The sequence below is a fragment of the Chlorocebus sabaeus genome, chromosome 23 (genome assembly GCF_047675955.1).
Source record: "Chlorocebus sabaeus isolate Y175 chromosome 23, mChlSab1.0.hap1, whole genome shotgun sequence".
In the NCBI taxonomy this organism is placed as follows: Eukaryota; Metazoa; Chordata; class Mammalia; order Primates; family Cercopithecidae; genus Chlorocebus; species Chlorocebus sabaeus.
Window position 1 is genome coordinate 81,515,716 of NC_132926.1, and position 72,089 is coordinate 81,587,804.

The window sequence follows — 72,089 nt, forward strand, 5'->3', positions numbered from 1 at the left end:
GTCAAGATGGGCAGATTGCTTGAGCCCAGAAGTTTGAGACCAGCCTGGGCAATATAGCAAAATCCTGTCTCTACAAAAAAGTACTAAAATTAGCCAGGTGTTGTGGCACATGCTTGTGGTCCCAGCTATCAGTAGGCTGAGGTCATAGTGTCACCTGAGCCCAGCAGGCAGAGGTTGCAGTGAGCCAAGATCATGCAACTGACTCCAGACTGGGTAACAGAGCAAGATCCTGTCTCAGAAAGAAAAAGAAAAAGATTAACTGCTAGCTAGACTAATAAAGAAAGGAGGAAAAAAAGATACAAATAAACACAATCAGAAATGACAAGGAAGACAATCCCATTGACCTCACAGAAATACATACAACCCAAATGGAATAATTTGAACATCTCTATGCCCACAAACTACGGCACCTAGAAAAAATGGATACATTCTTGCAAATATACAATCTCCCAAGATTGAAACAGGAGGAAATTGAAACCCTGAACAGACCATTAATGAGTTCTGAAATTCAATCAGTAATAAGAAGCCTACCAACCAGAAAAAAGCCAAGGATCATATAGATTCACAGCCTAATTCTACCACCTGTATAATGAACTTGTATCATTTATACAGAAGCTTTTCCAAAAAAAAAAAAAAATGAAGAGGATAATTCTTCCCTAACTCATTCTGTAATACCAGCATCATTCTGATACCAAAAGCTGGCAGAGACACAACAACAATAACAAAAAACTTCAGGCCATATCCATGATAGAAACAAATGCAGAACTTCTCAACAAACACTTGCAAAACAAATCCAGCAGCACAAGAAAAAGCTAATCCACCACAATCAAGTAGGCTGTATTCCAAGGATAGAGGGTTGTTTCAATGTGTATGAATAAATAAGTGTGATTCAACACATAAACAGAACTAAAAAAAACACATTATCATCTCAATAGATGCAGAAAAGGCTTTCAATAATATTCAACATTCTTTCGTCTTCAAAACCTTAAAAAAAAAACAAAAAACAAACAAAAAACAACAACAACAACTTAGCATTGAAGGAGCATACCTTGAAGTAATAGAAGTTCCATCTATGACAAACCCATGGCTAACATCATATTGAATGGGTAAAATCTGGAAGGATTCCCCTTGAGGACAGGAACAAGACAAGGATGCCCATTCTTATCACTTCTATTCAACATAGTATTGAAAGTCCTAGGCAGAGCAGTCAGGCAAGGTGAATAAAATGTGTCCAAATAGGAAGAGAGAAAGTCAAACTCCCTATTTGCAAATGTTATGATTTTATTGCTATAAAACTCCATAGTCTCGTCCCAATATTTATGAGACCTGATAAACAACTTCAGCAAAGACTCAGGATACAAAATTAGTGTATGAAAAATAGTAGCATTTCTACACACCATAACATCCAAGCTGAGTGTCAAATGAAGAATGCAATCCCATTCACAGTAGGCACACACAAAAATAATAATATGTAGGAACACAGTTAACCAGGTAAAAAAATCTCTACAATGAGAATTACGAAACACCACTCACATAAATCAGAGATGACACAAACAAATGGAAAAACATTCCATGCTCATAGATAGGAAGAATCAATATTGTTAAAATGGCCATCGTGCCCAAAGCAGTTTACAGATTCAGTGGTATTCCCATCAATGAAAATTTATCACAGAATTAGAAAAAAAAGATTCTAAAATTCATATAGAACCACAAAAGAGCCCAAATAGCCAAAACTATCATAAGCAAGAACAAAGCTAGAGGCATCATACCACCTGATTTAAAACTGTAATACAAGGCTACAGTAATCAAAACAGCATGATACTAGCACAAAAACAGAAAGACCAATGGAACAGAACAGAAATCCAGAAAGAAAGCCGCACACCTTCAGCCATCTGATCTTCTATAAAGTCAACAAAAACAAGCAATGGAGAAAGAACTCTCTATTTAGAAAATAGTGCTGGGATAACTGGCTAGCCTATGCAGAAGATTGAAACTGGACTGTTTCCTTTTCCCATATACAAAAATCAATACAAGATGGATTAAAGATTTAAATGTAAAACACAATACTACCAAAAAAAAATCTAGAAGAAAACCTAGGATATACTATTCTGAATATAGGCCCTGGCAAATATTTCATGACCAAGATGTTAAAAGCAATAGCAACAAAAACAAAAAATGACAAATGGGACCTAATTAAAGAGTTTCTGCACAGCAAAAGAAACTATCATAAGAGTAAACACAATCCACAGAATAGGAGAAAACATTGCAAATTATGCATCTGACAAAGGCTTAATATCTAGAATCTATAAGAAATTTAAACAAGTTAAGCAAAAAATTGAATAACTCTATTAAAGAGTGGGGAAAGGACATACACAGAGACTTTTCAGAGGATATACACATGGCCAACAAGCACATTAATAAATGCTCAACATTACTAACATTAGAGAAATGCAAATCAAAACCACAATGAGATACCATCTTACACCAATTAGAATAGCTCTTACTAAAAAGTCAAAAAGTAAAATGCTGGCTAGGTTGCAGAGAAAACTGAACGCGTATACATTGCTGGTGGAAATGTAAATTCGTTCAGTCCCCATGGAAAACAGTCAGTTTCTAAAAGAAGATGGAACTACCATTTGACCCAACAATCCCATTATTTGGTATATACCCAAAGGAATATAAGTTGTTCCACCATAGAGACACATGTACATGTATATTCATTGCATCACTATTCACAATAACAAAGACATGGAATCAACCTAGATGCCCATCAACACTACTCTGGATAAAGAAAAAAGTGGTACATATACTCCATGGAATAGTACACAGCCATAAAAAATAATGAGATAATGTCCTTTGCATCAAGAGGGATGGAGTTCAAGGTCATTATTCTAAGCGGACTAATGCAGGAACAGAATACCAAATACCGCATGCTCTCACTTGTAAGTGGGAGTTAAATGTTGAGTACACGTGTACACAAAGAAGAGAACAACAGACATTGGCGCTTGCTCAAGGGTGGACGATGGGAAGATAGTGAGCATCAGAAAACTATCTATTAGGTACTGTACTTATTACTTGGGTGATAAAATAATTTATACACCATAACCCTGCAAAATGTACTGCTGAAACTAAAATAAAAGTTAGGAAAAATAACCATTTGCTATTCTTCCCTTCCATTCTCAGATTTTTGTTTACCCCTTCAGACTTGCTTCTCATGACCACAACATTTTGCTACATATCTATGCACCACATCCTCATCTGACTGGTTCCCAAATACAAGTAGGTGAGTGTGACAAGAGATTCACTTTAATATGACACTCTCTCCCAGTTAGGAGGAAAACTAAAACTACCCCCAATTTTATAGACTTCTTTAATCTCTTTAGCCATATTAACCCATCTGTAAATTAACAACTGGAAAGGGAAACTTGTCTGTCTGAGCCCATCCTGACAAAGGATGAACTGGTCTGAAGGGTAACTGGTCTGTCTCAGCTTCCATCCTGACAATATGCATCATCTTCTGGAGGTGGGCACATTGCATCTAAACAAATTCTGTGTTCTCTTACTAAGGAAAAATAGCAAATGGCTGTTTAAGATATATATCTATATTTCTGTTCTGACACTGCTGACAAGGTCCCTGGATAAGAGAGGATATCATTATTGCACATGGTGCTAGTTCCTGAAACTTCAGTTTCTATTCAGTGACATTATGAGAGCTTGGTGTTACCGTGTGATTTTAGGGGAGAGGAGAGAAACTCCAAATTTATGGGATTCAGAGATTATACAGGATAGTGGACACATTTGTGTCCATCTTTCTTTTGGAGACAGATAATCTTCATGCTGAGAAATAAATCTCTTAGTGGGAGGGGAGGGTAAGTTTTCAGCCTTTCAATGCTAGAACGTCACCAAATGACTCCTGGGGACATAAGTTTCTAAATTCAGAGCAGTAAACCATCGCAGTCTATCAAGGCATGTTTCCTATCAATCATCCTTTAGCAAAAATTCCCAGAGATTTGTATTCGGAAATCTTAGACCACACACAAATGTGAACAAAGTTGTTGAGTATTGTCTCTTAACTATGACACATCTTTATCTCCACTTTACAGACATAGTAAATAGAACTCAGTAATGGCAAGAAACTTGCCCAAAAAAACCTCCAAAAAACAAAAACAAAACTGATAGAGAAACTTCAGATCAAACTTAGATGTTTTTTATTTAAAAACCCTTATTTTCTCATGGCTGCTATGTTACTTTTAGTAATATGTGCAAAGGAGGGGGAAAAGGAATAGACAAATGAGTTTTTGAATCCTAACATAATTTCAAAGTATTTTACTATGAAAATATTATTAAACTTATTATTTTATATCTTTATTTTTCGAACTTTGATGGAAACTGATCATGATTTTGAATATTGAATACATGTGAAAATGTATTCCTGGTAGGTAGCAACCAACCAAACTATAAGTGAACTATGAAAACATCTATTTTAAACCTTGTGACTTCTTATAGCTGGAAACCTTTGTTTCCTTACATATGAGAAGAGAGAGTACTGTTGATTGTAAAGCAAATACCACCGTTTATAAAATATAACTACAGAGGGACTTTTTGCTGAAAACATTGTAACTACATACTAAGTAGACACACTCAACAGCATATTTCTGCTTTGGTCATTTCATACAGCAACTGGTACAGATATTGGTGGGCATGAAATTAATAATTTTGATTCTTTTTTCAAAAGGAAGCTAAGGCAATTCAACGTAATATCATACCAAACAGAAGGCCACAAGTAGAGATATGTTTTAGTCTTTCATACTTTCTGGGAGATTTTACTCTTTGTAATTCAGACTGCAACCGACTGGTACTGTTACTATAAGTCAGAGAGGGTAGTTGTACAACTTAATGTCTCCTATTATATGAAAATATTTTCCTGATATTGCTATGCTGAAAAATTATTTATATGGTTTGTATTATAAATATATATATACACACACACATATGTATGAAAAAGTATAAAATAAAGTAAAATTTAGAAGAGAAAAAAGGATAATGCTAAATAGATACCACAAAATTGTATATAGATTTTTAATTCGTTATTTTTTAAAATAGTTGAAATGAATCAGATGAGCTACATGTACCATTGGTTGAAATAAATTGTCTTGCTTGGCTGTGCACGGTGGCTCAAGCCTGTAATCCCAGCACTTTGGGAGGCAGATACAGGCGGATCACAAGGTCAGGAGATCGAGACTATCCTGGCTAACACGGTGAAACCCCATCTCTACTAAAAAATACAAAAAATTAGCCAGGCGAGGTGACGGGCGCCTGTAGTCCCAGCTACTCGGGAGGCTGAGGCAGGAGAGTGACATAATCCCGGGAGGTGGAGCTTGCAGTGAGCTGAGATCTGGCCACTGAACTCCAGCCTGGGCGACAGCGACAGAGCGAGACTCCGTCTCAAAAACAAAAAACAAACAAACAAAAAAACCCCAGAAATTGTCTTGCTTATTTTTTATTTCTTTAGTAATCCTTTTAAAAAGATTGCTCTAATTTTATTCCTCACTTTTGAAGCCAAATTATTGCTGCCATATGAATGAATATTTTGATCACTTACATAGAAGGAAAAGTGTCCCTGTCATTATATTTGAATAAAAATTTCCATCCATTGCACCACATTGGCAAGTCTTGGAAGGGATATTGACATTCAGATACAAGAAACATAAAAATTCCCCAATATATTCAAACCAAAAATGTCTTCTTCAAGGCACATTATATTCTGATTGTCAAAAGTCAAAGGTAAATAGATAATTCTGAAAAGAGCAAAAGAAAAATGTTAAGTCACATATAAAGAAACCCAATTAGACTAACAGCAGATTTCTCAGTAGTTATCTTGCAGACTTGGGGAGAATAGATGATATATTCAAATTTCTGAAAGAAGGGTAAATGATATTAGTCAAGAATACTATAGTTTTTTTTAAAAAAGCTAACAAAATTTATAAACTTCTAGCTAGACTAACCAAAAAGAGAGAGACAGAAGATGCAAATAAATAAAATCAGAAATAAAAATGGAGACATCACAACTGATATCATAGAAATACAAAGGATCGTTAGAGACTATCATGCACAACTATATGCTAACACATTGGAAAACATAGAGGAAATAGATAGATTCCTGGACACATACAACCTATGAAGATTGAAGCAGGAAGAAATAGAAAGCCTGAGTAGACAGATAATGAGTAATGAGATTGAGTCAGTTATAAAAAAGAAAAGACTCCAAACAAATGAAAGTCCAGGACTAGATGGCTTTACTACTTAATTCTACCAAAACAAAACAAAACAAAAACAAAAAACAAAAAAGCCTTACATTCATTCTTCTTTACCATTGCAAAAAAATGAACAAGAGAAATTCTCCCTAACTCATTTTTTAGCCCTGTATTATCCTTATACTAAAATAATATAAGGATACAACAATAAAAGAAAATTAGAGGCCAATATCCCTAATGAACATAGACACAAAAATCCTCAACAAAATACAAGCAAACCAAATGTACCAGGACATAAAATGGTAATACAATATGATTAAGTAAAATGTTATCCCAGGGATGCAAGGATATTTCAATATATGCAAATAAATAAACATGATACATCACAGGATGAAAACGAAAACCATCTGACCAACTCAGTAGATGCATAGGAATCATTTGATAAAACTAAGCATCTCTTCATGATAAAAACTCTACAAAAAATAGACATAGAAGGAATATACCTCAACATAATAAAAGCCATGCATGACAAACCCACAGGTAACATACTGAATGAAGAAAAGCTGAAAGCCTTTTATGTAAGAACTGGAAAAAGACAGAGATGCCCCTTTCACTCTTGTTATTCTACATAGTTGTTTTATGCATGTGAAAATTGAAGCTTTCTGTAGCTTCATCACATGAAAGAGTTGAGGTAACATTGGATGTATTTGTTCTATATGTTCAAGGCAAATTTGATTCTAGCTTTTCTTATGATTCATCTTCATGAAACAAAATAATTCTCCCCAGTTAAGGTAATATAAAGTGGGTTTCTTTCACTTGTTATAAAAATAATCCTTGCATGAAGATAAGTGTCTTTGCTACAAAGTCATGAGTTTCCAGCACTCCACTACTAGCATCCCTCCCCTCAATGAATATCCTGCCTTCCATAGCTCTGTCAAGACTACTCCCAGTCTTGGCCAGGTAGCCAGAGACATTGGCTCAACAGGATTAACAGTATCTTCATCCCCAGAAGCAGGAAGGCTTTGAATTTTGTTGAATTAACTGTGCTGCATAGTATTCAGTAGAATATAACCGACCACTGCATTTTCTCTAACCCCTTGGTCAGTTTATATTTCTCATTCCAGCTCTCTTGCTGAGGAAATTCTCCTGGACCACAACTCAGTTGTCTTAGAGTAATCATTCTTTGCATACCTGCAGAAAGCCCTCCACAAGTTCAGACTTCTGTTTCCTATATGTAAACTGCTCACAGTTTTTCTCATGGGTCAAATCAGTAACACTCACATCTTTTACTCTGTTATGAATAAACTGATCACCCCAATCCATGGTATTACCACCCGTTTGATTGAGAATATTTAGCACCAAGATCACCCTGGCTATTTCCCTACCCCAGGAGATTAGTCTATCTTGAATATTAACACTGGCTTGAGCAAGCCAAGATTTGGCACTTTGTTGGGTGCCACAGATATATCTTGCCAACACGTAACTCTGCCTTTTGAACCGAGTTGTATGGCCTGGGGCATATACAGCCTGGTTCAGAAAGGAGTTATGTGTGGGAAAAAACAGACAAATTGGAGCAGGAACTGTGCATTCAGACTGATCTGGGTTTAAATTTGGCTTTACCAATTTCTGTATCACACTGATCAAGTTACTTACTCTAATTTCCTTTAGTTTCACCATCTGTGAAGTAGTATTAGAAAATACAACTTATATATTGTGTAACTTAAGTATGATCATGTTTATAAAATGTTTGCCAGGTATACAGTGAGCACTCAATAAATGGTAACAATTAGCTGTGACCAAGATGACTTTGAACATGAATAAATGAAAAGTCAATGCATAAATAAGATTCTATGCTATTTTTTTACAGTGTGAAAAATATTCAGGCAATTAAAATACCCACTTTTGCACTTAGTTTGAAAGTTTAGTATTCCTTTAGTGAAAAAACTGTAAACAAAGCTCACAAGATTTTGGATAAGTTTAAACCAAAGTCATTCCAAAAAGCAGTTATTGGGTACTGTCCTTGTGCCAGAAAATATATTAATACAAGTATCAGGAATACAAAATTAAGCATAGTTTAACAAGATAAGTATGCTAATTGAACATGTACATGTGATAGCCTGAAAGGCAAAATGAAAGTATTATATAGTTATTCATTTAATAAATGCTGAGAACAATATATATGCTATTTCTTTGTTTGTATAACTGTGGTTTATTTTATTTCTGTCTTACTATATTACTAGGTGTAGTTTTTCAAGATACAATTGAATGTCTGCAATAAAAAAAGGGAAAACATTTCAATTGTTATCTTTAGTTTTAAGTCAAACTAAAATGTAAAGGATGTACTTGGCAATGTTTGAGCTTCTGTCTTAGTAACATAGACAGTTTCAGACTTCTGAAATACAACATATGCAGTTTCGAAAATATGAGAATGGCAAAGAAAAGTTATCTGCTTATCTCACTTCTTTTGTTTTCACAGCTGAATAAACTTTCTTGCTTTTTTTTTTTTTTTTTTTTTTTTTTTTTGGAACAAGAGAAAAAAGATTGCCTGTTTCTCATCAATATTTTTAAAATCCTAGAGAAACATACAGAATTCATTAAGGACTGTGAATATGGAGGCAAGATTCCAACAATTCCCATTCAATAAACATGTTAAGGATGTGGGGAGGACATGCAGTTCCTCAAAAAAATGGGAAGGCCAAGTGAATTCTGAGCTTGAAAACCACTCTATGTTGTGTCTAATGTTGAGTTGTGATAGAGAGAAAAGCAGTGGATTTCCATGTGTCTTGGCAGCTACTATATGTCCTATTAACTGTATTTACATTATCAACTCTCCCAAATGTTCAGTAAGAAAAATAAATATGAAGATAAATGGGATGCTACTGGGCAATATTTTTGCCCTATATGTTCTAAAACAGAGTGAAACATTTGTTATTGGGATAAAGAAAGATGATACATTCTTAAACCATTAATACTAAGGTTTAACTTTTCTGTTGATTTTAGGATTACTTCTTTTTCAAGTAAAAGTAGGTAATTCAAAAAATTCAGTCGATAAGGGAGCTAAGATTTGCTGAGTACTATATGCAACTTTCCATGCATTATATCATTTAACCTTCAAAAAAAGAGTATAATATAGGTGCTTATGTTTATTAAGATATAGGCTAACTTAAGCAAAGGGACCAAATATATATTGACTTTAAAAATAACATAGGTTTATTTCTTTTGTAAAGAACACTTAGATATGCAGAGTGACCCAGAATGAGTTACTTAGAGGGGACTCTGGCAGAGTCAAGGTACAGCTTCCATCTTTGGGTACAAGATGCTACCATGTTCCAAGTCCAGCTATTGCCATTTTCCAGTGAATGAAAAGGGGTGGGGGAAATGGAGAAGTGGGGTCTTTATTTTAGGCTATAATCTGGAAATTGCATACATCACTTATGTTTTTCTGTTAGCCAGAACTCATTCAGATGATTACACTTAAAAGGAAGCAGGCTAAGCGATGTAGCCTCTAGCTGGGAGAGCAGGAGCCCTACTAAAATATGTGTGCATGTGGTGGAGTTGGTCAGGGTACATTTGCCAAGGTCAGATAGGTTTGTAGTTGAAATTTGAACATGGGTTTCTATGGCTCAGTAAATTTCAACTGTTATATTTCTAGTAAATCAATTATGCCTATCTTTTAGAAGTTTCTTTTCACCTGGCAGTAGGACAAAAGTTGGACAATCTAGAAATTAAAAGGCGATTGACTATATCACCTTGTTTCTATCTGTTCAGATGATCTTAGGAGACAACGTGAAAGTGAAAGACAACACATGAGACTCAGCCGACAAGCTGCTATGGCAGCCAGTTATTTGGGGCGATGCCAGTCTCAGATTAACCCAAAGGTTAATAACACAGATGCAGTCAAAAATCTTGTGGATAGAGGCTGTGAACTCTGTATCAATAACTTACAGCAAATGCCTGGAGGTGGCAGATGAAGAGGCCTCTCATCAATTAAGCATGGCAGTCCATTTTTATAAAACTGTCAAAAGGGATTATTAAATTTTACATCTTTGTTTGCTTGGGGAAAAAGTCAAATAACACTAAAGGTTGCATTTTAAAGACAACATTTATTGTAAACGTTTGCTTCTGGCCTTATGTCAAGCTGTCAAAAAAAATGCTGTACAATTTGATCAGTGTTTTCCATTTTTCCATTTCTTAAACAAATTATTTCTTTACGCTGATTATTAATCTCAGAAGTTAAAAAGATGTTTGAGTAATAATTTTAGTTTAAAATTTTTACAACTTGGAGAAACATTTAATTATGAAGAAAACATCTTCAAAATCTGAGTAAGAGCGCATGTTGAACATTTATTCAGTCTTTCAACTTGGGTTGATTATACTCTCCTCAAAATTAAATGCTGTAACCAAATATTAAGCCCCACTCTTGTTTTTTTTTTAGTATATTCTCTTATTCAGAGTAAATTTAGAAAAGCATTCTACACTAACTTATAAAGAACTCAAAGTGGACTCTGTCTAGATACACTTTTTAAGTTTCAATACTGGGTTCACCGGGCTCCATCTAATTTAAGTTGAATTTACTGTGGATCAGTTTAATTATCCAGCCTTCCATAGCAAATCTTAAACTTTTTGTATTTGTAAAGCACTTATAAATGCCAGAGTTCTTTGGTAGTACACTGGCAAAGTTTAAAAGATCCAACACAACACTTTTTTAAAGGAAACTATAATTATAATGCAGCCGTTAATGATGTACAAGTTTTCATAGAAATCATTCTCAGATAAAATTATTCACAATTATTCCAACATGCTTTTTTTTTTTTTTTTTTTAAATACTAAAGTTCTGGGATACATGTGCACAATGTGCAGGAACGTTTGTTACATAGGTATGCATGTGCCATGGTGGTTTGCTGTACCTGTCAACCCATCATCTACATTAGGCATTTATCCTAATGCTATCCCTCCCCTTGCCCCCCACACCCCAAGAGGCCCCAGTGTGTGATGTTCCCCTCCCTGTGCCCATTTGTTCTCATTGTTCAACTCCCACTTATGAGAACATGTGGTGTTTGGTTTTCTGTTCCTGTGATAGTTTGCTGAGAATGATGGTTTCCAGCTTCATCCATGTCCTTGCAAAGGACATTAACTCATTTTTTATGGCTGCATAGTATTCCATGGCATATATGTGCCACATTTTCTTTATCCAGTCTATCATTGATGGGCATTTGAGTTGGTTCCAAGTCTTTGCTATTGTGAATAGTGCTGCAATAAATATACATGTGCATGTATCTTTATAGTAGAATGATTTATATTTATAATCCTTTGGTTATATACCCAGTAATGGGATTGCTGGGTCAAATGGTATTTCTGATTCTAGATTCTTGAGGAATCACCACACTGTCTTCTACAATGGTTGAACTAATTTCACTCCCTTCAGCAGTGTAAAAGCGTTTCTATTTCTTCACGTCTTCTCCAGCATCTGTGGTTTCCTGACTTTTTAATGATCACCATTCTAACTGGCATGAGATAGTATCTCATTGTGATTTTGATGTGCATTTCTCTAAGGACCAGTGATGATGAGTTTTTTTGTATGCTTTTTGGCTGCATAAATGTCTTCTTTTGAAAAGTGTCTTTTCATATCCTTTACCCACTTTCGATGTTTTTTTTGTTGTTGTTTTTTTGGTTTTTATTTTTGTAAATTTGTTTAAGTTCTTTGTAGATTCTGGATATAACACCTTTTTCAGATGGATAGATTGCAAAAATTTTCTCCCATTCTGTAGTTTGCCTGTTCACTCTGATATTAATTTATTTTGTTGTGCAGAAGCTCTTTAGTTTAATTAGATCCCATTTGTCAATTTTGGCTTTTGTTGCAGTTGCTTTCGGTGTTTTAGTCATGAAGTCTTTGACCATGCCTATGTCCTGAATGGTATTGCCTAGGTTTTCTTTTAGGGTTTTTATGGTGTTATGTCTTACATTTGAATTTTTAAACCATCTTGAGTTAATTTTTGTATAACGTGTAAAGAAGGGGTTCAGTTTTTGTTTTCTGCATATGGCTAGCCAGTTTTCTCAACACTATTTATTATATAGAAAATCCTTTTCCCATTGCTTATTTTGTAAGGTTTTTCAAAGATCAGATGGTTGTAGATGTGTGGTGTTATTTCTGAGGCCTCTGTTCTGTTCCTTTGGTCTATATATCTATTTTGGTACCAGTACCAAGCTGTTTTGGTTACTGTATCCTTGTAGTATAGTTTGAAGTCAGGTAGTGTGATGCCTACAGCTTTCTTCTTTTTGCTTAGGATTGTCTTGTCTATATGGACTCTTTTTTGGTTCCATATGAAATTTAATTTTTTTTTTTCTATTTCTGTGAAGAAAGTCAATGGTAGCTTGGTGAAAATAGCATTGAATCTATAAATTACTTTGGGCAGTATGACCATTTGCATGATATTGAGTCTTCCTATCCATGAGCATCCAATGTTTTTTCATTTGTTTGTGTCCTCTCCATTTTCATTGAGCAGTGGTTTGCAGTTCTCCCTGAAGAGGTCCTTCACATTCCTTGTAAGTTGTATTCCTAGGTATTTTATTCTCTTTGTAGTAATTGTGAATAGGAGTTCATTCAATGATTTGACTGTCTGTCTGATGTTAGTTTATAGGAATGCTTTTGATTTTGCATATTGCTTTTATATCTTGTGACTTTGTTGAAGTAGCTTATCAGCTCAAGTTTTTGAGATGATGAGGTTTTCTAAATATATAATCATGTCATCTGCAAACAGAGATAATTTAAATTCCTCTCTTCCTATTTGAATACACTTTAGTTCTTTCTTTTCACTGATTGATCTGGCCAGAACTTCTAAAACTATGTTGAATAGGGTATTCTTGAGAGAGAGGGTATTCTTGTTTTATGCCAGTTTTAAAAGGGAATGCTTCCATTTTTTGCCCATTCAGTATTATATTGGCTGTGGGTTTGTCATAAATAGCTCTTTTTATTTTGAGATACGTTCCATCAATACCTAGTTTATTGAGAGTTTTTATCATGAAATGCTGTTGAATTTTGTCAAAGGCCTTTTCTGCATCTATTGAGATATCATGTGGTTTTTGTCATTGGTTCTGTTTATGTGATGGATTATGTTTATTGATTTGCGTATGTTGACCCAGCCTTGCATCCCAGGGATGAAGCTGACTTGATCGTGGTGGATAAACTGCCACTTCTTTCTTCCCTTCCTCCTTCCTTCCTTCCTTCCTTCCTTCCTTCCTTCCTTCCTTCCTTCCTCTCCTCCTCCTTCTTCTTCCTCTTCCTCTTCCTCTTCCTCTTCACCTTCCTCTTCTCCTTCTTCTTCTTTTTTTTTTTTTTTTCCTTGAGACAGAGTCTCTCTCTGTCAACCAGGCTGGAGTACAGTGCCATGACCTCAGACCACTGCAACCTTTGCCACCTGGGTTCAAGCAATTCTCTTGCCTCATCCTCCTGGGTAGCTGGGATTACAGGCGTCTGCCACTACGCCTGGCTAATTTTTTTAGTTTTTCAGTAGAGACAGGGTTTCACCATCTTGGCCAAGCTGGTCTTGAACTCTGACCTCGTGATCCACCCGCCTTGGCCTGCCAAAGTGTTGGGATTACAGTCATGAGCCACTGCGCCTGGTTGGATAAGCTTCTTAATGTGCTGCTGGATTTGGTTTGCCACTATTTTATCAAGGATTTTTGCATCATTGTTTATCAGGGATATTGGCCTGAAATTTTATTTTTTTGTTGTGTCTCTGCTGGGTTTGGTATCAGAATAATGCTGGCCTCATAAAATGAGTTAAGGAGGAGTCCCTCTTTTTCTATTGCTTGGAATAGTTTTAGAAGGAATGGTACCAGCTCATCTTTGTACCTCTGGTAAAATTTGGCTGTGAATCTGTCTGGTCCTCTGCTTGTTTTGATGGGTAGGCTAATTACTGCCTCAATTTCAGAACTTGTTATTAGTCTATTCAAGGATTTGGCTTCTTCCTGGTTTAGTCTTGGGAGTGTGTATGTGTCCAGGAATTTATCCATTTCTTTTAGATTTTCAGTTTTTTTGTGTAGAGGTGTTTATAGTATTCTCTGATGGTAGTTTATGTTTCTGTGGGATCAGTGGTTATCTCCCGTTTATCACTTTTATTGTGTCTATTTGATTTTTCTGTCTTTTATTCTTTATTAGTCTGGCTAGTGGTCTATCTATTTTGTTAATCTTTTCAAAACAACAGCTCCTGGATTCATTGATTTTTTGAAGGGTCTTTCATGTCTCTATCTCCTTCTGTTCTGCTCTGATCTTAGTTATTTCTTGTCTTCTGCTAGCTTTTGAATTTGTTTGCTCTTGCTTCGCTAATTCTTTTAATTGCAATGTTAGGGTGTCAATTTTAGATCTTTCCTGCTTTCTCTCATGGGCATTAAGTTCCATAAATTTCCCTCTAAACACTGCTTTAGCTGTTTCCCTGAGATTCTGGCATATTGTGTCTTTGTTCTCATTGGATTCAAAGAACTTATTTATTTCTGCCTTAATTTCATTATTTACTCACTAGTCATTCAGGAGCAGGTTGTTCAATTTCCATGTAGTTTTGCAGTTTTGAGTGAGTTTCTTAATCCTGAATTCTAATTTGATAGCCCTGTGGTCTGAGAGGCTGTTATGATTTCTGTTGTTTTGCATTTGCTGAGGAGTCTTTTACTACCAGTTATGTGGTCAATTTTAGAATAAGTGCAATGTGGTGCTGAGAAGAATGTATATCCTGTTGATTTAGGGTTGAGAGTTCTGCAGGTGTCTATTGTGTCTGCTTGGTCCAGAGCTGAGTTCAAGTCCTGAATATCCTTATTTATTTTCTGTCTCATTGATCTAATATTTACAGTGCGGTGTTAAAGTCTCCCACTATTATTTTGTGGGAGTCTAAGTCTCTTTGTAGGTCTTTAAGAACTTGGTTTATGAATCTGGGTGCTCCTGTATTGGGTGCATATATATTTAGGATAGTTAGCCCTTCTTGTTGCATTTATCACTTTACAATTATGTAATGCCCTTTTTTGTCTTTTTTGATCTTTGTTTCTTTGTTGGTTTAAAATCTCTTTTGTCAGGGACTAGGATTGCAACCCCTGCTTTTTTTTTTTTTTTTTTTTTTTTTTTTTGCTTTCCATTTGTTTGGTAAATATTCCTCCATCAGTTTGTTTTGAGCCTATGTGTGTCTTTGCACATGAGATGGGTCTCCTGAATACAGCACACCAGTGGGTCTTGACTCTTTATCCAATTTGCCAGTCTGCGTCTTTTAATTGGGGGCATTTAGCCCATGTATGTTTAAAGTTAATATTGTTATATGTGAATTTGATCCTGTCATTATGGTGCTAGCTATTTATTTTGCCCATTAGTTGATGCAGTTTCTTCATAGTGTCAATATATGTTTTTGCAGTGGCTGGTACTGGTTTTTTCTTTCCATATTTAGTGCTTCTTTCAGGAGCTCTTGTAAGGCAGGCCTGGTGATGACAAAATCTCTCTGAATTTGATTTCCTGTAAAGGATTTTATTTCTCCGTCACTTCTGAAGCTTAGTTTGTCTGGATATGACATTCTGGATTGAAAATTCTTTTCTTTAAGAATGTTGAATGTTGGCCTCCACTCTCTTCTGGCTCATGGTGTTTCTTTAGAGAGATCCGCTGTTAGTCTGATGGGCTTCCCATTGTGGGTAACCCAACCTTCCTCTCCAACTGCCCTTAACATTTTTTCCTTCATTTCAGCCTTGGTGAATCTGACGATTATGTGTCTTGGGGCTGCTTTTCTTGAGGAGTATCTTTGTGATGTTCTCTCTATTTCCTGAATTTGAATATTGGCCTGTCTTGATAGGTTGGGATCGTTTTCCTGGAAAATATCCTGAAGTGTGTTTCCAACTTGTTTCCATTCTCCCTGTCACTTTTAGGTATACCAGTCAAATGTAGGTTTGGTCTCTTCTCATAGTCCCATATTTCTTGGAGGCTTTGTTTGTTCCTTTTCATTCTTTCTTTTTTTTTTTTCTAATCTTGTCTTCATGCTTTATTTCATTAAGTTGATCTTCAATCTCTGATATCCTTTCTTCCACTTGATTGATTCAGCTATTGATGCTTGTGTATGCTTCATAATGTTCTTTTGCTATGTTTTTCAGCTCCATCAATGTATGGATTTAAATAACAGGGCAGTAACTGGGATACCTCTCAACAGCTCAGTCTCTAAGTTATTGGCTGTAGTTGTTGGCTGCAATATCCAAATAAGCAATGTTGATTTTCATGTTTTTGAATTAGGACACCCAAGGCATTTTTTTCCTTTTTATAAGTAAAAAGGAAGAAGAGGAGTTGATAATTGGGATGTCCCAGGACAGGGGGATTTAAAAGTCCCTCCTTTAATTCAGTAAGTGTAGTGTCTTTAGATGTGTTTTCCAAATCACGTTTGAAGGACTAGAATAGGACATGTAGAAGTTCAGCAATTAAACAAAAGTATGTTATACAGTTACTGAAGCACCCAGTGAGTTCAAGAAACCCTCAAAGTTTCTATGTAGCTTTGGGTTTAGGAAACTGTAGGATACCTTTGATCCATTTAAGCTTCAAAGGTAGTCTTGTTTTAGAAATTAGATGATCCAGATATATAACTTGGACTTGACTTGCTGTATATTTTCTTTAGAAAACTTATGACCTTTTATAGCTAGAAGTTTTGCTAAATGTACATTGTCTTTCCTACAGGCTGTCTGCAAGAGGGAACAAATAATTAAATTATCTACATAATTTATCTGTCCTTATTTGTAATAAAGACAAGTCTTAGGGGAAAAGTTATATATTTTAAGCCCATCTTTAGAATTTAAGAGAAATAGAAAGGGCTTTGACTCTATCTGATTGCCTTCCAACTCCCCAAAATGATTTACAAGAGACTGTTAGACAACATAAAATATCCTGGTTTATAGATGTATCATACGTAAAGAATGTTACGGGTAAATACTGTACAGAATATACAATAACCACTTCTTTTAAACTTATTAAGTCTGCCCCGTTACCCATGGTTGCCCCTGCCCAACATGCTGAACATTTTGCCCTTACTTGGCTCCTTGCCTAAAGGAATCTGCTAAGATATACACAGACAGTAGATATGCTTTTAGGGTTGCTCATAATTTTGAAATATTATTGAAAGAAAGGGATATGTCATTCCCACTAAAGGCCAGATTAAGAATGGGTCCTATATCTAAGATGTACTTGATACCATCCAGCTATCAGTTGCTTTGGCTATCATCAAAATTCTTGGATATTCAAACTAGACCAGATGAAAGCTAGAAAAAAATACCATGCTGATAATGCAACAGAAAATGCTACTATTAAAGGTTCAGTTGATCAAATCTCTGTCATGGACTCAACCCACTAAAAGAGCCTTCAAAAGATGATTTAAGAACAAATACCAAAGATGTACAAAATAAAGCTGAAAGACAAAATTGGGAAAATTATGGATTAGATTATTTATTGATTGATTATCAGCAAAAATTCTGATTTAGATCTGATGAAAAATGCTTTCCCAAATTCAATAAAATATCTACTGTTAACTAGAATACATAATTTGACTTATTGACAACTGATAAAATTAATTTTTCATATAAAACAATATTGGTGGGTGACGTAAAAACCATCTGCCCAAAGTGGCATATGTGACTTGTACCTCCTGTGCTGTTTAATCCATAAAACCCTATATGTACCACTCCTGAATATTTTACTTTACCCAGTGGATCATTTGAAGTTTGGCAAATGGATTTTAGCTAACTACCTTTCTCCCATAGGTATACATGTATATGTGTTATGATCTATAAATTTTTTATTGCATGGAAGCCTTTCCATATAGACAAGCCATTGCTTCAGTCACGGTCAAAAGTCTTCTAAAATAGTTATTCTCACTTGGGTAATTTTCCTAAAACTTGATGGTGACTGCAGGACCCACTTTACTGGCCATGTGATTAAACAGGTGTATTTAGTTTTGCCAATCATACATTTTCATTGTGCCTACCATCCCCAGTCTTCTTGCTTGGTAAAACAAGCAAATAAACCAATAAAAACCCAGTTGACAAAGTTTATGAAAATGTCACACCTCCCTGGCCTAAGATTTTTCCCTTGGTCTTATTAAATTTGAAAGCCGCCTGCTTTAGGCTTCATAAAGTTTCACGTTTTAAAATAACCACAGGCTATTCTATGTCCTTAGCTTTCTCTGCTACTGACCCTCAGTTAATAAATGGAGATATACCCTAATATTCTAAGGGCATTATTAAGCCAATGGAAAAAGAGTATACTTTAGTATAACAGTCTTTCCACAGTGTGCTCCTGTAAGATGAATACATAAGATACTGTAAACTACAAACTGGTGATGTTTATCTGCTGGAAAAGATACCTATATAAGGACTCTCTGCAGCATCATTTTACGTATCCATATCAAGTCCTTCTCACCAGTCTCTTGTGTTGCCAAATTCAAAAGTATTGACTCTTGGATTCACATTCCTCATTTAAAAAAAACAAAAAACAAAAAATAAAAACAAAAAAAACAAAACAAAACAACAGCATCAACAACAACAAAAAACTCTTATTCCTGTTTGGACCAACACCCTGACAGGCAACTGAAAGCTAAAGTTTACCCAAAATTAAAGCATGTAATACCTAGACTACTATTACAAGATGTCCAGATCAGGCCAGTATGCCCTTTTCCTTTTATCATTAGTCTCTTCTTATGTTTTCCTTTGTTTTCCTGCAAAAACAATGCTTTACTTCATGTTTCTCAATCTGCTGCCAAAGGGGGGAATCTTAAGTGGCCTTGGATTTGTCAACAAACCCCTGATCTGTCCATGATACAAGTGAACCATGAGTCTATTGTATAACAGATTTTGATAATATTCCCCATGTAACTGTTCAAATTGTACATCCAGTCATTTTTAGTAGGTCATGTCTCGTATTCGAGTTTCTTGTTTCATTCCAACAATACAAATTTATTTTAAAGTTAAGTTAGCAAATATATTTTAAAGTTAGATTAAGATTATATTTTTAATAATGATAAAAGAATTTTAAAAAATTTGGCAGGTTACAAAAACATTTGGATTTTAGTCTAATCATTGATGGCCTTCAATCACACAATAGTTCAATAATAGAAACTTAAATACTACAGAAACCTTGCTATGAGTTACTTAATGGACAAATTACTTCATTTGGAATTAATTATTCTTTGTGCTCCATTTGGATAAATTTTCATCTGTAGAGTATTCAACAGTCAACCATATGCAAGGACAACATCATCTCTCAATAAATAAAAAATAAAAGGCAAATGAGGTGTAGCATATTTCTAGATTCAGTTTAAATTAACGAAATCTAAACATTGGATGATATCTCTTAGCATTGATATGGTACTATTGAGAGATATATAGTAGAGAGATACTTTACCAAGTATCCAATTTATACTGTCCCATAAATCCAACAGAATGAGCCTCATTTATTAAATTCCATTTCCCTTAGATTGGGAATAGTCACCTGTAAGCAATAATCAAAAATTTATTGTTAAAAATCAGAGCCATAACTGACTCCACAGCTAAAGACATTGCAACTCAACAAACATCTCTAGATTCTCTTACTAAAGTAATATTAAATAACACAATTACTGTAGATTGCATACCAGCTAAACAAGGTGATATTTGGGCAATTGTTAACACTACTTACTACATACAGATAAATTCTTCTGGGGAAGTAGAATCACAGTTTTATAAGTTAAGAGAACAAGCCACTTGGCTCCAACAAATGTCATGTAATATAACTGAAATTCTCTATTTGTTCAGTTGATTTCTGAAAATCTGAAGTTTTTGATCTGTTCAGGGTTTAGAACTATTATTCAAGACAGATTTGTTATATTTTTGCTGGTTATTCTTTACATTGTGATATGTAAGTTTTATTCTTGTTGCCTGTCTTATTTGTAAAGCTAGCATTCCAACAGGAAATGTTAATCCAATTCTTCTAGATGATTGTTAATGCCTATGGTACTAATAAGATGGAAATTGATGCTGAACTCCCTGAATTGATGCTGAAGCTTCCCTGAGAGGGCTTTATGTTTTGTCTTCCTTGTTGCTCAAATGTGGTCTGGGTCCTTGACATTCACTTTCATGTATTCTCTCTTACATGAGACCCGAGACAACCAGGACAGATCCATTTAAGCCTGAAGCGACAATTTAACCTAACTTCAGAGATGATTGATAAGCATTATTTTTATAAAATGATCTTGAACCAAATGTGGAAATTGATTATACAAATTCGAGTCATTTTTGTCACACCCAGTGAAAACAGAAATGAGAAGCAATGAGAAAAAACACTCAGGTCACAAAGGCCTGCTCCAAAAACTGTCTCCAGAGCAAAATGGCCCACAATAAGTTTTTTTTTTTTTTTTAGACAGAGTGTCGCTCTGTCGCCCAGGCTGGAGTGCAGTGGCGCAGTCTCTGCTCACCACAAGCTCCACCTCCCGGGTTCACGCCATTTTCCTGCGTCACCCTTCCAAGAAGCTGGAACCACAGGTGCCCGCCACCACACCTGGCTAATTTTTTGTATTTTTAGTAGAGACAGGGTTTCATCATGTTAGCCAGGATGGTCTTAATCTCCTGACTTTGTGATCCGCCCACCTCAGCCTCACAATGTCCTGGGATTGAAGGTGTCTAAGTTTATAACTAGTTTTATCTAGTAATTGCCACTTTTTACCAATCAAAGCTCATCAGCTCCTGCGTAGCGCCATAAGTGCCAATGAACGTCCTTTCAAAACAACTTAGGTAACTTTTCTCTTTCCCAATAAAATTTCAATCTTCTTTTTTTTTTTGTACATAGAAGAAGCCAACTCAGTTGATGTTGTGCCCTAAAATACAATTCTATTATTTGTATATTCCCAAATTAAACCTTTTGCTTGGAGCTTCATCTCTATATTTTTATTTTTAAATTTTTGAATATGGAGTCTCGCTCTGTCACGCAGGTTGGAGGGCAGTGGCACGATCTCGGCTCACTGCAACCTCCGCTTCTCAGGTTCAAACAATTCTCATGCCTCAGTCTCCCGAGTAGCTGCGATTACAGGTGTGCACAACCACATCTGACTAATTTTTGTATTTTTAGTGGAGACAGCGTTTCACCATATTGACCAGGGTGGTCTTGAACTCCTGACCTCAGGTAATCCACTTGCCTCAACCTCCTAAAGTGCTGGGATTACAGGCGTGAGCCAAACACATCAGGCATATATATATTGATCAACCAGTCTCTTATTTTAGTGTCTTTATCAATGTGAACTGAACCTAAAAGTGTGAGCATGTATGTTCATTGATTTCTTTATTCTAGTTTCTTTTGCATTAGGTAAACTGTGTTATATAAATTCCTTTCTTAAGGAATAATTTGTGTATATTACTTTATTTTCCTTCATTTCCCTCTAAACTTCTAGACATTTTAGAGTAAATATTACTGTAAGGTATTATGTAAATATGAAAAATTTAAAAACAAGTTATATGGTGCTTGGTCCTTCAAATTACCTTCAAAATTTCAAGATTTGTACACAAACATGAATACTAAGGCTGAAGTGCCTAGGCTTTGCTCTGTTGTTATACGAAAGAGTACTTATAGTATCAGATACTAAGTTAACTAAAACGAAACAAAAATAGAAATTATTACTGCAGTTAGCCATATGGCTGCTTTATTCTAAACTGATTATTTTTAAAGAGCCAGCCTTCAATATTCCTCCCTAGAGGAGGAACAAAAATAGTTTTACTACTTATGAAAACTACATTGCTCAGCCAGTTATTGTGTTAGCTGTACCAAATTCCTGAACATCATAGTACTGTAATGCCAGTCAATTGAATGGCTATGAATGGAAAATCTTCATGTGACCTAGGATTAATCTGGTAGATATGGTATTCATAGGTATAGCTACAAAATACAACATTAAATTGGATGAACAGGGACAAAAAGACTCACCTTTTTATGTGACTGTGATGGTTAATACTGAGTGTCAACTTGATTGGATTGAAGGATGCAAAGTGTTGTTCCTGAGTGTTTCTGTGAGGGTATTGTCAAAGGTGATTATCATTTGAGTCAGTGTGCTGGGAAAGGCAGATCCACCCTTAATCTGGTGGACACAATCCAATCAGCTGACAGCAGATATAAAGCAGACAGAAAAATGTGAATAGGTGAGACTGGGCTAGCCTCCCCGCCTACAACTTTCTCCTGTGCTGGATGCTTCCTACCCTCAAACATCAGACTCCATGTTCTTCAATCTTGAGATTGGACTGGTTGTCCATGCTCCTCAAGCTTGCAGACAGCACACAGCCTACTGTGGGACCTTGTGATCACATAAGTTAATGCTTAATAAACTCCCCTAATTCCCCTAACTCCCCCTGACAGATAAAGTAGTAATGTAGAGACTTGAACAAATTTATCAAAGAGATTAATACCCAACATCCTAAAAGGGATCTAGTAGAAGAACCTAGAAGCATTGCTCTATGTTCTTCAAGCTGGTTTCACATCTCTGGATGAATATTTCTATCCTTATTTTAGTTTAGAGAGTATTTTAAACAATAACACTGAGTTTCTCCAGAGGTAGAATATAGCTCCTAGTAGCTATTTCTTCAACTGTTCACTCTCAAGCCTACTAGACTTTTCAATCTCAAGTGTCTTCGTTTTACTTTTATCTGCCTACTTGCTGACTACTTGGAGAGTTTGTTCTTCAGCCTATGTTAACAGCCTTTAAAAAAGAGTGTCCTACACTTTGCTCTTTGTATATTGAGTGAAGTCTTTACAGCCGCAATTCACCCCAGACTTGTAAAGGAAGTGATGCGCACATTTTCTTCTGCTACTTTAAGAGCTAGTGTAGATCTAACACTTCTGGCAGAAGCTGAATAGATCAATGAACATATCCTCTAGCCCAGCACTAAATTATTCACAGTTTGAGAGGGAGCAGTAGAGGTGAGCTTTTTGACTAGGAGTTGCCAGATAGTCATTTACTTCTATTCCAGCAAGCTTGGTTTTTGGCAGACTGGGCACTTCATTTTTCCTCCCGTACAGATATGTCTGAGTCACAGATCCACTGTGTAGGGCCTTTATCCCCTCCTACAGTGACATCCATTATGCTACAAGTATTCTCTAAACACTTATCATGTACCTATCACAGAACTAAACCCACACCTAGGCTGGGATGAGACAAATGGTGTGGAAGCCTCTTCCATTTGTGTAAGCATATAGCATATTCTTGGGCACACAGCCTACCCCCAAAGGGCAGTTGTAGTAGCTTTCATTGAGGCTAATAAATAAATAATAAATAAATAACGGTGCTTTAAAAATTTTACCTAACCTGTGTTTGCCACTTTTATGTAATATAAACCAAGTGCTCATTCCTTTTTCTAAGACTCAGTGTTTCCATTACAACACACAGAATATGTGGCTGGGAAGAAATGTTGTACAGCAGATCCTTAGGGTTTGCTTACTAGATATGCTATGCTCAAGACTTTGACTTTCCATTTACCTAGAAAATGTCTGTTCAAGTAATTATTTGATAGAAAGCACTGCCGATTGGGGAATTCTACTAAGAGCATACAGATAAAAAATCAGTTTCTTTATTTTAACCCTCTTTCCATTCATTAGTCCATCCTACAACAAGAAAATAAGATGATAGTCAGCAAGCTATTTGTATGAAACAGCAGCAAAGAAGCAGTACTTATTGACTTTTTACAAATGCAAGTTTAAAACTAAAAGAAAAAAAACCTATATAAATCACTGTAATTTGACTAAAACAGAAAGCTCAAACAAGCATACACACACAAGTACAATAGTGTGCACTAAAATGCGTCCCAAGCCAGAAACTTGCAATTATTTTTATAAGCGGAATACAGAGTAGACTGTATTTTGAGTGGTATATTTAATTTTGTTGTATTTTCTGAACAACTGACTGCAATGTAATACATCTATCAAAGGCAGGAATGCCTAAAGTATATTTTTAAACCTCAAATTGGGACATGAGAGAACCTTCTTTGCTTCACCATTCAAGTTCAAATTCTTTGGATTCTTTTTTTTTTTTTTTTTTAATGTTGGCTCCTTTTCTCTTACTACTTCATTAAGGATACATTAGTATCTGTTAAACTTTAATAATAAATAATTATAATGAAAACTACAAAAGTTTCATGTGTATTAAAGAACTATTTCTGAAACCACATTAAAACTGTGGGCCATGTGAAAAAATCTATAAAACAAACAAAATCATTTATATTCTGCCTCAGTCACTGTTATTATTTATTTATTCATTTATATTTGTATGCTCAGTGCTTTTGGAAATGATTTAGGGAAGCTTATAAAAATACATAGTGTACCAAAATACATATCAAAAAGAAGTAAAGGACCTTTACTTGTGGCAAAGATAAACAAAGGTAGAAACAATAGAATGAATTCAACGGCGACAAAAAATGTATGCCCTGGAATACAATAGCTTGCATCAAGGCTGGAATCTGGCACTGCACTAACAGTAAAGCAAGAAAGAGGAGAGAAACATAAACAGTTTCTTGAGCCATGCCTTCCAAAATATGAAGTTAGGCCATTTTCTCAAGAGGCACATTTATTGCTCTTCCAGACACCAAACGTAAATATCTTCACCAGACCAAAGAGAACCTGTGTTCTCTTTGTTAGTGTTGGTTTTAATATGTTTGCTGATGCCTGTAATCCCAACACTTCAGGAGGCTGAGGTGGGCGGATCACTTGAGGTCAGGAGTTTGAGACCAGCCTGGCCAACATGGTGAAACCCCATCTCTACTAAAAATACAAAAATTAGCTAGGCCTGGTGGCATGTGCCTGTAATTCCCAGCTACTCAGGAGGCTGAGGCAGAAAAATTGCTTGAACCCTGGAGGTGGAGGTTGCAGTGAGCCAAGATCACGCCATCACACTCCAGGTTGGGTGACAGATCAAGACTCGGTCTCAAAAAAAAAAAAAAAAAAAAAAAAAAAACTTGTTTTACAGACAATTTTATATGTTATTCTTCTGAGCAGCAAATTCCAGATACACAGCTACACAGCCTTATAGACTTTTGAATTAATCCTAATCAATTAGTTTTGAAAATATCAGATGAGATGATTCACCAGCCATTTCTTAGTTACAGACCATTTTGAATACCTAATGAAAATAATGGACTGCCCATTAAGATTCATGTGTATAAAATATATGTGCAATTTGAAGATGCTCTTATGCCTTCCCTTACTCGCAGTTTAAAAATCTTCAAGCGAGAAAAATGAACAGACTACTTAATTTTCAGGAAATACTTTCTAAGTACTGTTTATTTACATGAAGATTTTGAGAAATTAAGCAATACTGAACTTGAGATCACTCTCCATAATGAGCCTCTGTTGCATGTGTTCTCTGATGGTGCTTAAACCGGAGCCAGATAGGATTTAATAGACTAAGCAGGGGAGAGATGTAACAGTTCTTTATGTGGGGGAAGGAGAGAAAGAGAAAAATGGAGTGGGGAATAAGAGAGAGGATAAAAATGATACATACAGAAAGGATTAATGTAATAGTTCTCTTTTTCTCTGCATTGAGGTAGGACACAGAAGAATTACTCAGGCCCTAGGGTTTCCACAGGACCATAGAGATATCATACCATCAAATGAATGAATCCATAAACAGTGGAAGTTGTAAAGATCTGTAGCAAAAATGATGGTAACAAGACTATTAGCCTAGAAAATATGTGCAGCCCATTTAAGTGTGTGTTTGTGTGCATGTGTCTGGGTGTATTCTCCAGTGAAGTAACCACACATGTTTTCATAATTAAAGAATAGTACATATTCAAACATATATATATATGTATATGTATATGTATATATGTTTTTTTAAATTATACTTTAAGTTCTAGGGTACATGTGCACAACGTGAAGGTTTGTTACATATGTATACATGAGCCATGTTGGTGTGCTACACCCATTAACTCGTCATTTACATTAGGTATATCTCCTAATGCTATACCTCCCCCCCTCCCCTCCCCACAATAGGACCTGGTGTGTGATGTTCCCCTTCCTGTGTCCAAGTGATCTCATGGTTCAATTCCCACCTATGAGTGAGAACATGCATGTTCTTGCAATAGTTTGCTGACAATGATGGTTTCCAGCTGCATCCATGTCCCTACAAAGGACATGAACTCATCCTTTTTTATGGCTGCATAGTATTCCATGGTATATATGTGCCACATTTTCTTAATCCAGTCTGTCACTGATGGACATTTGGGTTGATTCCAAGTCTTTGCTATGTGAATAGTGCCACAATAAACATACGTGTGCATGTGTCTTTAGAGCAGCATGACTTATAATCCTTTGGGTATATCCCCAGTAATGGGATGGCTGGGTCAAATGATATTTCTAGTTCTAGATTCTTGAGGAATCACCACACTGTTTTCCACAATAGTTGTACTAGTTTACAGTTCCACCAACAGTGTAAAAGTGTTCCTATTTCTCTACATCCTCTCCAGTACCTGTTGTTTCCTGATTTTTTAATGATTGTCATTCTAACTGGTGTGAGATGGTATCTCATTGTGGTTTTGATTTGCATTTCTCTGATGGCGAGTGATGATGAGCATTTTTTCATGTGTCTGTTGGCTGTATGAATGTCTTCTTTTGAGAAGTGTCTGTTCATATCCTTTGCCCACTTTTTGATGGGGTCATTTGTTTTTTTCTTGTAAATTTGACTGAGTTCTTTGTAGGTTCTGGATACTAGCCCTTTGTCAGATGAGTAAATTGCAAAAATTTTCTCCCATTCTGTAGGTTGCCTGTTCACTCTGATGATAGTTTCCTTTACTGTGCAGAAGCTCTTTAGTTTAATTAGATCCCATTTGTCAATTTTAGCTTTTGTTGCCATTGCTTTTGGTGTTTTAGACATGAAGTCCTTGCCCATGCCTATGTCCTGAATGGTATCACATACGTTTTCTTCTAAGGTTTTTATGGTTTTAGGTCTAACATTTAAGTCTCTAATCCATCTTGAATTAATTTTCGTATAAGGAGTAAGGAAAGGATCCAGTTTCAGCTTTCTACTTATGGCTAGCCAATTTTCCCAGCACCATTTATTAAATAGGGAATCCTTTCCCCATTTCTTGTTTTTCTCAGGTTTATCAAAGATCAGATGGCTGTAGATGTGTGGTATTATTTCTGAGGACTCTGTTCTGTTCCATTTGTGTATATCTCTGTTTTGGTACCAGTACCATGCTGTTTTGGTTACTGTAGCCTTGTAGTATAGTTTGAAGTCCGGTAGAGTGATGCCTCCAGCTTTGTTCTTTTGACTTAGGATTGTCTTGGAGGTGCGGGCTCTTTTTTGGTTCCATATGAACTTTAAAGCAGTTTTTTCCAATTCTGTGAAGAAACTCATTGGTAGCTTCATGGGGATGGCATTGAATCTATAAATTACCTTGGGCAGTATGGCCATTTTCACAATATTGATTCTTCCTATCCATGAGCATGGTATGTTCTTCCATTTTTTTGTGTCCCCTTTTGTTTCACTGAGCAGTGGTTTGTAGTTCTCCTTGAAGAGGTCCTTTACATCTCTTGTAAGTTGGATTCCTAGGTATTTTATTCTCTTTGAAGCTATTGTGAATGGGAGTTCATTCATGATTTGGCTCTCTGTTTGTCTGTTACTGGTGTGTAAGAATGCTTGTAATTTTTGCACGTTGATTTTGTATCCTGAGACCTTGCTGAAGTTGCTTATCAGCTTAAGGAGTTTTTGGGCTGAGACAATGGGGTTTTCTAAATATACAATCATGTCATCTGCAAACAGGGGCAATTTGACTTCTTCTTTTCCTAACTGAATACCCTTGATTTCTTTCTCTTGCCTGATTGCCCTAGCCAGACCTTCCAACACTATGTTGAATAGGAGTGGTGAGAGAGGGCATCCCTGTTTTGTGCCAGTTTTCAAAGGGAATGCTTTCAGTTTTTGCCCATTCAGTATGATATTGGCTGTGGGTTTGTCATATATGTTAATTGCTGGATGCACACAAGCAAATTATTGCAAGACATCTACCAAAAATCAAAAGATATCTTTGGTTTTGGAAGAGCTTATCTGAAGTCATTCCTCCCTGAGAAGATTTCTATAATCAATTCAGTTGGCTACAAATATAAGAAAAGATATTCCTGTCAACTGGATAGAAGAGAATGTGAATCTTTTTGTTTCCACTGTAAAGGACACATTTTCAGTTCACACAAAAGTGGCAGCAAGTCAAGATTTTTCCCACCAAATTTGAATTTTTAAAAAGCATTAAAATGTAAGTACTGCATACAAGTCAATAATGAGGCATCTATGTTGATTCCTAATAGTTCTCAGGTATTGTATAAATGTGAGATCAATTTAAATAATTTTTCATAAGTTCTTAGATCCTTCTAGTCAAGAATAATCTCTAAAAATAGATACTTTTTACAGTGACCAGTACTTTTCTTTTTTTAAAAAAGTTCCTTTTTTTAAAAATTTAATTACTTTGAGTTGGGTTTTAGTTCATTTTAACCAAACAGTACAGATGTATGTAGCCCATTATTGAGTACAAGTCATTGAGGTAAAGGGCAAGGTAAGGTCTACTGAAGTTCCATATTATTTAATATTATTCTTACCAGGTGTTCCAGAAAGTGATGAATAATATAAATAGCTATATTCTGTAATCACAAAGCTTTAAGCTGGAGTACTTTTCAAATGGGAAGTTGAAATAAAAAGTCTAGATTACCAAATGTCAAAAATAGAGTTTACTAAGCATTTAAAATTGAGTATTTACTAGATTATTAAGATCATAATTCATTGGAAGTAGAATCTTGTTTTAAAAATGGATAAAATAGTTAATTCTTTTAGCTATTCTTCTTTTACTCCACTCTGTCTGGCTAACTTCGTATCTTACAGGTATATGCTTTAATGTCTGTTTTTCAGAAAACCTTTCCTTAAACCTATACTTCATCTGGAAAAATAACTACAATGGAAATTGGAGGTCCATTCTGCAATTTTTGCTTACATGGCAGAGCCTGCTTTCAAACTTCCTTTGCTAATGCTTCTCCTTTATTACTCTTAGATTAATTAAGACTGCAGCCCTTTAAATCAACCTGTTTTTCATTTTCTCATTAACCGAGCAACTCACAATTATTGACATTTTCAGTTTGTGTTTAAAATACTTTGAAATGGTCTCTTACAGTTTATATGTAGGCTATATTTAAATATAATATACTTATCCAATAAATTTATGCTATCAAAGAGGTGGACTCAAAATCTGGGGTGTTCAGCTGAATACCTTAAGAATCAGGAAGATCATAACATGAGCTCTGGAGAATACGTTCTAGGACCATAAACTGTTAATAAAAGGCAAGGATTATAATGGTAGGTCGACATCTCCTTATCAATATTCTGGGTTTTCATGATGATAGGAGGGGAATAATCCAGGAAGGTGCACATGTATAGTAATTTCAAAATTCCAAGCACTGTTTGAAATATTTTAGATACATTTACTCATTTTATCTCCCCAGCAACTCGGTACTGCTATTTCCAACTTATAGACTAATGCAAGAAGCTAGAATAAGTTGAAGAAAGAAAAATAAATATGCTTAATTGCAGGATGTAAACACATACGGCTTTCAAAGAGATAGTTCCTAACCTTAGTACCTACTATGTATCCCAGAAATCATGAAACAAGTAAAATCAATTCCATCTATACATGAGACTGTACAGTATTTGTCTTACTGTGTGTGGCTCATTTCACTTAGCATAATGTCATCCAAATTCATTTATGTTGTCACAAATGTCAGATTTTCCCTTTTTAAAAAGGGAGAGTGAAAGTTAATGTTGTATATATACTGCGTTTTCTTTACCCATTCATCCATTCATGGACCCTCCTTTCCATATATTGACTGTAATGAACAATACTGCAAATCAACATGATAGTGCGGATATATTTTTGAGATAGTCATCTCATTTCCTTTGAACATATACCCCCAAACTGGATTTCTGGAATACATAGTAATTCCATTTTTAATATTTTGAAGAATTTTCATACCATTTTCCATAATGGTGGTACCAATTTAAATTCCTACCAACAATGTATAAGTATGTGTTCCTTTGTCTCCATATCCTTCACAACATTTGTTATCTTTTGCCTTTTTGATAATAGTCAATCTAACAAGTGTGAGATAATATATCACTGTAGTTTCAGCGTGCATTTCCTTGATTATTAGTAATGTTGAGCACTCTTCCACGTAACTGTTTGCCGTTTGTATGTCTTGTTTTAAGAAATGTCTACTTAGGTCTCTGCCTGTTTTAAAATTCAGAATTGAGTTATTTCATTGCTGTTATTTTTTGCTATTGAGTTGTATAAGTTCCTCATATATTTTAAATATTAACCCCTTAATAGATATATAGAAGAGATAATTTCCACAGTAACATAGGTTGCCTTTTCATTTTGTTGATTGTTTCTTTTGATGTGCATGACTTTAATGTAGTCCTTGTTGTTTATGTTTGCTTTCGTTGCCTGTGTTTTGGGTATCATACTTAAAAAAAAGTATTCCCCAGACCAATGTCATGGAATGTTTTCTCTATGCTTTCTTCTAGGAGTTTTTCAGTTTCAAGTCTTATGTTTATGTCTTTAACCCATTTTTAGTTGATTTTTGTGTATAGGTTTAGATAAGGTCCAATTTCATGCTTTTTAGGGTGGATATCTAGTTTTTCCAGCACCATTAATAGAAGAGACTGTATTTTCCTCATTGTGCATTCTTGGTACCTTAGTTCAGAATTAGATGACTGTATGTGTGTGAATTTTATTATCTTTCATTGATCTGTGTGTTTGTTTTTATGCCTGTACAATTCCATTTTGATTATTGTTTTGTAATATATTTTGAAATCTAGAAGAGTGGTGCCTTTAGCTTTGTTCTTTTTTTTTTTTATTATTATTTATTATTATTAGACTTTAAGTTGTAGGGTACATGTGCATAACGTGCAGGTTTGTTACATATGTGTACTTGTGCCATGTTGGTGTGCTGCACCCATCAACTCGTCATTTACATCAGGTATAACTCCCAATGCAATCCCTCCCCCCTCCCCCCTCCCCATGATAGGCCCCGGTATGTGATGTTCCCCTTCCCGAGTCCAAGTGATCTCATTGTTCAGTTCCCACCTATGAGTGAGAACATGCGGTGTTTGTTTTTCTGTTCTTGTGATAGTTTGCTAAGAATGATGGTTTCCAGCTGCATCCATGTCCCTACAAAGGACACAAACTCATCCTTTTTTATGGCTGCATAGTATTCCATGGTGTATATGTGCCACATTTTCTTAATCCAATCTGTCACTGATGGACATTTGGGTTGATGCCAAGTCTTTGCTATTGTGAATAGTGCTGCAATAAACATACGTGTGCATGTGTCTTTATAGCAGCATAATTTATAATCCTTTGGGTATATACCCAGTAATGGGATGGCTGGGTCATATGGTACATCTAGTTCTAGATCCTTGAGGAATCGCCATACTGTTTTCCATAATGGTTGAACTAGTTTACAATCCCACCAACAGTGTAAAAGTATTCCTATTTCTCCACATCCTCTCCAGCACCTGTTGTTTCCTGACTTTTGAATGATCGCCATTCTAACTGGTGTGAGATGGTATCTCATTGTGGTTTTGATTTGCATTTCTCTGATGGCCAGTGATGATGAGCATTTTTTCATGTGTCTGTTAGCTGTATGAATGTCTTCTTTTGAGAACTGTCTGTTCATATCCTTTGCCCACTTTTTGATGGGGTTGTTTGTTTTTTTCTTGTAAATTTGTTTGAGTTCTTTGTAGGTTCTGGATATTAGCCCTTTGTCAGATGAGTAGATTGCAAAAATTTTCTCCCATTCTGTAGGTTGCCTGTTCACTCTGATGGTAGTTTCTTTTGCTGTGCAGAAGCTCTTTAGTTTAATGAGATCTCATTTGTCAATTTTGGCTTTTGCTGCCGTTGCTTTTGGTGTTTTAGACATGAAGTCTTTGCCCATGCCTATGTCCTGAATGGTACTACCTAGGTTTTCCTCTAGGATTTTTATGGTATTAGGCCTAACATTTAAGTCTCTAATCCATCTTGAATTAATTTTCGTATAAGGAGTAAGGAAAGGATCCAGTTTCAGCTTTCTACTTATGGCTAGCCAATTTTCCCAGCACCATTTATTAAATAGGGAATCCTTTCCCCATTTCTTGTTTCTCTCAGGTTTGTCAAAGATCAGATGACTGTAGATGTGTGGTATTATTTCTGAGGACTCTGTTCTGTTCCATTGGTCCATATCTCTGTTTTGGTACCAGTACCATGCTGTTTTGGTTACTGTAGCCTTGTAGTATAGTTTGAAGTCAGGTAGCGTGATGCCTCCAGCTTTGTTCTTTTGACTTAGGATTGTCTTGGAGATGCGGGCTCTTTTTTGGTTCCATATGAACTTTAAAGCGGTTTTTTCCAATTCTGTGAAGAAACTCATTGGTAGCTTGATGGGGATGGCATTGAATCTATAAATTACCTTGGGCAGTATGGCCATTTTCACGATATTGATTCTTCCTATCCATGAGCATGGTATGTTCTTCCATGTGTTTGTGTCCTCTTTTATTTCACTGAGCAGTGGTTTGTAGTTCTCCTTGAAGAGGTCCTTTACATCCCTTGTAAGTTGGATTCCTAGGTATTTTATTCTCTTTGAAGCAATTGTGAATGGAAGTTCATTCCTGATTTGGCTCTCTGTCTGCTACTGGTGTATAAGAATGCTTGTGATTTTTGCACATTAATTTTGTATCCTGAGACTTTGCTGAAGTTGCTTATCAGCTTAAGGAGATTTTGGGCTGAGACAATGGGGTTTTCTAAATATACAATCATGTCATCTGCAAACAGAGACAATTTGACTTCTTCTTTTCCTAACTGAATACCCTTGATTTCTTTCTCTTGCCTAATTGCCCTAGCCAGAACTTCCAACACTATGTTGAATAGGAGTGGTGAGAGAGGGCATCCCTGTCTTGTGCCAGTTTTCAAAGGGAATTTTTCCAGTTTTTGCCCATTCAGTATGATATTGGCTGTGGGTTTGTCATAAATAGCTCTTATTATTTTGAGGTACGTTCCATCAATACTGAATTTATTGAGCGTTTTTAGCATGAAGGGCTGTTGAATTTTGTCAAAAGCCTTTTCTGCATCTATTGAGATAATCAGGTGGTTCTTGTCTTTGGTTCTGTTTATATGCTTGATTATGTTTATTGATTTGCGAATGTTGAACCAGCCTTGCATCCCAGGGATGAAGCCCACTTGATCATGGTGGATAAGCTTTTTGATGTGCTGCTGAATCCGGTTTGCCAGTATTTTATTGAGGATTTTTGCATCGATGTTCATCAGGGATATTGGTCTAAAATTCTCTTTTTTTGTTGTGTCTCTGCCAGGCTTTGGTATCAGGATGATGTTGGCCTCATAAAATGAGTTAGGGAGGATTCCCTCTTTTTCTATTGATTGGAATAGTTTCAGAAGGAATGATACCAACTCCTCCTTGTACCTCTGGTAGAATTCAGCTGTGAATCCATCTGGTCCTGGATTTTTTTTGGTTGGTAGGCTGTTAATTATTGCCTCAATTTCAGAGCCTGCTATTGGTCTATTCAGGGATTCAACTTCTTCCTGGTTTAGTCTTGGAAGAGTGTAAGTGTCCAGGAAATTATCCATTTCTTCTAGATTTTCCAGTTTATTTGCATAGAGATGTTTATAGTATTCTCTGATGGTAGTTTGTATTTCTGTGGGGTCGGTGGTGATATCCCCTTTATCGTTTTTAATTGCGTCGATTTGATTCTTCTCTCTTTTCTTCTTTATTAGTCTTGCTAGCGGTCTGTCAATTTTGTTGATCTTTTCAAAAAACCAACTCCTGGATTCATTGATTTTTTGGAGGGTTTTTTGTGTCTCTATCTCCTTCAGTTCTGCTCTGATCTTAGTTATTTCTTGCCTTCTGCTAGCTTTCGAATGTGTTTTCTCTTGCTTCTCTAATTCTTTTAATTGCGATGTTAGAGTGTCACTTTTAGATCTTTCCTGCTTTCTCTTGTGGGCATTTAGTGCTATAAATTTCCCTCTACACACTGCTTTAAATGTGTCCCAGAGATTCTGGTATGTTGTATCTTTGTTCTCATTGGTTTCAAAGAACATCTTTATTTCTGTCTTCATTTCGTTATGTACCCAGTAGTCATTCAGGAGCAGGTTGTTCAGTTTCCATGTAGTTGAGCGGTTTTGATTGAGTTTCTTAGTCCTGAGTTCTAGTTTGATTGCACTGTGGTCTGAGAGACAGTTTGTTATAATTTCTGTTCTTGTACATTTGCTGAGGAGTGCTTTACTTCCAATTACGTGGTCAATTTTGGAGTAAGTACGATGTGGTGCTGAGAAGAATGTATATTCTGTTGATTTGGGGTGGAGAGTTCTGTAGATGTCTATTAGGTCTGCTTGCTGCAGAGATGAGTTCAATTCCTGGATATCCTTGTTAACTTTCTGTCTCGTTGATCTGTCTAATGTTGACAGTGGAGTGTTGAAGTCTCCCATTATTATTGTATGGGAGTCTAAGTCTCTTTGTAAGTCTCTAAGGACTTGCTTTATGAATCTGGGTGCTCCTGTATTGGGTGCATATATATTTAGGATAGTTACCTCTTCCTGTTGAATTGATCCCTTTACCATTATGTAATGGCCTTCTTTGTCTCTTTTGATCTTTGATGGTTTAAAGTCTGTTTTATCAGAGACTAGTATTGCAACCCCCGCTTTTTTTTGTTCTCCATTTGCTTGGTAAATCTTCCTCCATCCCTTTATTTTGAGCCTATGTATGTCTCTGCGTGTGAGATGGGTCTCCAGAATACAGCAGAATGATGTGTCTTGACTCTATCCAGTTTGCCAGTCTGTGTCTTTTAATTGGAGCATTTAGTCCATTTACATTTAAGGTTAAGATTGTTATGTGTGAACTTGATCCTGCCATTATGATATTAACTGGTTATTTTGCTCGTTAGTTGATGCAGTTTCTTCCTAGCCTCGATGGTCTTTACATTTTGGCATGTTTTTGCAATGGCTGGTACCGGTTGTTCCTTTCCATGTTTAGTGCTTCCTTCAGGGTCTCTTGTAAGGCAGGCCTAGTGGTGACAAAATCTCTAAGCATTTGCTTATCTGTAAAGGATTTTATTTCTCCTTCACTTATGAAACTTAGTTTGGCTGGATATGAAATTCTGGGTTGAAAATTCTTTTCTTTAAGAATGTTGAATATTGGTCCCCACTCTCTTCTGGCTTGTAGAGTTTCTGCCGAGAGATCTGCTGTTAGTCTGATGGGCTTCCCTTTGTGGGTAACCCGACCTTTCTCTCTAGCTGCCCTTAAGATTTTTTCCTTCATTTCAACTTTGGTGAATCTGGCAATTATGTGTCTTGGAGTTGCTCTTCTCGAGGAGTATCTTTGTGGCGTTCTCTGTATTTCCTGGATTTGAATGTTGGCCTGCCCTACTAGGTTGGGGAAGTTCTCCTGGATGATATCCTGAAGAGTGTTTTCCAACTTGGTTCCATTTTTCCCCTCACTTTCAGGCACCCCAATCAGACGTAGATTTGGTCTTTTTACATAATCCCATACTTCTTGCAGGCTTTGTTCATTTCTTTTTCTTCTTTTTTCTTTTGGTTTCTCTTCTCACTTCATTTCATTCATTTGATCCTCAATCGCTGATACTCTTTCTTCCAGTTGATCAAGTCGGTTACTGAAGCTTGTGCATTTGTCACGTATTTCTCATGTCATGGTTTTCATCTCTTTCATTTCGTTTATGACCTTCTCTGCATTAATTACTCTAGCCATCAATTCTTCCACTTCTTTTTCAAGATTTTTAGTTTCTTTGCACTGGGTACGTAATTCCTCCTTTAGCTCTGAGAAATTTGATGGACTGAAGCCTTCTTCTCTCATCTCATCAAAGTCATTCTCCGTCCAGCTTTGATCCGTTGCTGGCGATGAGCTGCGCTCCTTTGCCGGGGGAGATGCGCTCTTATTTTTTGAATTTCCAGCTTTTCTGCCCTGCTTTTTCCCCATCTTTGTGGTTTTATCTGCCTCTGGTCTTTGATGATGGTGATGTACTGATGGGGTTTTGGTGTAGGTGTCCTTCCTGTTTGATAGTTTTCCTTCTAACAGTCAGGACCCTCAGCTGTAGGTCTGTTGGGGATTGCTTGAGGTCCACTCCAGACCCTGTTTGCCTGGGTATCAGCAGCAGAGGCTGCAGAAGATAGAATATTGCTGAACAGCGAGTGTACCTGTCTGATTCTTGCTTTGGAAGCTTCCTCTCAGGGGTGTACTCCACCCTGTGAGGTGTGGGGTGTCAGACTGCCCCTAGTGGGGATGTCTCCCAGTTAGGCTACTCAGGGGTCAGGGACCCACTTGAGCTGGGAGTCTGTCCTTTCTCAGATCTCAACCTCCGTGTTGGGAGATCCACTGCTCTCTTCAAAGCTGTCAGACAGAGTCGTTTGCGTCTGCAGAGCTTTCTGCTTCGTTTTTTATTGTTTACTGTGCCCTGTCCCCAGAGGTGGAGTCTACAGAGACAGGCAGGTTTCCTTGAGCTGCTTTGAGCTCCACCCAGTTCGAGCTTCCCAGCAGCTTTGTTTACCTACTTAAGCCTCAGCAATGGCGGGCGCCCCTCCCCCAGCCTCGCTGCTGCCTTGCCGGTAGATCACAGACTGCTGTGCTAGCAATGAGGGAGGCTGTGTGGGTGTGGGACCCTCCTGGCCAGGTGTGGGATATGATCTCCTGGTGTGCCTGTTTGCTTAAAGCGCAGTATTGGGGTGGGAGTTACCCGATTTTCCAGGTGTTGTGTGTCTCAGTTCCCCTGGCTAGGAAAAGGGATTCCCTTCCCCCTTGCGCTTCCCAGGTGAGTCAATGCCTCGCCCTTCTTCAGCTCTCGCTGGTCGGGCTGCAGCAGCTGACCAGCACCGATCCTCCGGCACTCCCCAGTGAGATGAACCCAGTACCTCAGTTGAAAATGCAGAAATCACCGGTCTTCTGTGTCGCTTGCGCTGGGAGTTGGAGACTGGAGCTGTTCCTATTCGGCCATCTTGCTCCGCCCCCAGCTTTGTTCTTTTTCTTCAAGATTCTTGTAGCTATTTGAAGTCTTTCATGGTTTTATGTGAGTTTTTGAATCGTTTTTTGTATTTCTGTGAAGAATGCCATTGGAATTTTAATAGGGAATACAGTAAATTCATAGTTTGCTATGGGTAGTGATATGGTTTGGCTGTTTCCCCACCCAAATCTCATCTTGAATTCTCACATGTTCTGGAAGGGACCTGGTGGGAGGTGACTGAATCATGGGGGCAGGTCTTTTTTGTGCTATTCTCATGATAGTGGATAAGTCTCATGAGATTTGATGACTTTATAAGGTGGAGTTTCCCTGCATAAGCTCTCTTTTGCCTGCCTTCGTCCATGTAAGATGTGACTTGCTTCTCCTTGCTTTCTGCCATGATTGTGAGGCCTTTCCAGCCACTGGAATTGTGAGTCTAGTTAAACCTCTTTCTTTTGTTAATTGCTCAGTCTCATGTATGTCTTTAACAGCAGTGTGAAAATGGACTAATACAGTAAATTGGTACCAGTGGAGTGGGGTGTTGCTGAAAAGATATCCAAAAATGGGGAAACAACTTTAGAACTGTGTAACAGGCAGGGGTAGTACAGTTTGGAGGGCTCAGAAGAAGAAAAGAAAATGTGGGAAAGATGGGAACTTCCTAGAGAGTTGTTGAATGGCTTTGACCAATATGCTGATGATAATATGAACAATGATATACAGGCTGAGGTGATCTCAGATGGAAAGGAGGAACTTGTTGGAAACTGGAGCAAAGGTGGCTTTTGTTGTATTTTAGCAAAAAGACTGGTGGTATTTCACCCTGTCCTAGAGACTTGTGGAACTTTGAATTTGAGAGAGATGATTTAGGGTGTCTGGTGGAAGAAATTTCTAAGCAGCAAAGCTTTAAGATGTTACTTGGGTGCTGTTAAAGGCATTCATTTTTATAAGGGAAGCAGAGCATAAAAGTTCATAAGATTTCCAGCCTGACATTGTGATAGCAAAAACCCTGTTTTCTGAGGATAATCCAAGCTGGCTGCAGAAATTTATATAAGTAATGGGGCGTCGAATGTTAATCACCCAAACAATGGGGAAAATGTCTCCAGGCATCTCAGGGGTCTTCATGGCATTCCCTCCCATCACAGGCCCAGAGGCCCAGGAGGGAAAAATGGTTTCATGGGCTGGGCTCCAGGTCCCTGCACTGTATGCTGCCTAGGGACTTGGTGCTCTACATCCCAGCTACTCCACCCATGTCTGAAAGGGGCCAAGGTAGAGCTCAGGCTGTGGCTTCATGGGGTGCAAGCCTCAAGTCTTGGCAGCGTCCACGTGGTGTTGAGCTTACCAGTGCACAGAAGTCAAGAACTGGGGTTTGGGAACTTCCACCTAGAGTTCAGAGTATGTACAGAAGTGCCTGGATATGCAGGCAGAAGTTTGCTGTAGGGGCGGGGCTCTCATGGAGAACCTCTCCTAGGGCAGTGCAGAAGAGAAATATGAGGTCAGAGCCCCTACACAGAGTCCCTGCTGTGGCACTGCCTTGTGGAGTTGTGGGAAGAGGACCACCATCCTCCTCCAGACCCCAGAATGGTAGATTCACTGACAGCTTGCATTGTGTGCCTGGAAAAGCTGCAGTACTTAATGCTAGTCCATGCAAGCAGCTGAATGGGAGGTTGTACCCTGCAAAGCCACAGCAGCAGAGCTGCCCAAGACCATGGGAACCCACCTCTTATATCAGCGTGTTCTGGATGCAAGCAGCTGGTTGGGAGGCTGTACCCTGCAAAGCCACAGGAGCGGAGCTGCCGAAGACCATGGGAACCCTCTTGCATTAGCATGATCTCCCTTGACTCCATGTCAAGGGAGTTCAGTTGGAGCTTTAAGATTTGATCACCCCATTGGATTTTAGACTTGTATGGGACCTGTAGCCCCTTTGTTTTGGCCAATTTCTCCCATTTGGAATGATTGTACTTACCCAATACCTGTACCCCCACTGTATCTAGGAAGTAACTAACCTGCTTTTGATTTTACAGGATCAGAGGTGGAAAAGACTTGCCTTGTCTTGGATGAGACTTTGCACTGTGAACTTTTGAGTTAATGCTGAAATGAGTGAAGTCTTTGGGGGACTGTTGGGAAGGCATAATTGATTTTGAAAAGTGAGGTCATGAGATTTTGGAGAGGCCAGAGGTGGAATGATACAGTTTGGCTGTGTCTGCACCCAGATCTCATCTTGAATTCCCACATGTTGTGGAAGGGACCCAGTGGGAGATAACTGAATTATGAGGGCTTGTCCTTTCCATGCTGTTCTCAAGATAGTGAATAAGTCTCATGATATCTGATGACTTTATAAGGTAGAGCTTCCCTACACAAGCTCTCTCTTTGTCTGCTGTCATCCGTGTAAAATGTGACTTGCTCCTCCTTGCCTTCTGTCATGATTGTAAGGCCATTCCAGCCACATTGAACTTTGATTCCAATTAAACCTCTTTCTTTTGTAAATTGCCCAGTCTCAGCATGAAAATGGAGTAATACAAGTAATATTGACATTTCAGCAATATGAATTCTTCCAATTCTTCCAATTCTTCCAATCCATTAACATGGGAAAATTTTGCATTGATTTGTGTCCCCCTCAATTTTTAAATCAATGTTTTATATTGATTTTTATTGTATATAAAGTTTTTATTTTATGGATGTTTCACCTCATTGGTTAAATTTACTCCTAAGTATTTTATTCCTTTTGATCCTGCTGGAAAGGGATTGCTTTCTTAATTTCTTTTGCAGATAGTTTGTTGTTAGTGTATAGAAATGTAACTAATTTTGTATATTGATTTCATATTCTTCAACTTACTAATGTTGCTTATTCATTCTAACAGTTTTTTGGTGGAGTTGAGAAATTTCTGTATATAACATTATGCCATCTTTAAAAAAAGACCATTTTATTTCTTCCTTTCAGATTTGGATGACATTTACTTATATTATCTTACCTAATTGCACTGGCTAGGACTTTCAGTCACTAATTGAATAGAAATGATAAGAATCAGCATCCTTATGATATTCTTGATTTTAGAGGAAAGATTTTCAGCTTTTAACTATTGAGTATGTTAACTGTGGGCTTATGATAATTGGCCTTTATTGTGTTGAGGTGCATTTCTTCTATACCTAATTTATTGATAGTTTTTATCATGAAAGATGTTGAATTTTTTAAACTATTTTTCCTGCATGTTCATATAAATTTTTTGTTCTGTTAATGTAGTGAATTACATTTATTTGTTTGAATATTAGATTATATTTTTATCCCAGGGATAAATCCTACTTGATTAGGGATAAGCTAAAGTTATCTTTTATATCACTTATTTAAAAAACAATCCTTTCATAAATAAAAAGATTATGTTCCAGTGCAGATGAAAATCACCCATAATACTTCTATATTACCACATAACTAATTAATACAAAATTTAGTGGCTTAAGACAAGAATGTTACACAATCTTTGACAGTATTTCATAAGTAGGTTAATCAAGTGTTTCTGGCTTTGAGTTTTTCATGAGGTTGCAGTCAAGCTTTTGGCTGGGCTTCATTTCTACAGCTTGGCTGAAGCAGCAGGAACTGTTGCTTACTCCTGTAAGCTTACTCATATGACTACTTGTAGAAGATTTTAGTTCCTTTCTGTGTATATCAAACCATAGGGCTTTCCCAAGATCAAGTGATCTAGGAGAGGCTTTTCCAAGAGTGAATAATTTAAGAGAGAGAGAGAGAGAGAGAGAGAGAGAGAGAGAGAGAGAGAGAGAGAGAGGAATCAAGCAGCAAGTTATAATCTCTTATAACCTAAGCTCAGAAGTTGCATACTTCCTTTCTGCCATATTTAATTGGTTGCACACATCAGCCCTAGTACAATTCACAATAAGGGTTGTAGGACATCCATTTAAATATGGATAACACAGAGCTTTTGATGTGGCATCCAAAAACTTGAGTTAAAACTCACTGGGTAGAAAAAAAAAATACTTTTTTACTTGCTCTCTCCAAAAGTACCATCTTTAGAAAAGATGATTCTATATATAAATTGTCTTTCCCCTTTTGAGTTTTGGATATTTCCCTGATACTTTCTAATCCTTGGCAAACATAAACTAATAGTATATTTGAGCAGTGAAGAGATAAACTGAATGTCCTCCTAAAATTCTGAATTCCCTTGCTTTTGTGTATCGTCCAGCTAATTCAATGGATTTACTAGAAAAGCCTATTGTTAAGCATAAGCTGATGTAGTTTTCTTAATGCGAGGAGCTGAGCAGAGTGGCAGAGTAGTTGTACCAACACCTTTAATCTGTCACAGTCACCATTCTTTTCAGAGTTTATATTTATCCTATTGGAATTCATGAAATAGCTTAGCTCTTCAAGGACTTAAGAATTCCTCTTTGATGTTTTCCTGAGAAGTTTACTATATGCTTCAAGGCAGAGTATTAAATTTAGTTAGTCCCAAAGCTAACTTACACACTAAACTGACAATTCCCATACTATACTTTAGATGGCTTAAATTAGGCTAGTAGGAGTGATATAATCTGGAATAACAGTTATGTTTTTGGCTTGCTATTGTATGGAGTGTTTTACATATTGCAAACCTCACTCTAAGTTTGCCTCTTTAAAAACATTAAAAAAGACACATATTTTAAAGTATATTATTAGGCACAATGATTGTACAACATTTAGGATGGGCTCAGAATCAGTGAGCATTAGAACAATGGAGAAATACCTTTGTGCTGAGCTCTATTGCTCAGAGTAACTACTTACATGGAACAAATGTGGTACAAATATTAGCTGGTCTCTTCATTCATTTTAAGATAGGCCCTTTTTTCCCTTATTGATTTTTCTCTGCTCATTACAAATCACTTCATCTCGCTTTGATTTGTTTCTCTTAGTGACTTGGCACATCTTGTAGGTGCTTCACTTCTTACTAATGGCAACTGCTAGATATTGACCAAATATGACATGACTACTGAATCGAAACTTTTTACATCATTATAGCTCAATATTGGTAAGTGCAGTTTTATGTGCTCTAAATTAGCTCTGCAAATGACATTTTAAATGTAGCAACCAGCAAGGAAAAAATCATAATAGAAATGTCCAATAACACAATCACAGTTTACATGTCTCTTAATATTGTTGGGTAAAGTAATTTTACTGATTTAGAATTAAATGAAGAAGATAGTTCACAAATATTCCTATACTTAGTGGATTTTTATGTTCCTTCATTGGTATTTTTATTTTACTTGGTAATAAAATTGCAAAAATAAAGTTAATCCTGTGTAGTAAATATTTGGCCAGTGAGTCAACAAGGCAAATAATACATTGATTTTATTTATATGTATTTTTTTTTCCTTTTAGATTGTGCATTTTGCAAGCATGACTGTAAAGGCAGTAAGTGCTCTTTAGCCTGCTCTGTCAGTTGGCTGTGGCAGAAAACAGATAATATTGTGTGTTACATTCACTGTTTTTTAATCTGCTTCTATGACCTAGAGCACTACTGGACTTAATTTTTTCTATAGGTTGCTTTTGTAATACAACATTCCAAAAGTATATGTACCTATAGCCATAAATGAAATAGATTTGTGAAATGTGAATTATTTGGAAACATGGATAGTCAGATAGAAGATGGATGAGTCATAAGAAATGATATGAGAAAATAAATTTAAAGTTGAAAAATTCAGAATAATATCTTACGGCTTTTTTCATGCTTGCCAAGGCCCCCAAAATGATGTACACATTCTGTACAGGATACCCGAGTAGAAACCAGAGGAAACATAAGGTACAGAGCTGTATATTGAGAATTTATTCAAATTCTTATTTAGATATAGATCTTTTTATTTTTTGGCTTGAGCATATAACTGCATATTCGTTTCTAAGAATGAGGTAAGTCTGCCCTTTCTTATTGACTTCCTTTACCATTCTCCTCAGTAGTTACATTATATATTTACTATTCCCCTTGAATCCTTAGCCTGCTTCTTTACTGAAACCCTTGCTTTGACCTTCACATATGCTCAGTCATCTATACTCAGAATGTGGACAGAAAGGTGATATATTTTAGCTGCTTCATTCTCTTCTTCCAACACAGACTCTTAACAGTAATCTATACCCATTGTTTCAATCTTTTGCCTTTCAGTATTTTCTTTCCTTTTAATAGGTTTTATCTTTTAGAGCAGTGTTAGATTCACAGCAAAACAACAACAACAACAAAATGAGAAGGCAAATAAATTTTCCATATATGCTATTCATACCTTTACCAACATCCCACTAGAGTAGTACATTTGTTAAAATTCATGAATCTACATTGACATATCATTATCACCCAAAGTCCGTAGTTAACATTGAGGTTCACTTTTGGTATTGCACATTCTGTGGGTTTGGACAAATTTATATAACATATATCCACCATTATAGTATCATACATAGTAATTTTACTGCCCTAAAAATCCCCCGTACTCTGCCTGTTCATCCCTCCCTTCCCCTAACTCCTGGCAACCATAGATCATCTCCATAGTCTTGCCCTGTTTAGAATTTGACATAGTGGGAATCATATAGTATGTAGACTTTTCCGACTGGCTTCTTTCACTCAGTGATATGCATTTAAGTTTTCTCCATGGCTTGATAACTAATTTATTTTTAGTGTTTAATAGTATTCCATTATTTGCATGTCCCACAGTTTATATGTATACCTACGGAAGAATGTGTTTTTCTTTGCTTTCAAGTTTGCTTTCAAGTTTTGACATTTAGGAAGAAAACCTACTATAAACATGTTTTTGTTATAAAAACATTCAGGGTTTTGTGTAGACGTAAGTTTTTAACTCCTTTGGATAGATACCAAGGAGCACAATGGCTGGATCCCATGATAAGAGTATATTTAGCTTTATAAAAATCTGCCAATCTTCCAAAGTAGCTGTAGCATTTAGAATTACTGCGAGCAGTGAATGAGAGTTCCTGTTGTTCCACATCCTCACCAACATTCGCTGTTATCAGTATTCTGGAGTTTTGCATTCTAATAGATGTGTAGTGGTACCTTATTGTGATCTTGAACTTGCTGAACTATGTTTTTCCTTCCGGTATTCGATTAAAACTACTTGAGACTGACCTCTGGATTGTCAAATAGACTTAATTTTTAATCTGCCTTGATTTACTTGTGATACCTGTCTTCCTAGAATTCTCTCCTTTCTTGGCTTAACTGTCTATAATATTACGATTTTCCTTCTTACCAGTTACTGTTATTTATCTGGCTGATGGAGCATTAGATTTTATCTGCCCTGTTACCCACAGATGAGCATCTTCTTCCTTGTTATGATCTTTCTACAGTTTTTTTCCATGATACAAATGTACAAAATTATTTCTCCACTATTAAATTTTCTTCTGAATGTAAGAGTAATTTTAATTCACCTATGAAACTCATTCATGTATTTTCAAATAGAAACCTCAAGTATATTATGCCCCCAAAATAGAAGTAGTATTATTAATAATGTCAATGATATAAATGGTAATATAGTTTACAGACATTGTTTGTTTTAATCTGCATAAATACCCCTTGACAGGAAATTACTTCATATCTTTTACTATGGACAAAACTGAGAATCAGAATTGATTAAGTAATGTGCACAATGTCAAAAAGCCAATAAGGTTAAATAGAGTTATTTGAATGCAAGTCTGTCTGCTTGCTAAACTCTACTGCTTCCTAAAGTAATTTTATATACAATGAAACCAGCATTTTTGTTTGTTTAAAGCTCAGTTTAATGACTTTAGCATCCACCTGCCATTATACTTGAAATCTAAGATACGTCTTTGACCACCCCATCTCCAACACCATTCAACTTGTTTCTGAGTTGTGGTAAATGGGTGCCAAAAACTGTTAAAATAAATTTCCTGCTTCTATTTTTTTCTTCCAGTATGCATGTTCACAGGCTTTCTGATCCATCCTGTATCTAAGTCTTCTTCCACACACTCCTTGACTTATCAGACTGAAACTCAAGGCTTTTTATTTTATTCCCTTGAACAGATATTTTTTAGTTACTCTAATTGCATACAAAAGAATGTCCACACTCCCAATCTTCTTGTTCACATATCTGATAAAATGTCTAGTTATATCCCTTGCCACTCAGCCCCATGCTCTTTTGGCTTTAGATTTACCCTATAATCGGTGTGTGAACATACTAGTCACTTTTATGCCTTCCCTTATTCTTTGCTCATGATCTTTCTGTCCTTATTTTCTTTCCTGACTGAAAATACACTTCACGTGTTTTCATCACTGACATGTTTATATTCAGGCAGGTTGCTTATGGGTCTATCTCCGAATATACTGACAGGTTTTCTGGGCAAAAGTCAGGTCTTCATTTTCACAACCCTACTGTCTTTTCTGTAGAGGCCTTATTGTCTACAACTTCTTGCACAAAAAGTCTCAGGTTGAAATCTTTGATTCACAGCCACAGTGAGAAAACAAGAGAAATCTTCAAAATACATATTTAAAGTTTTGAGATCTTAGAAAATGATATAAGGAAGAATAATCATAATAATTAACTTTTTAATAAATTACAATGTGACAATGACACATACAAAACTCCCACCACAGCATTACCTAGTAACATTTCAGAGCACTTAAAATACAGAATACAGCATAACAGATTTCAGAGACAGAAAAACTAATTTTATACAGCAGTTGGGAGATCAGAAAAGCATTACACTTCTCAACATTTTTAGCTATAAATATAACTAGGAAAAAACAAATGTGACACAAAATATTCAAATCACCAAAGGGAAGAGATGAAAGAAATACTCTTATTTTAGCAAAATTCATGGAAGACAAGAAAGGAACCCATAAGAAAGCTTAATAAACACGTAATATATACTTGATTAGGATAAACAAAACAAATTTAACAATAAGTGTAAAATTAATATTTAAAAACTTTATTAAAGAAAATGGAAAGCAAGTCTGGGTATGTATAACTTACAACAACAATAAAATACTAACGATAAGCAAATAAGGGAATAAATATGTAAAACTGAAATAGACAAAGGCACAAATATTTCATAGATGGCATTTTTATATTTGATGATACAAGACTCAAGAAAAAGTGCTTTAATGAGACAAATGTATATCTTTCTTTTCAAAGCAATAATATAAATATTTACATTTATAAATACAGTTTCTCTATAATATAGCAGCAAAATATATAAAGTGTATTAGAAAAAAACATTATTTATCAGCACTCCCACCAAAAATGATTCATTTTAGGAGATAATAATTAGTCTTAGAATTTGATAAACTATGGAGACCAAGAAATGATACAAAAGATTTGGATACTCCTATAATTTTATACCATAGTATGAATATATATTCTTTTAAAATTTACAAATATCACTTACGAAATTACTTCTTTTGCCACAAAGAAAATCTCAGTGAGATTTTCAAATGGTAACTATAAAGGCAATATTCCACAACTTCAACACAATAAAATATATTTTGACAATTCATATAAGACATTTTGAAAATTAATTCTCTGGATTTTTGAGGAACTTCCAATGTGTTCTCCATAGGGGCTGTACTAATGTGTATACCTTCCTACAATGTAAAGGATTTCCTTTTCCCCACATCCTCGCCAGTATTTGCTACTGCCTTTCTTTTGAATATAGGCTACTTTAACTGGGGTGGGATGATAATTCAAAAAAATAAAGAACATTAGCAATTATAATAAGAATACAATGACAGAGGAAAATAAGACCACAGTTGTAAGGGAGCAAAATTATTTTTTAAATAATATATATATAGTTTATATTAATTATATTATATTTACAAGATATGTAACAGCATATGCTACCATAACTGATTTTCAAAATGTATGAAATCTAAATAACCCAATTTACTTTAAATAAATGGAAAATTAGTCAATGATCTACTTTGTTTTTTATTCCATTTCATCTAAATATTTAAAATCATAGATTAAAATTGCTTTCACATTAATTTTAGAAATCTAACTAAACTCTGACATCAAAACTGAGTCATATAGCATAAAAATAGAGAATAATAGACTCCCTTCTTTCATAAAGTTGCAGTGGATTTGCATATTACAGGAGGACTACTTTCTAAAATCGGTCTCTAAGGTGAAAAATCTGTTTAATATTTGGAAATACCCTTGAAAACCCCTTTAAATACTCATAACAACATAATATATTGTGTATAGTAACAGCAGTAAAAATGATTTAAGCAGCATGCTGCTAAGATTGTTCTAATCACAGGCCAACTTATAGGAATCATGAGAAGAAGAAATGTTAACATTTACCCATCCCCGTATCTGGAGATCTATTTTCCTAGTAATGACAGCAATTCATAGAGTAGGGAGGTAAAGTAAAGTGAGTATGAAACTGTACAACTTATTTCCTATCCTCATTTGACCAGAGTGAGGAGGAGAAACAAAGATGCTGTAGTATTCCAGACTTGTCTTGGTTGCATGTCCTTACATTAGCTTACTTGGAGTGCTGCATGATAATCCATCACTCCTGCCACAAGAAGCAAAAGCGTACCTGCACCAGAAACAGATACCTACACCAGAAACAGACACCTCCACTTTCTGCAGTGTCCTTTGAGCACCCTCTACTGTCAAGGGAGAAAGGTTTACAAGTTCTAGGATTATGACCAGGGCAATAGAGGGAATCTTTGGAAGTAAGAGGAACAGTTTCCAACTACCTCTGTTGACTTTTTCATTTTGTCTCTATAGGTCTTTCAAATGTTGCTTCATCTGAATGTATGTAGGCTTTATTATTAAGAATATGTATATTCAAAAATGTTATATCTTCTTGATCTATTTTTGCTTTAACAAATATAATGTTCATATACAGATATGGATACAGATATATAGATAGGTGTTTTCCACTTTGAGCTCTATATTGTCTGTCCTTAAAATTGTTACTCTGATTTCCTTTACTTCATATTAGTCTGACACTTTTCCAATTTTTTTTGCTTTGAACTTTATATATCTTATTTTATGAATATCTCTCCTAAACAAAATAGTGTTGAGTCTTATGGTTTTCTTGATAACCAACTGATAATTTTTGTATTTTAATTAGTGAGTTAAATCATATTTGAATTCTGCAATGACCATTTTAGTTTGACTTAATCTAACTCAGTTTTATATTTTCAATTTAAATAATGTCTTTCATTTTTGTAATTTTTCTGTAATACATTGGATACGTATATGAGAAGTAATGGAATAATTAATTTGTTCCATTAATGTCTACAGAGCAAGTATAAAAAAATTAGAAATGAAAAGACAAAAGAAGAGAGGAAGGAGGGAGAGGAAGAAGGAGGTTTCTGGACCAACTCAGGACCAAAACTGTAATTAACAATAATGTTTCAGGGGAATAAAGGACGCTGTAACAAAAAAGAATGGAAGGGAGGCAAAAGTTATTTTTATGTTCAGTATCTCTGCTTTGTTCTTTATAGCTTCTTGTTTTCCCTTCAGGCTATCAATATTCTCTTCATTTTTGAAGATATTTATTATAATTATGTTACGTTATTGAACTGGCTTCTCTATTCTGGTTTGTTTAGAATGCAGCGCATTGTCTTTCTGTTATAGCTATGTCCCTCAGATGTCTGATAATTTTTTCCTGTACATTGTGGGAAATGGAGAAAAATCCTGGCATGCATTAACTTTAACAGTTCCTGTTTGTTTTAGAGATGTGGAATGCCCTAGGCAATGTCCTATAAGCTCTCTGCCCTAGTCCTTAGAGCCACCTTTTGAGGGGATATCAAATGAAGCCCTTTAAATCTGTTAGAGCTCTAAAGATACTCTCTTCCAAGAGCTCACTCTGTAAATGCAGTGCTTCCCAAATCTGGCTGTACATTACAATCACCTGGGCTACTTTACAAACTATTTGATGTTCACTTCTCAAAGAGTCTCACATACTTGGTTAGAGTTGTCTTCCTGGCATCAGAATTTTTAAAGCTACCCAAGTGACTCTACTGTGTAGTCAAGGTTGAAAGTGCTACTTCAACAGAAGACTGAGTTTACAGATAATAACTATTCTTATTTCTCCATTTCAATGTTTTTGCATTTTCAATACTCTACTTGTAGTGGTGCTTAAACTATAGCATACTTCAGTGAAAACACAGATTCCGAGGCCTACCTCCCAAAATTCTGATTTAGTAGTTTGGGCTGGCATTTGATAATTTTCATTTTTAACAAGTCCCCAGGTAAATGTGTTGCTATGGGCCCTACTCTCTAAGAGAATGACTCTCCTGTTGATATTTATGCATATAGAATTTTTAATTTCTAAAAAGTACATTAACAGGTTGCTGGTAATTATTTTCTCAATATTTAAACAAAATTATTTAAGACAGTGTAGCGTGAACATTCGTTAAAAAATAATTTTAACTTAAATGATTTAAAAGAGTTTATTTAAAGAAAATGGATAGAAATTTCTGAATACTCATATAATGAAGTAGAAAAATCATAGAATGTTAAGTAACTCACACTGGAAGTTACCATTCTGAATGGAAAGCTGGAAAATAGCAAATTTATTAAAGTTGGTAATGATCTTGAGTTTTTCTATAAATGTTATCTTAATTTTATTAGTGCTTATAGTATAAACATGAACAAATCATTTCCCAATATAACTTAGTGTAAAATAATTTTTGAAATGTTTTAATAATCATAAAGTTCAAGCTATTGTTTTTTGACTTAGTCTGAATTAAATAAACTGAATAAAACTATCATTTTTGATAAATTGTTATCAAACCATCTTGTAGGTGTAATATAATAGTTTTTTTGTCCTATTAGAGTAGATCACATTATAAATTGAATCATACTAAACTATAAATTGATTTATATAATTGATAAGTTCAGTTTCTATGATACAGATTTGTGTGATGCACTATAACATTGAATTTTTAAAAAATAGAGATAGGGTCTCCCTAAGTTGGCCAGTTTAGTCTTGAACTCCTGGCCTCAAGCAGTCCTCCCACCTGGGCGTCCCAAAGTGCTAGGATTACAGGTGTGAGCCAGCATGCCCAGCCATATAATATTGCATCTTTTTCATAGTTAAAATCCAAGAAAACATCAGTAATATTTAAAATGGTCAGATATGACTATTATCACATAGCCTAATAATTCATTTTTTATGTTCCCTACATTATGTGTGACAGATGCTTCAAAGCTTCCATTCTCCAAATATTAATTCTGCATGAAAGTTACTCTTGACCTGGAATCCTAGCTTGTAGGTACATGATATTGCACTGCTGAGAGTCATGACTTTCATAAGAGGCTTTTCAAAAAGGATCATGAAAACTTCCATCGTAGTGCAACCATTTTATTAAATCTAAACTTGGGCTGGAAACTTGAAACGTTTTGTTTTTGCTAGTCGCTGCCTTCAACCATCTTGATCAAATCTTTCCACACGTAAGGACATCTTTGGGTTCACAGTAGGACAGGAGTGATAGTTTCCTCAAATAATCCTGTAGGAGTGTTTGGCTTCATATATTCTCAGCTCTCTTCAGAAAACATGAAGCTTAAGTCTCCTTGTCCTCAGTTCTGGTTCCTAGTTATCAATTCCAAGGCCACGAAAAGACCTATTCATCAGTCTGTACATTTGTTGCAGAAAAGTGATCATGTTAACCTCAGAGCACAAAATTCTAATGCAATTAATTTTTTGTTTCTTTTTACTGAAATTCTGTCTTTTAGATTCAATTAAATAAAATGTTTTTCTTACGTACATCTGTGTAAAGTTTAAAGGCAGTTTCTCTTAAATATACAAACTGATTTATTTGCACAATTTAAAATATTATTTAGAAATAGATTTGATTGGAGATGTTATAGAACTATCTAATTTGTTTGTTTGATATTCCCCTACCTTCTCCACCATCACCACCCACACCTAAAAAGAGAATAAAATAAATGTTAAAGAAAATAAATAAGGAAATTTATTTTAAACTCTCTCACCAAACCTATATTTTCCAGTAGAGCCATCTCAATGACAGAAACTTAAATAGTACATTTGACTTTAAACATCACATAGTGAATTTTTAGCAGGGGTGTAGGTTACCCGATACATAATTAGGCCATAAATATTATATGCTCATATTTATAACTTTCAGAGTTAAATGCATAAAAGTTGAGCAAGAGACATTAGTACACTAAAGATTAATTGAGGAAGATATTCTAGAGAAGGAATGTTTGAGTTCTAAGGAAGTAAGAGGTCCAGCAAAAAAAGTTAAAGATTATGTACTCTGGAGAGTAGGCAAAAGGAACAGTTACATCAGGACTGACACAATGAATATTGAAGTGAAAGAAGGGACTAAAAATACCACCTCTGATTCACTCAAATTAACGACTAACAATTCAACTTCCAACTGTCCACTCCCAGCTTTCAATAATGTGACTTCTAAAATCCAATTCTTTCTTTTCCTGAACCTAGTAGGGCATAGAGAATGGGAGTTCCTGGAGTGTGACAGACTCACTGACTGAAAGGGTAGGTGGCTTGGGTCTCACTGGTTGTTCCTCAGCTTTTGAGCCCTCAAGAAGGCTATTGTCCCAATATCTGCTCTAGATTTCCTCTCTCCCTATTAATGTAAAACAAGCATTTTAAAATTATTCAGTAAACTAAATTTAAAGCTATATGCCTAGTCTGTTGAACAGAAGGTTAACCACAGATTAGAGAAAATAATCTCTTCAAACTAGTAAACCACAGAAGAAAAGGCGTTCCTTTTCTGAGGGTAAATATGATTTATTTTAATATCTACTTTTATGTAAAAGAAATGACAATAGGAATTTTAGCATCTTCTTATGAAAAATTATCAAATTCAAAAGACAGTATAGTAATTCTAAAGGACTAGAAGGAAAGGAAAACTGTCAGTCTAAAATTCTATACCCCAAACATGTTCCTCAAGATAAAGGAAGTATATTTTTAGACAGATATTGATCTTTTTTAAGCAGACTTGAACTATAAGGAATGCTAAAAGAAGTTCTTCAAGCTTTGAGGAAATGATACTATGTGAAGATAAAAAGGAAAAGTACTTACATATTTGTAGACAAATATTAAAAACTGAACAAATATATGTAAACAACTATGCTGTCATTAGGTTAAAGAATGGAAATCTAGTATATAATAATGAAAAAAATAATTTTTTATCTATTTTTAAAAACAAACTAGAAGAGTGGCATTGGAATGTGCCTAACACAAAGAAATGACAAATGCTTAAGGTGACAGATACCTCAATTAGCTTGATTTGATCATTACACATTGGATACTTATACAAAAACATCATGTGTGCCCCAGAAGCATAGTAAAATATTATTTGACCATTATTATTATTATTAATTTTTGAAATGACGTCTCACTCTGTTGCCCAAGCTGGAGTGCAGTGGTGCAATATTGGCTCACTGCAACCTCCACTTGCCGGGTTCAAATAATTCTCCCACCTCAACTTCCCGAGTAGCTGGGATTACAGGTGCGCATCACCACCTGTAGGGAGTCATGAACTCCCTACCTCCACTGATCTGCCCACCTCGGCCTCCCAAAGTGCTGGGATTACAGGCGTGAGCCACTCTGCCTGACCTATGATGTTTTTAAAAGTAAAATATTCTAATTCCTTCAATGAAGTTTACATTTCTAGAGGTCCTGTTTGGTTTTTAAAAATACTATCTATCTCTTCTTTCAAATCCCAAATTGTTTTTTTGATTTATTTATGTTAGTTTTCAAATTTATAATGGATTTCATTGAACTTCTTTAGAGTCAATATTTTGAATTATTTGGTATTTCAAAGTTTTCATTTTGGTTAGGATTCATTGCTGGAGAGTTAGTGTGATCCTTTGGAGGTGTTGTATTACTCTTTTTTATTTTATTTTTTAATACTTCCAGAATTGTTTTTCTGATTCTTTCTCATCTGGATAAGCTATCTCTCTTCAGTTTTGAATTCGCTTTAATTTGGATGGGATTTTCCCTCCCTAATAATGTGACTATAATGTGTTTTGTGTAGCATACTGATATAAAAATAGACACATAGAAAAATGGATAAAATGGAGAATGGAGAAATGCAGCCACATACTTTCAACCAACTGATATTTGACAAAGTTAACAAAAATATACACTGGGGAAAGAACACCCTATTCAATAAATGGTGCTTGGAAAATTGGAGAGTAAAATGCAGAAGAATGAAACTAGAGCCCTGTTTCTCACCATATACAAAAGTTTACTCAAGATAGATGAAAGATTTAAATGTAAGACCTGAAAATGTAAACACCCTGAAAGAAAACCTAGGAAACATTATTTAGACATTACTGTAGGGAAAAAAAAATTAAGTTATCAAAAGGAAACACAACAAAAACAAAAATAGACAAACAGGACTTAATTAAACTAAAAAGCTTTGGCACAGAAAAAAAAAAAAAAAGCAGAGTAAACACACAACCTACAGAATGAGAGAATATATTTGCAAATTATTAATCCAACAAAAATCTATTACCCAGATTCTACAAGAACTCAAACAACTTAACCAAAAAAAAAAAATACAAATTACCTAATTAGAAAGTGGGCAAAGACTAATGAACAGACCCTTTTCTAAAGAAGACATAAAAGTGGTCAACAAACATGAAAAAATGTGCAACATCACTAATCACTGGAGAAATACAAATTAAAACCACAATGATATAACATCTATATCAGTCAGAATGGCTAATATTAAAAAGTTAAAAAAAACACACACACACACACGTTAGTGAGGATGTGGAGAAATGGGAATGTTTACACACTGTCAGTGGGAATGTAAATTAGTACAACCTATAGGCAAAAGAGTATGGAGACTTCTGAAAGAACTAAATATAGAACTACCCTTAAATCTAGTAACTGGATGTCTACTGGGTATCTACCCAAAGGAAAAGAAATAATTATAGCAGGAAAACCCATTCACTTGTGTTTGAATTGCAGCACTATTCACAACTACAAAGTAATGGGAACCTAAACGTCCATGAATGCATGAATGATTAGATAAAGAAAATGTGACATTATATATATATACATACACACACATATATGTATATATATAAACATATATATATATAAACATATATACACACATATGTGTATATATATTATATGCCGTGTAATACTACTGAGTTATAAAAAGAATAAAATCATGTCTTTTGCCATCAACATGGATGATGCTAGCGGTCATTATACTTAGTGAAATCATTCAGAAACAGGAAGGAAAAAAATTGCATGTTTTCATTTATAAGGGGGAGTTAAACAATGGGTACATACAGACATACAGAGTGGAATAGTAGACTTTGAAGACAGCAAAAGATAGGAATGTAGGAGTGTGGTGAAAATTGAAATACTAACTATTGGGTACGATATATACTATTTGGGTGATGGGTGTACTAAAAGCCCAAGCTTAACCTCTACACAATATATCCATAGAACACAAGTGCACTTGTAACCCCTAAATCTATAAAAATAAAAAAAATTAAAATTAAAAAGTATTTTTAAAAAGTCAGAAAATGTGAAATTCACAGATTTGTTTATAATACTGGAATTTCTGAAGGAAAATATATTTGAATATCTGGGGTCAGATAAAAAGGAAAGCAAGACAACATCAAATAATATGAAGAAAATGATAGAGAAAAAGTTGGCTATCACATAGAGTTGGGGGAGGGATAGCATTGGGAGAAATACGTAATGTAGATGACGGGTTGATGGGTGCAGCAAACCACCATGGCACGTGTATGCCTATGTAACAAACCTGCATATTCTGCACGTGTACCCAGAACTTAAAGTATAATAATAAAAAAGGAAATGTCAAATGTAGCAGAGTGCAAGAAATATAAACTTATGAAATTGAAATAGTAAATTTATTAATTTCTTTTGGTTAATTTTCTAAAATCTCTTGAAATCAGGGCCTAACTGTGGCTTTGGAAAAATTTCTGTCCTCGCTAATACAGTAGTCTCCTGGTACATCTCAAAAGAGGCCCAAATGTTCAATACATAGAGGATGTAGGAAAAATGAATCTAATTGAGGCTTAATCATTGTGCTATTAGATTTGTATCATAGAAACTTTCTGAACTGATGCAAATTATTATATATATATATATATATATATATTTTTTTTTTTTGAGACAAAGTCTCCCTCTGTCGCCCCGGCTGGAGTGCGATGGTGCAATCTCGGCCCAGTGCAACCTCCACCTGCTGGGCTCAAGTGATTTTTATGCCTCAGTCTCCAGAGTAGCTCCACGGACAGCTAATTTTTTTTCTTCTTTTTTTTTTTTTTTTTTTTTTTTTTTTAAGAGATGGGGTTTCACTGTGTTGGCCAGGCTGGTCTTGAATTCATGACCTCAGGTGAACCGCCTACCTCCGCCTCCCAGAGTTCTGGGATTACAGGCATGAGCCACCACACCCGACTGAACTGATGTAAAAATTTAAAAATACACTACATCATTTACAAAATGTAGAACTTCTCTAGAATTACATATAGTACTGAAAAAAGCACGTGACAGTGAATGTTAAAGTATTCATGAAAAAAATAGTGTTTTTTTAAACTAGTATATAAAGTGTAATGTACTGAAGAAAAAACTTCTGGAAATTGCTCCTGATGACTCACATATGAATAATGTGCTAATTTCAAAAGTACTACCACGTTAATTTACATAGCACACATTTTAAAATGCTACTCAGGAGGCTGAGGCAGGAGAAGTGCTTGAGCCCTGGAGGCAGAAGTTGCAGTGAGCCGATATCAGGCCACTGCACGCCAGCCTGGGTGACAGAGTGAGACTCTGTCTCTGAAATAATAATAATAATAATAATAAGTAAAGTATACAATAAATTGTTGTTGATCATGTTACCCTGTTGTGCTATCAAATACTAGATCTTATTCATTCTAATTAACTGTATTTCTGCACCCACTAACCACCTCCAGTTTCCCCTTTCCTTGCTTTCCTTCCTATCCTCTGGTAACTGTCATTCTGCTCTCTGTCTGGATGAATTCAATTGCTTTAATTTTTAGGTCCCTCATGGGTGACAACATGAAAAATTTGTCTTTCTGTGCTTGGCTTATTCCACTTGATATAATGTCCTCCAGTTCCATCCATGTTGCAAATGACTCAATCTTATTCTTTTTATGGCTGAATAATATTCCTGTGTATATGAACCACTTTTTCTTTATCCATTCATCTGTTGTTGGACACTTAGGTTGATTCCAAATCTTGGCTGTTGTGAATAGTGCTACAGTAAACATGCAGGTATCTCTTTGATTTAGTGATGCCCTTTTAAAAATATATACATACCTAGTAGTGGGATTGTTTAATTGTGATGAAACATACATAACATAAAATATATCATCTTAACCATTTTAAGTGTATGTTTTTCTGGCATTAAGTACACTCATTGCACAACCCACCATCCATTCATCTTCAGAACTCTTCATCTTGCAAAACTGAAACTCTAGTTAACTCTATTAAAAAATAACTCCCTATTCCCACTTCCTCAACCCCTGCAATCACCACTCTACTTTCTGTCTTCATGATTTTCACTACTCTAGTTACCCCACATAAACAAAATCATATAGTATTTGGCTTTTTGTGAATGACATATTTCACTTCGCATAATGTCTTCAAGGTTCATCTATGTTATAGCTTGTGTCAAAATCCCCTTCCTTTTTATAGTTGACTGATAAGGAAGAATTTACTTCTGTCAATTTGCTATTGGTTTTCTATATACCTTATAGTTTTTTGTTTCTCATTTTCTGCATTTTTATTTCCTTTTGTGTTTAGTTTATTTTTGTAATACAAATCTTTACATTATTTTCTTATTTCCTTTTGTGAATATTTTATATCCATAGTCACCATAATTATCTTATAGATTATATATAATATCCTTAAGTTTTACACTTAGATTTACACAGCTTAATTTTAATCACATACAGAAACACTGATCCTTTAACTTCTTTGTTCCCATTCCTTTCACTTGTTGATGTCACAAAATTATATCTTTACATATTATGTTTAAAAACATAAAAACATAAACTAATATTTTTAAACACATTAGCTTCTTATGTAGAAAACAAAATGTAGAATTACAAAAGTTAAAATAACAGCAGCTTTTAAACTAATAATTATTTTTAAAAAATATATTAGTGACTTTCTGTTGAATAGAGAAAAAAAGTGGAGTTACAAACTGTTGTTATGATAGTACTAGATTTTTAAAGTGTTTAAGTATTTACCATGTACTTTCTTTACTCAGATCTTTAGTTTGCATATGACTTCAAGTTATTGTCTGGTTTCACTACTAGAATGAAACTAGACAGTACTATCTTGTTACTGTCTATACATTTGAAATAGGTATGTATACCATATTTTTTTTTGTTTTTTTGTTTTAAATATAAAGTATATTTAATAAAACATTTTGAGATGACAAAATTTGGCAAAATTAGTCTTCTTAAAGAAAAGAAAAAAAATGTAGAAAAGTAATACAGAAAAGAATGTGTTTTAAAGGAACACGGATATTTGTGAGGGAGTTCTGGACATTGGTGAGGATAGTGTCAGATCACAAAAGATCAACTTGGTCTATTTCACAGTTTTTCTAAGATTTCTTTTCATTCAACATGGCTTTTTTTTTTTTTTTTTCCTAACAGGACATTTAACCTGCAGAGACAATTATTTCCATTTATTAACTGTAGTGATGTCATTCTTTTGGCAAGTGTATTTGGTAGCTTGAGTTAAATTTATAAATAACTAAAAGAAATTACTGAGAAATTATTAACTCATATAGAAGGCTGATTACATACCAGGAAGTGGCTAAAGCAGTGCTTTTTTTTTTTTTTTTTTAAATTATACTTTAAGTTCTAGGGTACATGTGCATAACGTGCAGGTTTGTTACATATGTATACTTGTGCCATGTTGGCGTGCTGCACCCATCAACTCGTCAGCACCCATCAACTCGTCATTTACATCAGGTATAACTCCCAATGCAATTTCTCCCCCCTTTCCCCTCCCCATGATAGGCCCCGGTGTGTGATGTTCCCCTTCCCGAGTCCAGGTGATCTCATTGTTCAGTTCCCACCTATGAGTGAGAACATGCGGTGTTTGGTTTTCTGTTCTTGCAATAGTTTGCTGAGAATGATGGTTTCCAGCTGCATCCGTGTCCCTACAAAGGACACAAACTCATCCTTTTTTATGACTGCATAGTATTCCATGGTGTATATGTGCCACATTTTCTTAATCCAGTCTGTCACTGATGGACATTTGAGTTGATTCCAAGTCTTTGCTATTGTGATTAGTGCCGCAATAAACATACGTGTGCATGTGTCTTTATAGCAGCATGATTTATAATCCTTTGAGTATATACCCAGTAATGGGATGGCTGGGTCATATGGTTAAATCCAATCACCCATTGTTGGACACATAGGTTGACTTGCTGACTTGACTATTGTGAAGAGTGCTTAATAATTTGTTTCTCTTTTGTTCCTCTGAAGATTCTTTGTCTTTTGAAAGTTTGATTATAACATATATTTATGTGTGTATCTTTGAGTGCATCTTATTTGGAGTTTATTAAGCTTTTTGGATGTTTATATTCATATCTTGTGTCAAATTTGGGAAATTTTCAACCATTATTTATTCAAATATTCTCTCTTCCCCATTTCCTCTCTTTTTGTACATTTGCCATACTCACAATACATGTGTTGGTCAAGTTCATGGAGTCCTACAGGTTTTTTGGCTTTGCTCACTTTTCCTCTATTTTTTCTTTCTGTTCCTTAGACTTGATAATTACCATTGTTCTGTCCTCAAATTTGCTGCTTTTTTATTCTGCCTGATTAAACAGTTTTAAAATACCTTTAATATTTTTTCATTTGCTTTATTGTATGTTTCAGCTCCAGAATTTTTGTGTGTATCTTTTTTGATATTCTATCTTTTTTATTGACATTTCATTTTGTCCATACACTGTTTTCTTGACTTCCCCATTTATTTAGTTCTTTGAATATCTTTAAGCAGGTTTTTAAAAATCATTGTCTAGTAGATCTGCTATGAGGTCTTTCTTCAGGGATAGTTTTTGTTTTGTTTGTTTTGTTTTTTGTTTGAGTGGGCCATAATTTTTGTTTCTATGTATGATTTATGACTTTTTTGTTTGAAATTGAAGATTTGAATTTACAATGTGGTTACCTCTTGAAATTAGATTACCCTCTCTCTCCAGGGTTTGCTGTTTATTATTGTTATTTTTTATTGCTTTAGGCTGGCTCTGTGTTGAGGTGTGTAAACTTAAAAGGTATATTTTGCCAACCCTTGCTCCTACAAACTACATCCAAACTGCTTCAGGGACAGGTACACAGCTGCCTGCCATGCAGCTGGAGGTAGAGGTAGTCCCTATTGTGCTAAAAACCGTGACTGATTGTTGTCTAGGTGGGAAGACAGATTCCCTGTGTTTCCTGCTCACCAGTTTCCCAGAATTCTCTTTAAATAAAATATTTTTTTCTTTATATAAAAACCTAGGAAGGACAGAACAAAAGTTCTAAGTTAAGAATATCTAAAAGCAGTTATTTTTAAATAATATGTTACATTCATTATTAAAAGAAAACTTTGAGCTGAAAACATATTTAAATGTGACAACTTCACTAAGGATTAAAATGGGTATTATCACAGGAACCCCCAAAATAGGTACATCTATTGTGTATCAGAAAAAAATAATAAAATAAATAAAATGGGTAACAGATACATTGGAATTTATTTCGTACTTGAAAATATAACTTTTTTATTAATTAGATTTGTATTTTTGGGAAAAAAGATATAAATCACATAATGTTTCATATTCACACAGAAATGACTTTTAAAAGTTTTTTAAACAATATATTATACTTCCAGATGAATCTCTGCTGCTAATTTACCTCATGTTGTTTCCATCATGAAAATATTCTTTATTCATAAGCTTCAAAATATTCAGCTTAAATGACTAATTTGTTGGTTTCCCACAAACCATGTAACAAATATTTTTTTGAATATATTCTTAAAGTTAGATACTATCGTAAGTGCTAGAGATTAAGAAAAAAGATAAATAAAACCTTTTTTTTTCCTCAAAGGATATAAAGTCTCTTTGAGCACTGACAAATATAAAAATAAATTCCACATAATGTATTAGATATAACAGACATTTATTTAAGGTTTAAAAATTATAAAATGATTTTGTGGTAGAATGCTAAACATTGCAATAAAAATTTGCATAAAATACAAACATAGAAATGTGGGTGATAAACACATGTGGAAGACATGAGAAATTATTACATCATTGAGACCATTCAATATAATTGGAGGAAATACCTAGTCCATGCTTTTGAAGATGATAGGTACTCATACAGAGAATGATAAGGACATTTTAATACATAAATATGTACGGACAAATAAGACAAACTAGTGTATTCAACCAACTACTAGTAATTTTATATTGCTAGACTGTGATGTTCAAAGATAGAAAACAACAAGAGATGAAGAAAGGAGACAATTTAAAAAGCCAGTACAGTGACCCAGGCAAAATGCAAAGAGAACCAGAACTAATTCAGTGGCAGGGACCTGAGAAGAAAAAGAAAAATAGCTTCAAGGAATACTCAGGAAACAGGAACTTTGGGACTTATTGATTATTCAAAAGTAGGGGATATTTTAATCACTTGATAGTTTCCAGTGTCTTTTTGATCTTTAAATAAATATAAGAGCTGATATTACTAGAACAAAAAATATCTTTAGGTATTTATATACAGATCATTATATGTATATGCTTGCCATTTAAATGTCATGCTAATTAAATTTTTCACTTATCATCTAGATATTTTATTGATGAGTACACAGAGAGTAGTTAAAATTATTAATACAAAGTGTTTTTTTTTTTTTTTTTTTGACAGTCTCGCTCTGTCGCCCAGGCTGAAATGCAGTGGCGCGATCTTGGCTAACTGCAAGCTCCGCCTCCCAGGTTCACGCCATTCTCCTGCCTCAGCCTCCCAGGTAGCTGGGACTACAGGCACCCGCCACCACGCTCAGCTAGTTTTTTGTATTTTGAGTAGAGACGGGGTTTCACCGTGTTACCCAAGAAAGTCTCGATCTCCTGACCTCGTTATCCACCCGCCTTGGCTTCCCAAAGTGCTGGGATTACAGGCGTGAGCCACCGCGCCCGGCAAAAGTGAAGTATTTTTAAAAATAATAACAATAAAAGATTAAATGTAATGAGTCCAGATTTATTTAAATCCCAAAGTTAGTCAACTGGCATAGAACAATAATTTTATGATATGCAAAACTTTCTAAATTCTCTTCTCTATTTTGAGAATATCCTTCAAAATTGCTCCACAAACCTCTTTGCTTTTGGTTAGTCAATATTAGAAAGAAAGTAGAATTTCTTTACCAGCAGAGTGCAAAGAGACATTTTAGCTCCTTTCTCATTAAAAGAAAAAAAAAAAAAAGAAACTTTTCTTTCTTTGATGTATGCAACTTTTAAAATATCTCCATCTGTATTCCCTTCTACAATATAACTAATTGAATTTTTGTTTTCTTATAAACTGTAAATGCAGCTGTAATGTCCTGGTTACTAAAAGTGACTGAAGTAATGTAATTCTTCTTAGAATTCATTTGATTACAGACTTGTTCACTGTAATCAAGCAACAGCAAATACTTTTCTTGACAAAAAGAGGAAATAATTTATAAAAACCAACTTCAAATTTTCGTTGTTGTTGTTCAGGAATAGTCTTTGCTAGGCATACTCATAACAGTCATTTTGTTGCTAAAAAAGAAAAAAAAAGGAAGTTACAGTTTAGTCATACAAGGAGTATTTATGAGGATATGTCAACTTTGTTCAGCTTCCATCTAATATACAATCAATATTCAGTAATATCTATGGACCTTGGATTTCATGCATATGTCCGTGTGTCTGTATACATACACACACATATATGTATGTCTATACATATTAGATATAATAATCTGTAGGTATGTTTATTTGGCCACGCTTTTCGCTTAACAACCACAAAACCTAATTGATTTACACATGTTTTTCAGCACTTGAGGCTGTGTATCATCAATTTTTGTTTGGGCTCAGCAGGAAGGTTCTCATGATGTAACCTGGATCTACTCTTGCATCTGCATTCAGCTACTGATTAAGTAGGCAGATCTGCTTTTAAGGGATTGATTATTGGCTGGAACAATATGTGCAAGTGGGCTATGGGTCTCTCAATATCCAGTAGGCTAGTTCCGGTTTGTTAAAGTTGTGGTGACAAACTTCAAGATGGAGAGAAAGCAAGCCTCAATGCCTAATTATCATTGAAGCCTCTGCAAGTGACATATTTGCTACTATCCCATTGGTCAAAGCAAGTTGTATTTAGTATGGCCAAGCATAAAATCCATGTAGAATGGAAATTTCCAAAAGGATAGGCATGCAGTGAGACATGAACAAATTAGCGGGCATTATTGCACCAGTCTACCACAACATGGCAGTCTGAAGGCAAGCTTGTCTATCTCTCTTTTTCTGTCTGTTTCTATCTAACTCTCTATCTATAAATCAAGTGACTAAACAAATAAAATCAGCTCCTAAATTTAGCAGTACAACCTCTGACCCATGAGTGGCCATTTCACGGAAGCCAGTGGCATGATTTGAAAGAGAAGTAGACAGAACAGCATTATGTCATAGGACCTGTTTAGCCAGCACCTTTTATATTGTGAACCCTTTCTAATTATTACTTTATCTACTTCTGTTTATTCTGGAAATATATGTACTATTTAGCTAATTGCAGTGGGAGAGAAACCCTTAAGGTGACTCCCAATATTTCCCACTTTCTGGCATTCATGCCTGTTATAATGTCCTCATCTGTGACTTATAGATTATGGCAAATTGGATGTCACTCTCATGATTACATTACATTTTATAAGACTGTGTCTTGCTAACAGTATTCCTCCCATTCTTCTGGCCTTAAATATGTTAGTTGCCATGTTGTGAACTGCCTGTGAAAAGGACCACATGACAAGGAACTGCAGGTGACCTCTAGGAGCTGACGGTATACAGCAAGAATCCAGGGTCCCGCGTCATAGCTTGTAAGAAGATTCTTCTCCAGTTAAATCTCTAGATGAAAAAGTAGCCTTAGTCAGCATCTTGAACGCAGCCTTGTGAGACCCTATGCAGAGGATCCAGATAAGCTGTATGTGGACACAGAAGCTCTGAAATAATAAAAGTATGTTGTTTTAAACTTCAAATTTTTGGTAATTTATTATGCAGCAATAGAAGACTAGTACACTGGCAAATACGTACTTCAGTTAATATCCACATGAGAAAAGCTTAAATTTGTCCCTAGTTATTTTTGTTTAAGGCTATTTTTAATTCAAACCCAATATTAAAAAAAGTAATGGCTTTATGCATTTGAAGCAAATGGAAATGTATAGATTTCTTGCATTATACATTTTTCACACTCTCCACATATTTTCATACATTATACTTCAGATCAAGGCAGAATTAGCTTTGGGAATAGAAGACTTAATGAAACAGTTTAAAAATTGTATTTCCTCACTGTATTCAGCATTTTCCCATGATGTGGCATATGTGTTTACAACCTTATTTCTTCCAAAATAGTAGGGAATAACATTTTCATTTTCATTGTATAAAGTACTGTGAATTTACAGTGGGTATTCTCTCCAAGTTATTATATATTTAACTGAAAATTTTTGAATGTATGCAGAGTTCTTCACATTTTATGTTAAGGATATGTGTTCTTTTCAAGTATTCAAGGATTAGTTGGGTGAAATAAAAGACTAGTATCAGTTTTTGCTATTTGTGGGCCGTAGAAAAAAAACACTAAAAGTTCATATTTTAAGATTGTTTATAGAATATTTATTTTGGCTTATCAAAATGTATTGATTTTAAGTTTCTTGTATCCACAGGCACACAATTATTTTAAGAGAAAGCTGTTCTTAACATATTTTATTTATTTTCATCTTCTATTTATATGCCCATTTTAACATTGTGTGAAATGAGAGTCAGCTGGTGAAAGATCATTTTGATGTGATTTTGACATAAAAGCATTCTGTGCCCTAAAATAAATGCTATGATGGTAATGTTAATGAGTTAGGAGCCCAATAGAATTACAAGGGAAATATTAGAAAAGCAACAGTATTATTACTATTAATTGTGCAATTACCTTCCAGTTATTTCACCATTAAAACTTTTTTTTTTACTTTCTTTTTTTTTTTTTTTTTTTTTTTTTTTTGAGACGGAGTCTTGCTCTGTAGCCCGGACTGGAGTGCAGTGGCCGGATCTCAGCTCACTGCAAGCTCCGCCTCCCGGGTTTACGCCATTCTCCTGCCTCAGCCTCCGGAGTAGCTGGGACTACAGGCGCCCGCCACCTCGCCCGGCTAGTTTTTTGTATTTTTAGTAGAGACGTGGTTTCACCGTGTTAGCCAGGATGGTCTCGATCTCCTGACCTCGTGATCCACCCGTCTCGGCCTCCCAAAGTGCTGGGATTACAGGCTTGAGCCACCGCGCCCGGCCTTACTTTCTTTAAAAAATTAGCATGTCTATTTGAAATGGAAATTTCAAAATCAAGTCCTATAATGCTATTGTATTATAATAGTAGAGGTAAGCAGAGCTTTAAAAGATGCATCTGTATTAAAAGAAAAAATATATCTGTTGTTCTCCAAAGTTACTCTTAGAAGAAAGCTAGCATTGAGAGTAAGGAACAAATGCCAATGATGACAACCCAAACACTATGTGAGTAACAGGCAAACTTTTATTTCCGGATGACAGTCACTCAGTGTTACAGGTAGCTTCTACATTGGACACTTGCTTAGAATCATTTAAAGATACTATTTAAAGGTTATGTCACAGAGGTAGAAAAAAACAGGGAGAATGGAAGACAGCAGATTAGACTGAAACTGTGTGTTTTCTCAGAGGCCATCATGGTGTTAGTTAGAAACTAAGCCACCTACAAAATAAGACCAAAGATGAATGACATCACAATGTTGTGGCAGGAAAGAGTCTTCATGGGTTTGAGCAAGAATCAAATAGTGTCAGTTTGCATTTTTCCAAAGCCCATAGAGCTGATTAGAGATTGAAATTCATGATTATATTACATGTACCATTCCACATTTTCATGCATTTTTCTAGGTCATTTCCTTGAGGAGAGATTCTAGCAAAAGCCAATATATCTTGTTTCATTTAGGATGCCAAGATGGTGTGACATTTTTGCAATTGAGATAGTATTGGTAGAATAACAAATTGAATACTTGATAAATATCGTTTTCTCAGCCAAACAGATTTAAAGATTGAATATCGCAAAGTCCATTTCCAATAAAAAAAAAAAAAAAAGGGACACAAAGTACAACTAGGGTAGATAGTGCGTATTCAAGATTTAAGAAATGACAATCAATTAAGCCAATTATAATTTCACAATATTCAATAAAAAAAGGACTGTCAAATAGATATACATTTCAGCAGAACAAACAATAGCATATTTAAAAATACAAGGTTTACATTCAAAACATTAACTAGCAGTGATACTATAATGATGTTATTCAAAACAATCTTTTTCAGATGAATGGAACTTGACACACATGTAAATTAAATATATTTAGATCTCATAGGATATATGGAAGAGAATAGAATTTGGAAATAATCTAATATAGTTTTCTTATTGTCTCAATGAATAAACTGAAGCCAAAATTTGATAAGCATGTTTTATAAATCCTCATTCAAATTATTCAGAAAAAAATAATAAGTAAGAGTATAGTGGGTGAAGATTTATACAATTAGAATCATTTGTCCTCAGTAAGTTATTAGTCAAGAAATTATGGCTATCATTGCATAAAGAGTTAGCATTATTAAATAATATTAAATAATTAAATTATTAATTTTGGCAGAGTCAGAACAAGGATTCTAGACATCTGACCTTAACACTTTGTCTTTATATATTATGCTGCAGCAATTATGTAATGTTTTTTCAACATGAGAAAACTGAATATGTTATAGCTCTCCATTTAATACTTACATGTCAAGATAAATTTATAACATTTAGTGAGTATATTGAAGATAACCTGTTTATCACTATATATCTGTATATGTTTACTATAAAAAAGACATGTGTACAAACATTGTAAAAACTATGGATCTCTTTGTTGTAACAAACTATTCTTTAAATAAAGTTGCTAGTTTTGATATTTAAACAAATATTTTTTCAATAGGCAAATGTCACTGTGTGACTTTATTTATCTACTCATTTCACAAATCACCTTATGATATTTTTATATTAGGAACATAATATTTGAATGTGATGAATGTTAGTGCAACTAGGTGGATTAGTAACTCGTTATGCAATGATAGCCATAATTTTTTGACTAATATTCTTACTGAGGAAAAATGATTCCAATTGTATAAGTCTTCATCCATTGCACTCTTACTCATTTTTTTCTTGCTAATTTGAATGAGGATTTATAAAACATGCTTATCAAATTGTGTTAGAATACATTTCAAGATGATAGTCCTTTCTAAATATCAGAAACAGAATTCAGAAATACCATAGAGAGAGAAAGAATAAAATGGATTTGATAAGATAAATTTTAACATACATAAATGTAAGACTTTCTGCCTAGAAAAAATCAAACCGAATAAATATCAGTACCAGAATTTATACAGTAATTCTCATATTTTAGTCCATCATTAATTATCTCAATATGGGGCATGTGACTTATTATTATAATGTCAGGGTAATTTCCAATTTTTTGCTAAGTACTCAATTAATTCATGGATCAGTAGATGGAAGTTGCAGAACACTAAGTGATATGTACCAATAAAAATAATTTTTCAACATTGGAGTTGAAATTCAATATAATATGTAATAAAATATTATTCACAAATTCCATCAGCTTTTTGCTGATCAATATCTTTATACCATCTTATATATACATTTCCAAGCAATGGATTTTGTCTTCTTCTGCCCACCATCTTTAAGAGATGTAGAGAAAACTAGTTAGATCACAAAAACTTTCTCCAGCTTCCCCCAAATCCCTCATCAGTTGTTTGCCTTCCTGAGAGAGTAAACAGAGATGACCTTCAATTACAACTTTCCTTTAACATTTGAGAAGTGGGTATTCTCTGTCATTTACAGAGATTTTATAAAGTAGCAAACATGCAAAACTCTCATGCCATATAAAAATTTATAAAGACAAAGAGTCTCTCACATTTTTGTTCCATTACTATAATTGCAAGTAGAGAGTCTAAGGCTTATTTTGCTATATTCTTCCTGTAATGTAAATTGAGATAACCTGTGCTCATACCGGTTCTTTTTTAACGAACTCACTGTATTATGGTTAGCTCCTGACACCAAATAAAGAAATAAATAAATAAAAATAAAAGAACACATAGACGTGATCATGATGAGATAGAGCATGTGTCAAAATTATGTCACTATGAAAGAAAAGCATATAGGAAAGTTTTATCTGAGTGTGTTATGGTAGCTGCCTTCAAATGTGTTTTTGTATAACTTTAAAAGTGGAATTAGTAAAATTAGGATATATAGTTATAAAGTTAGGTGGAATAAAACAGAGCTCCCTAAAATGGAAGGCTGTGTAACCGTGTATTTCGTAGATGACACAGGTATTGTCAGGATTTGAAAATTTCTGGTTGCAGAAAGGGTTTATGCAGACACTTGATAGTCATTTGTAAGAGGCTGCTTCTTTAGCAATTAATGTGCCTTAGCTTTAAGCCTAGAATTTCTATAATTTTGCAAGTGGTTTCCTTATTACTACCTTTCATTCAGCATGATGGGATGCTGAATGGGATGGATAGATATTTATTTAATGCAAAATTATAATTCTTATATATTAAGAGATAAATATAGCCATCTGTGAAAGCAGAAATGATTATAACATGAAAATTGTAAATGAAAAATCCTACGCTATTCTGTTCCAGTTACAAATGAGCCCCTCTTATATGTTTTTTTTTTTTTTGTATGTATTGATATTAGCGTGTACATACATGGAGCAGGGAAGGGGCACACAAAATATTGCCTTATGAGTCGTAAATCCTCCACTCTGTGGAATCTATTCTATACACAAAGTTTTTTTTCTTTATGATATTTTGCCTTTTCATTTTAACTCAACCCATTTGTTCATTCTGTACTTTAGAAATTCCCTCTTTGAAATGTTCAATAATTTTTAGTCCTACCTATTCTTACACTGTCCATATATTTGTAGGCTTTTATCATCTTACCTTTTAGGTATCTTTTTGCACAGTTATAGAGACTTCTTTTATTAAAATCTTTTTTCACAAGTCAAAACCTATATTCTCCTAATCATTTCTGTTACACTTCTCTAAACTTCTTTTACAAGTTTCTTGTGTACAGTGTTTTAGTTCTGAGATGTTTAAAACCAAGCCTTTGGTAATAGTATAAAAAAGTGTGTCACAAATGTGGTTTTGAGACTCTCTACATTGAGAAATGAAGAGTTCCAGTTTTTCTCTGCTATACTGCTGTATAGAACATGAAGGACCTCAGTTTCTTAATAAAAAACTTGTTTAGAGGGATAATTTACAGTAAGATATATTATATCTTATATCTAGATATAGATCTATATTATCTATATCTATAGATATGAGATATAATATATCTTACTGTGGAAAGTAATTTACAGCAAGATATATAGATATTTATAGATATGTCTATAGATATAAATAGATTTTTCCATAGATATAAATATATATCTTACTGTAGAAAGTCATTTTGCTATAGATAGATAGACAGATAGATATAGTACAATGACTTTCTGACACTCAGCTGGTTATTTTGAAAAGATATCTGGGTTTTCTGTAGGCTCATCTGCATGATTACTTGCAAAATTCTGCAATAAATTCTTATAATTTTATATTACTTTAGCATCTATTTTCGATACTTTATTTTTAATTGGAACATAATAATTTTACATATTTATGGAGTATATAGTGGCGTTTTGATACATATATACTGATCAGATCAGGATAATCGGCATATCTATTATCTCAAACATTCATAATTCATGTTGGGAACATTCAGTATACTTCTGGACATTTGAAACCATATATTATTGGTAACTGTAGTCATCTTACAGTGTTATAGACCACTAGAATTTATTCTTCCTGTCTAGTTGCAATTTTGTATCCTTTAGAAAATCTCTCCCTTTCTTCTTCTTCCTACCCTTTTTAGCCTCTAGTAGCCCCTGCTCTTGTTTTTATGTCCATGAGATAAACTTATTTTTAATCTGGCTTCAAAATTCAGTGAGAACATGTTGTGTTCAACTTTCTGTTCCTAGCTTATTTTACTTAGCATAATGTTAACCAGTTCCCTTTATCTAGGAATCATAAGATTTCATCCTTTTCATAGCTGAATAGCAGTTCATTGTGTGTGTGTGTACATGCCAGATTTTCTCTATTCATTTACCTGTTGTTGGACACTTAGGTTGATTTATATCTTAGCTATTGTGAAGAATTCTGCAATAAACATGGTGGTGCAGATGTCTTCTGAATATGATTTCTTTTCATTTGGATAAATGCCCAGGAGTAACACTGCTGGGTCATATGTTCTATTTGTAGTTTTCTGAGGAAACTCATACTCATAGTGGCTGTACTAGTTTACATTTCTACCAGCAGTATAAAAGAATTACTTTTTCTCTGCATCCTCAGCAGCATTTATTGTTTTTTTGGTCTTACCTACACCAGTCATCTTAATTGACATGAGAAGATACACCATTGTGGTTCTGATTTGCATTCCATGATAATTAGTGATGTTGAGCATTTTAAAATTCACTTATTGGTCATTTGTATGTCTTCCTTTGAGAAGTGTCTGTTCAGATCATTTGCCCATTTTTTTTAATTCAATTTTTATTTTTATTTATTTATTTATTTTTTTTGCTGTTGAAACTAATCCCCTATAGCATGACAGTTTGTAAATATTTTCTCCCATTCTGGTGGCTGCTTTTCACTCTGTTAATTGTTTCTTTTGCTGCGCAAAAGCTTTTTAGTTTGATACAATCCCAATTGTTTATTTTTGCTTTTGTTGACTATGCTTTTGAGGTCTTATTTATAAAATGTTTGCCCAAATAAGTGTCCTGAAACATTTTCCCTATGTTTTCTTTTAGTTGTTTTATAGTTTTAGGTCTTACATTAGGTCATTAATTCATTTTGATTTTTTTTTTCTTTTCTGTGAGGTGAGAGATAGGTATTTAGTTATATTCTTCTGTGTAAGGATATTCAATTTTCCCAGCAAAATTTATTGAAGAGACTGTCATTCCCCTGATGAATGCTCTTAGCGCCTTTGTCAAAAATGCATTGCCTGTAGAGGCATGAATTAATTTCTGTGTTCTTTATTCTGTTCCATTGGTCTATGTGTGTATTTTCATGCCAGTACCATGCTCTTTTGGTTACTACAGCTTTGTAATATCTTTTGAAGTGTGGTAGTGTGATGCCTCCAGCTTTGTTTTTTTAAAAATTAGGATTGCTTTACCCATATGGGGTTTTTTCATGGTTTCTACAAATTTTAGAATATTTCTTCTATTTCATTAAAGAATGTCATTGATATGTTGATAGAAATTGCATTGAATCCATAGATTTCTTTGGGTAGCTTGCTCATCTTCTTAATTCTTCTGATTCATGAGCATCGGCTATCTTTCTATTTGTTTTTATCCCCTTCAATTTTTATTTTGCAATGTTTCTTGTAGAGATCTTTCATCTATTTGATTATATTTATTCCTATTTTTCATAGGTATTGGAATTGAAGTTGACTTCTTGGTTTGTTTTGCTGGTAGTATCCACCAATAAATTAAAAGAAAACTTACAGGAAATGGACACAGCCCTGGATAAACACAACTTACTAAGATTCAACCAAGAAGTAAAAGTCCTGAACACACCAATAACAAGTAATTGATTTAATCAGTAATAAAACGAGGTCAGGAGATCGAGACCATCCTGGCTAACACGGTGAAACTGCGTCTCTACTAAAAATACAAAAAAATTAGCCAGGCGTGGTGGTGCCTGCCTGTAGTCCCAGCTACTCGGAGGCTGAGGCAGGAGAATGGCGTGAACCCAGCAGGCGGAGCTTGCAGTGAGCCGAGATGGTGCCACTGCACTCCAGCCTGGGCGACAAAGCGAGACTACGTCTCAAAACAAAACAAAACAAAACAAAACAAAAGTCTCTCACCAAGAAACAGCCCAGGACTAAATAGTTTCACTGCTGAATTCTACTGAATTTTTAAAGAAGAATTAATATTACTTCTTCTAAAACAATGAAGCAGAGAGAATTATTTCTAACTCATTCTGTGAGGCCAACATAACCATGATTCCAAAACAAGATAAAACACCACCGAAAAAGGAAAACTACAGGCCAATATTCCTAATAAACATACATGCAAAAATTCTCAATAAAATATTAGCAAACCGAATCCAACAGCATACCAAAAAGATAATACATCATGATCAAGTGGGATTTATCCCAGGGTTGTAAGGATGTTTCCACATATGCAAATAAGTAAATATGATACATCACATCAACCAGATGAAGGACAAAAAGTATATGATCATTTCAACAGATGTGGAAAAACAATTGATACAATTTAACAATGATATATGGTAAAAGCTCTAAATAAATTGGGTTTAGAAAGAAAGTAGCTCAGGGCTATGAATGTCACATATGACAAACCCAAAACTAACCTAGTAAGTGGGGGAAAGCTGAAAGCTTTTTCCCTAAGAGCTGGAACAAGAGAAGAATCCCCACTGTCACCACTTCTATTCAACATAGTACTGGCAGTCCTACCCAGAGCAATTAGGCAAGAGAAAGAAATAAAGGGAAT